This window comes from Carassius auratus, chromosome 9 (genome assembly GCF_003368295.1).
Source record: "Carassius auratus strain Wakin chromosome 9, ASM336829v1, whole genome shotgun sequence".
In the NCBI taxonomy this organism is placed as follows: Eukaryota; Metazoa; Chordata; class Actinopteri; order Cypriniformes; family Cyprinidae; genus Carassius; species Carassius auratus.
The window spans coordinates 29,590,509-29,662,597 of NC_039251.1; the positions used below are offsets into that span (position 1 = coordinate 29,590,509).

Below are 72,089 nucleotides of genomic sequence, written 5' to 3' on the forward strand. Positions count from 1 at the left end.
TACCTTTTTTAAAAGTGTAGGCTAGGTAAGTTAATTGCTGATTATTTGTCTGTTTAAAATAAATGCAGACTGAAGAAGCACAGGGTACACTAACCGCCAAAGTAGACATTCAGTCTTTGAATTATGTTTTAACATAGGCTAAGTCATTTTCAATCATTAAGATGTGCATTAAACTGAGAACAATCCTGTACTTAAAGGGGGGGTGAAATGCTCGTTTTCACTCAATATCCTGTTAATCTTGAGTACCTATAGAGTAGCACTGCATCCTTCATAACTCCAAAAAATCTTTCGTTTTATTATATTTATAAGAGAAAGATAGTCTGTACTGATTTTTCCCGGAAAAACATGAGCGCCTGGAGGCGTGACGTGTGGGCAGAGCTAAAGAATCACGAGCGCAAGTAGGCTTTTGCGCTGAGAGAGTTTGGAAGCTGTGACATTACCAGTGTTTGGAATAATGGCGTTTAAAAGAACGGCGTTAGGTAACGACGTTATTTTTTCAGTAACGGGTTAATCTAACTAATACTTTTCCCGTCGTTACAACGCCGTTACAATTACTGAAAGTTAAATGCGGTGCGTTACTATGCATTGATTTAATAAACTATGCAATCCAAACACACCCCCGGCTCACACAGCGAGTGAGGAGGTGGGTTAAAAACAAGATAAGCGATTATGATTAGCTAAGGCAGAGTTATATGTTTCATTAGGGCTGCACGATATTGGGAAAAAATGACATTGCGATATTTTATTTTTCTGTGATATATATTGCAATATTTTTTCTTACAAACAAAAATGGGGTGAGCACACTTACATTCTCATTTTAAATGATTTAAACATCGACACCATCGTGTCAATTGATTAATATGCGCGAGGGAGAGAGAGCAAGACAGCGCTCGTGTTGTTTGAAGACGACTCGCTCTCTCTCTGCCTCTCTCGCGCGCGCGCTCTCTCTGTCTCTCTCGCGCTCCCTCTCTCTGCCCTGTTAAACTTGCATGTGTTTTTCAGTCCTGTCAATGATAAACTTTCACTCTATGATGGTTAAGCTGTGCAATTAATCCGCGAATCACATTCGTCAGGGCCGGGCAGCAGCTGGCCCATACAGTTAATAAATAACAGATCAACTACGACAGCCTACATCGCACATCCTGTGATGTGACTATCGTGGATTCGTATACCGCGATATCGATGCTTTAACGACACTTCGTGCAACCCTATGTTTCATGGTAGCCAATCAGAGCCAGTGTTTTCAGAGCCAGTGCCAGCGCCAGCTGTACATGTGGAAAGTGCAGTTTGATGCCAACATCGCATGTTGTTTACTTGATGTGCTTACGCGCCGATAGCTAAGTTAACAACACAGAGATATTTGAAGCAGTTTTACTCACCGCCTGCGGTTCCAACACACGATCGTGACCCTTTTTCGTTGGGAGTGCATTATCCTTAAGAAAAAACAATGTGCAAATCCGGCGTCAAACTGGGCCTTGTTTGTAAAACAAGCATCTTCGAAATGCAGGGAACAAACACAAACACTTGCACAACTCCGTTGATGCTCTGTAAAAATAAACTCCATCCACTGGTCCCTTAATGCTGTTTTTTTTTTTTTTTTTTTTTGTGGTAATCTGTGCAGGGTTGTCTTGCCCTGGCATCCAAAAACACACTTCTTTTGTGACAATTCGGTCTCTCGCTCTGATCAGTGAATGTCTCTGCTGTGCTCTGCTATACGGGAGCGTGCGCTCTTCGGGGAGAAGTGCCCTTAGGACCCATATAAGGAAATTCCGCTCCATCTAACGTCAGACCCATACTCGGAAAAAACACTTTCCGAAACTTGTGACAAACCGGAAGAGGTATTTTTGGAACAAAAAAATCCTTCAAACGTACAACTTAATTTTTGAAACTTTGTCCATGTTTTTCATGGGAATCCAACTCTTTAACAGTGTAAAAAACTCAGTATGCATGAAATAGCATTTCACTTAATAGCATTTCATTAAACTTCTGACTCTGGTGAGAACCCCTAACGTAGATATTTATGTTAAAACAATGTCAATTCTTGATGATGCATTTGGAGCTCACCTTTCTTTTCAAAAACTGAGTGGGCAACTGCTTGCCCTCATTTGCCTTTCTCTCTTTAATCTTCTTTTCTTTTTGTTTTTTGACCCCCTGATTTTCCTTTGTTAAGGAAAGACATGACTCTTCCCCTGTCTTCCTAGCTCATATCACAGCTAACTCTAGTCTCCTGTCTCATTATCTGATTCAAGGAAGGTTCGCAGCAGAAGCACCTGAACTGTGGGTCATACCATTTACATTGATTCGAGAGGGGTGCTGGGGCCCTGCACAGCATGAAAATTATTATGTTTTTATACCAAACCAGTGTCTAACTACAAGTTTAGTTTTGCACAGGAACTTTTTTTATTTGTACATAAATGCTATACAAATGTTAGTGCATGTATATGTATGTATATAAAACTGACTTGTAAGACACTAGTTACTGTTTACCTTATCATTTGCTTTAGTTACTTTTCTTTGCACTCCTGCACCGTTTCTGTTCAATACAACTTGCTTGCGATTCATCTGTCTTCTTGTGTGAGTATATATCCTGACATACATACTGTGCAATAGTACTAAATAAGTAACCCTGCTTTGCTGTTTTACTCCTCTGTGGAGTCAGCAACCTATCGTTTCAGTCCAGTTTTATCCAGCTCTCTGAATTACTCAACTGTGATTTGTCAGTCATGGCAGTCTGAGATCAAATACTGTTGTGTTATGATTGTCAAACTATAATTGACCGAATTCCTACATAGTTGTGCTTGTTCATGTTTTTTACACTCGACAAATATACATACAGTATAAATGCATTTCCTTTACAGAAACAAGAAGCAAAGCGAGTTGTGAACAAGAAGAGGAATAAATTGGCATTAATATAATTTTTTTTTTTCAAAATGTTATAAATCCATGATACTTTTTTTTCACAATATTTTTTTTTTCTTTTTAATCAATATGTTATTTTTCATATCAAAATGATGAAAATACACAACATAGTAAGTTGATCCATATATGACCGCCTCTTCTCTGAACTGTATCACCAAACTGTGTTTGTTTGTCTTCACTTATTCCTTTTTAAATGCACACTTAGGACTACCACCTTAAATTGAAAATGCATTTGTTGCATATGCACAACAGTGTAGTCGTGAATATAATTTCGGATGGACTCTGATTGTCTTAACCAAATGGAAATAAGTAACCTACCTACCTGCCTTGGTTACTGGTCTGAAACCAGCCATGTGGTAACCATTGCAAAAACATTTATTAGATGCCTGGGAGTGTTACTTAATTTACAATTTATGAGTGACATCCTTCACTGCCCTCAAGTGTCGCTGTATATATTTTATTTCTATTAACCTTTATTAAAAAAACTTATGTTATGCTAACAATCTTCAATCTAGAAACACAATAATAGGAATACATAAAATTGAATATCTATTTTCAAGAACCCCCCCCCCCCACAATAAAAAAAACAATTAAGAAAACAATATTTACCCAGATCATCTACATCAGATAGTTAGCTTTTTTCTTTTGTCATTTATTTCTTGGAAGAAAAACTCCATGTCATCAATTCTCTCAAAGGTGAAAAGGAAGGGAGCACAGATTTTGTCCCCATCCATTTCACCTTCATGGAAGATATTGTCAACAAATATGTCTCACATTGTTATGGCCAACAAGGCATCATTCTTGGTCATTCTTAAGATCTGGTAAGTGAACTTTCCCAGCAAATTGGGGTCTGTTTTCCTCCACCCAGTCACAGGCCAGCAGAATCGGTTTCATCACTGCCAAGTCCTTTGTGCAAAAAGATAAGACATTTCTATAATGATGTAATTAGTCAAGTGCTGCTCAAGCACTTTTATGAAACAGGAAAGGTAATTACAAACTATACAGTACGTGCATATGCAAGTATTATATTCCTATTCATATTTTACTTTTAAGCACATTTTACCAAATCCAAACAACATCAATTTTAAAAACCACCATTATTTTTTGTATTTAATTATATATAAATGAAATATAATTGTTAAAGGCTGTAAGTGAAAAATCCCTTATAAGGTGTGAATAAGATTTTCTTTTACAGGTAAAATGCACCAGAAAAGAGATAAAAAAGTCAACAATTATTAAATGCCCATGAGAAATATTCAAAAGTAATGCAATGCAGAAATTCCTAAATGAAATCATGACGACTGGGCAGCGAAAGTGTAACAAAAAAGGGACTTAGAAAAAACTCTTAAAATATGACACCCCACTTAAGAACAAATTGGAGTATATTGAAATAGATGAAGACTGATTTTTATAGGCTTTATAGACATAGGTTGAGAATGACTCTTGAAGGACCAGCACCACATCAACGTGTACCACTCTTTAAAGTATTTTTAATCAAGAATCTGGGAGTAGCTTTTGGGATCTCTAACCCTGGAAGGTCCATCTTGCTAATCGTTGTAGCAGCTCACATCATGACCCCTTCACCACCGCCGCTGCTGACTTGAACTGGTACCGATACCTCAGGAATCACTCTCAACCGGTTCATAAAATCTCTAAAACAATCAGTCTTTGTGTATTTAACAATCACAATCACACACCATGTTTTTCTTATTAAGTGGGGATCTTGTTTCAGGATTGTTTATCTTAGAAAAGTCCCTGAGAACCTAATACTTTGTTTTCTGGAGAATTAGGTTCATATTTTTGAAAAGGGTAGCACTGAAGCCTAAAATGTTCCTGGTGGTTTCAGACCTAAATCTTCACCTTAATACTTAATTTGTTTACAGGTGATGTGTCTTTTCTTTTTTTCTGACCATATTGACCCAATGAGCATTTCACTGGCCAGTAGGCATGATTTAGTTTTGAATATTTCTCATGGGCATTGGATTGTTGACTTTTCAGTCTGAGTTAAATCTCTTTTCTGGCGCATTTTTTTCTGTAAAAGAAAACCTGTTTAATAATTCTGCACTCCTGAGTGTAAGGCATTTTTCACTTCCTTTGATAACAATTATATATCACTTATACATTATTAGTAGTTAAGATTGCATAATAATTATGCACACACTGTAGTCAAACAATATAATAGTGCTCATAGGTTTACATAGCCTTTGCAGAGTTTCATTTCCTGGATGATCCACAAGGGGTTTTTTTTGTTTTTTTTTTTTTTGTGATGATTGTTCACAAGTCCCTTGTTTGTGCTAAACAGTTCAACTGCATTCTGTTCTTCTGAAAAATCATCCAGCTTCTGCACAAAATTATGTTTTTGCAGCATCTTGTGCATATTTGAAGCCTTTCCAACAATGACTGCATGATATTGTAATTTATATTGACATCTTTTACACACTGAGGACAATTGAGAGACTCATACAACTATTACAAAAGGTGAAAACATTTACTGATACTCAAGAAGGCAACATGATTTTTTTTTTTTTTTTTTTTAAGGTCATATTTTTCATTTAGTACTGCACTTCAGATGCTAGGTAGATACATTTTCTCTTAGTCGGGGTGAAGTCCACGTCGGGCACAGTCGGATGTTTAAATCCGGATGGATTATTTATCGGTTGACTGACTATTGGCTTTGACGAAAAAGTAACAGATCAGTGTATTTATTTTTTCAGGGTGCATTATTATTTATTACAAAAGACCTGAATACAGGGAATGCAAATAATGGATATCTTCATCCATATTATAGTTAAAAGTATCATACCTTGCCAGAGGAAATGCCTGTAGTAAATTATGGCAACACCACCACCTCCTGATTGCAGGCATGTCAGACTGATAAAAGATGGCAATTGAAAGTATTAATCATAAAAATTGCATTGTTTTCTGTCCTTTTTGTTGAACAAAAAAAATGAAATTGATAAAAACCTTACCATTTTTTTAAACATGATGATACTCACAACGTTCGCATACTGTACAGGGTATACTGAAATGCTAAATCAAAACTCTGATGTAAAAAGGGTCATAGTATGCCCATTTTCCACAAGTTGATATGATTCTTTAGGGTCTTAATGAAAGACTGTGACATTGTTTGGTTAAAATTTCTCAATGGTAGTGTAAAAAACACCTTTTTTTCTTACCCGGTCAAAAACAGCTCTTTTCAGAGCACGCAGTTTTGCAGCATTTTAATTTAAATGTTAATGAGCTCTGCTGACCCCGCCCTTCTCTTCCAGCTGCTCTCTTGAGAGAGTGTTTACTTTAGCCGCATTCATTGTTAAACTTGCTAATTAGCACATTTTTAGTAAAAGCAATCTGCTAAATTCATTAAAAAAATCTACATTCACTTCTTTTGTAAATGAAGCTGGATTACAAATGATTGACATGAACTTAGGCGCATTTATGTAAAATGTTTAATTTATGTTAAAAAAAAAAAAAAAAAAAACTGGGTGCATTTTTATATTTTTAGGGTGGTTGTGTAAACACGCTGCCACAACACAAATCAGTTCAAACAACTTGTAAAAGTGCATGTAGCATCATATGACCCCTTTAAATTAACGAATGCAGTGTTTAGCACACAAAGAGATAATGGTATAGCAATTAAATTACCACTTACCATCAACATGAATATCCCACAGTCAGTCCCTCCAAGCTGAAGTGGTGCACCATGTTAATTAAAGAGTGGAATAACTACCTAAACTGCAAGGCTAAATGGCAAAACAAATGTAGTGCATAGTTGATATAAAGTTAATAAAAAAATAAAATCCTGATGATATCCTTACAATGACATAATCTAAAACGCAGAAATAATAACTTTGATCAACTTGTCTTGCTTACCATATTTTTCAGTTTTGTTTTGTCAGTCAGTTTTGGGGTAAAGCGCCTTCTCACGAACATAAAAAGATTAATCTTGGAATTACCAGATGCCCACTGTCAATAAGACTAGTGTGGGTGAAGGTCTTGGTCTGTCCGAACAGTTATGCTAAATTCACACCACAGGATTTAATTAAATGGCTTATGGGAATCTTTTTTTTTTTTTTTTGTATATTTAAGACATTCTATTGTCTTCATCTATGCTACACTTTCTGATCAAATATGATGTGATTAACAGAAGGCATATTTGTCTGGTTTGACAGACAAGGCTTAAGCTTAATGCAAGACTAAAATGCTATACACCAGTTTGCAGTAGGCAAAGTGATATTTTCAGTTTTAACAAACACACACGATTAACGTCTATCAGCAAAAATAAATAATATATTTATATTACAAGCACAAATAAAATTACAAATTACAAGCACAAATAAAAACAACAGAACAAAGATAAAAATAAAATAAGTTCAGTAGTGTACAGAAATGGACTGGCTTTTGTCATGGTTTGGGAAAAAAAAGAGAGAAAACATGACAATACTGATTCTGTCAAAAAAAAAAAAAGGCATTTCTCGTGTTTTGGAACCAATCTCTTCATATGTAGCTAATGTAGCACAGTTGTGGGTGGCCAATCATCTACACAGTCAGTTCTCTTGTGGATAACCTTTGACTACACAGTCACTTTTTTCGAGTGCTAAATAACTGCTGCTCTGTGTTACTACAGGTCTGGATGGGGATTTATTTAACACTACACTAAACGACTTTGCCCATGGTTAAGTCAGGGTGCAGCCTCTCTGCTGTTTAAATCAGGTTAGTGTTACACACTGCTATATCTACAATGACACCATTCAGAAAGGGTCTTCTGAGATATGAAGCTCTTTGAACAGCCTTGCCTTGGGCATTTCAGCAGTACATTCATGGAAGATATGGGGCCCAATTTTGTGAAAATATAACATACATTGTTTTGATAGTCCTTCAGACATCACTTATTACTAAAATTATATGTCCACAATCCTGTGACTTTTGGCTATTTATCTAAAGCTTTATTTGAGTTAGGCCTTGCAGTATACTGTATGTTCTATTGGCCTGCAAAAACACTACATGACCTGTAAACGCTATATACCAGAACATCATTGTGTTGCATATCATTGTGAGCTCTAAACATTACTAGTATAACTTGGTAAAAAATATTAAACCACTTTTACAAAAAAATACTCAGTGCCACTGCTAAAGCACTTAAAATTTTAGGGGGATACACACAGACTTTGTATATAACATGGTACATCTCAAAGTAACATGGTTTAACCATATGTAGCAACACTGCTTTCATGTATACTGTTACATTGCTCTTTGCAAGCAACAGCACCGCTTGAAACTTGTGTGTGGTTTGGCGAAGTAGTGTTAAATTGTTTACATTTTTTACATAATCAATTAGTAATCACTTTGTATTACACAGTTCTTCTGCAGAATGTAGTGTATCTGACAGTCTTATTCATACTTCCACAGGGTCCCAGAAAGTATTTGATACCTCAAATAAAAATTATATTAAATCAATTAAAGTGCAGTTTATTGTAAAGGATAATCAGTCAATCACCTTTATTTATATAGCGCTTTAAAACAAAATACATTGCGTCAAAGCACTGAACAACATTCATTTGGAAAACAGTGTCTCAATAATGCAAAATGATAGTTAAAGGCAGTTCATCATTGAATTCAGTTATGTCATCTCTGTTCAGTTTAAATAGTGTCTGTGCATTTATTTGCAATCAAGTCAATGATATCGCTGTAGATGAAGTGACCCCAACTAAGCAAGCCAGAGGCGATGGCGGCAAGGTACCGAAACTCCATCGGTGACAGAATGGAGAAAAAAACCTTGGGAGAAACGAGGCTCGGTTGGGGGGCCAGTTCTCCTCTGACCAGACGAAACCAGTAGTTCAATTCCAGGCTGCAGCAAAGTCAGATTGTGCAGAAGAATCATCTGTTTCCTGTGGTCTTGTCCTGGTGGTCCTCTGAGACAAGGTCTTTACAGGGGATCTGTATCTGGGGCTCTAGTTGTCCTGGTCTCCGCTGTCTTTCAGGGCAGTAGAGGTCCTTTCTAGGTGCTGATCCACCATCAGGTCTGGATACGTACTGGATCCGGGTGACTGCAGTGACCCTCTGATCTGGATACAGACTGGATCTGGTGGCCACGGTGACCTCGGAATAAGAGAGAAACAGACTAATATTAGCATAGATGCCATTCTTCTAATGATGTAGAAGGTACATAGGGTGTTATGTGAAGTGTTTCCGGTTCCGGTTTACCTAATTAATGCAGCCTAAAAATCCTTTAACGGATTTGGATATTAAAAGCATATTAGTATGTTATGTGTATGCCAGGTTTAAGAGATGGGTCTTTAATCTAGATTTAAACTGCAGGAGTGTGTCTGCCTCCCGAACAATGTTAGGTAGGTTATTCCAGAGTTTAGGCGCCAAATAGGAAAAGGACCTGCCGCCCGCAGTAGATTTTGGTATTCTAGGTATTATCAAATTGCCTGAGTTTTGAGCACGTAGCGGACGTAGAGGAGTATAATGTAAAAGGAGCTCATTCCAATATTGAGGTGCTAAACCATTCAGGGCTTTATAAGTAATAAGCAATACTTTAAAATCTATACGATATTTGATAGGGAGCCAGTGCAGCGATGACAGGACCGGGCTAATATGGTCATACTTCCTGGTTCTAGTAAGAACTCTTGCTGCTGCATTTTGGACTAGCTGTAGATTGTTTACTAAGCGTGCAAAACAACCACCCAATAAAGCATTACAATAGTCTAACCTTGAATTCATAAATGCATTGATTAACATTTCTGCATTTGACATTGAGAGCATAGGCCGTAATTCAGATAAATTTTTGAAATGGAAAAATGCAGTTTTACAAATGCTAGAAACGTGGCTTTCTAAGGAAAGATTGGGATGAAATAGCACACCTAGGTTCCTAACTGATGACGAAGAATTGACAGAGCAACCATCAAGTCTTAGACAGTGTTCTAGGTTATTACAAGCAGAGCTTTTAGGTCCTATAATTAACAGCTCTGTTTTTTCAGAATTTAGCAGTAAGAAAATTACTTGTCATCCAATTTTTATATTGACTATGCATTCCATTAGTTTTTCAAATTGGTGTGTTTCACCGGGCCGCGAAGAAATATAGAGCTGAGTATCATCAGCATAACAGTGAAAGCTAACACCATGTTTCCTGATGATATCTCCCAAGGGTAACATATAAAGCGTGAAGAGTAGCAGCCCTAGTACTGAGCCTTGAGGTACTCCATACTGCACTTGTGATCAATATGATACATCTTCATTCACTGCTACGAACTGATGGCGGTCATATAAGTACGATTTAAACCATGCTAATGCATTTCCACTGATGCCAACAAAGTGTTCAAGTCTATGCAAAAGAATACTGTGGTCAATTGTGTCAAACGCAGCCAGTGTTAATTTCGTTGACGAAGACTATGACGAAAAATATTCGTCAACTAACCTTTTTCACGGACGAAAACTAAATAAAAACTAAATAAAAAGTCAGATATGATGACGAAAAACGTGACGAAATATAACTGACACTTTAGTCAACGAATAAAAATGAGACGAAAATATATGGGCGGGACGAATGGAGAAGAGATCCAATCAGAGCGAATCTTTGAGGGTAGGTTGATCTATGCAGAAGCAGCCGAGCCATTATAAAAAGCCGCGGCAAATGCAAGCGCCACAGCTAAACAAACGCAGCAGCAGTTACACAGAAAAGAGAACAAAGATGAGTTTGCAGAAATTCGCACAGTTTCGAGGACGTTTTCATAACAGTTAAGTTGTTTACACAGGGAACTACACTGCGACCTTTTGAAATGCCATTGCGACCCAAATTTTTATGGGGTCGTAAATGTATCACTGATTATTTTTGTACCTACTTATGTGTAATGCTATGTTTTAATATGAGCATTTATTAAAACAGAAATGTGTAAGAATACGTTTTATAACGTGCTCCGAGCATTCAACACATCAAGTTGGCTTCAGCCCCGCGCTGCGGGAAAGTTTAACTGAGCAGCTGGTTACTCGCGCAACACTGAACCGAGTTCTCCTTCAGGACGTTTGCGTCCTCCTGCACCTGAACGAACAAATACAAATCGCATTTTAAATAAACATAAGAAAAAGAGCGAAAAGTGAAAGAGCTCAATTCAGCAGCGCGGTGTTCAGGGAGCAAGCAGAGACGCGTCTCAAAGTCTTCTTGCTTTTGTACCGACAACAAATACATACTAAATATGTCGAAATGCCCGTCTTGGAAAGTGTGTTCGAAAAGGTCTGTAGTTGTGTCTTCAGTGAAAGTAAAGAGTTGGAAAGAAATCGGATGTGTATCTTTATAACGGATGCATTTGTCTCTTAAAGTGACCGCGCCTAATTTACTAGCTCTGCTGTCAGTGTCTTTAATGTATGAAAATGAAAGTAAATCACTCACTGCTCTTGATTAAATTACTTTGTAGTTTTAACAAGAATTTATCCAAAGTCAATCCAAAAATCAGATAGAATAGATTATATTGTTTTACTAGTGACTAAAAAATACAAAAAAAAAAAAAAAAAAGGATTAGGGACCTGAGCATGTTTTGCTTAAGTGTTTCTTTCTTTAATTGCTAATGCAACCTTTTCACACCACAGACATTATCAAGATGAATTTGTTGTTCTGACACAGTTTAACCCTGAGTTATTGTCATATTTTATTACCAATTTCTAAACTACAGCAGATAAACTGTGATATTGTAAGAAACGTTGAAGGTGTCTGAATACATTTTGGTTTGATTGTGTATTTTATTTTACAGTGAAGACTATGCAGTGCTATTTTAAATGAACAAAAACAAACTTAAAAAATGTAAACTTTGTGTAAATATCACAAATAAAGAAATAGAATGAACATACAATACAAATATAATATAGGTGGTTGTCTATTTCAATAATACTGTACTTCATCTTGAAAGAATGTCATATGCATTGCATATCATTCAGGACGAATGCATATCTTTTTCAAAGAGCATGTATATTTTTCATTGAGAGCAGGCCTTATGTTTATTTTATAAATACCATTCCATAACAGACTGATGGAAACATTTAGTCAAGTCAACTAAGTTGACTTTGTTCTACTAAAAAAAAAAAACTAGACTAAGACTAAAAGACTTAAGACTAGACTAAGACTAAAACTCTTATGATATTTAGTCGACTAAAACTAGACTAAGACTAAAACATTTCAGATGACTAAAATGTGACTAAAACTAAATGGTGTGTTATTCAAAAGACTAAGACTAAGACTAAATCCGAATTTGCTGTCAAAATTAACACTGAACGCAGCACTAAGATCCAATAGAACTAATAGAGAGATACACCCATGATCAGATGATAAGAGCAGATCATTTGTAACTCTAAGGAGAGCAGTCTCAGTACTATGATACGGTCTAAATCCTGACTGGAAATCCTCACATATACCATTTTTCTCTAAGAAGGAATATAATTGTGAGGATACCACCTTTTCTAGTATCTTGGACAGAAAAGGGAGATTTGAGATTGGTCTATAATTAACTAGCACTTCTGAAGCAGGGCTTTTCACAAATAAGGTTTTACGTGTTAAAACAGTACATATACTAAAATGAAGATCGAACATAGTGTGACAGAAGACTTTGTGATTCTTAAATGTTAGAGGAAGAGTTCATCAGATTGGGGGATCTGAGGAGTCTTGTCAAAATTAAAGTGTTTGATTTTGGCTATCTATTTAATTCATTTTAAAACACCTTTTTACATTTAAATTTAGTCATTTTGCAGACGCTTTTATCCAAAGCGACTTACAGTTGGCAATTTTTAGGTATTTTGTCTCAGTCATCTGTTGTGATTTTGCTGTCAGATGTTGTGCACCCTAAGTAAAATGAATTGCTACAGTCCATACTGTCTGCTTCATTAAAGACACATGAAGGAACTGTCTATATTCACATTTATCATCTTTCCCGCATGAACAGGTGTTGGCCACAGACGGCCTTGAGTGTGGCTGACCATGTCTCCTCCTTGGCTCACTGAAGCCCTGCACTCCTTTTCTATCATCAGCAAACATGATGATTTAACACAAGACATTTATGACCTCAAGGTAAGACAAAATGAATCCAACCGGAGCTTTGTTTAATGACAGTTATTTTAACATATTTTAGTTTTATGAGCTCATTTTGACATTTTATCTTTATGGTTTGTTAGAAAAGGAGTAGAAATCAAATGATGTGATCATGTGTGTGAACAGACTGTTTTTACAACAGCTTTGATTGTGGCTCATTCAATTAAAAATGAGTGCAAACTATGTTCTTGAATGTGAGTCAGTCCCTCCAGAAAAATGCGATTATGCGATCGCCTGATTTAATGCATAATCAGCCAAAGGCTGCATATTTATGCGGGGTCGCATTTTTTCACATACGCCGCTCTTTTGCCGCATAAATTGCCGATTTCAGAAAGCAAAATATGCTGGGCTAGCATGATTTCATAATCCCTGTATTTTCGTTGGAAAAAAACTCACATATATATATATATATATATATATATATATATATATATATATATATATATATATATTAGCAAAAAGTTGAAAAATGTTGCGTTTACTTCACACAAGTAAAGCGCCATTTTCCCCCTATTGCCATGGGAACCTTATGAAGTGACGTAATTACATGACGTGAACATCATCTACAAACCCCGTGGTGAAACCAGGGTGAAACTTGAAGCACACAAATCATTCTTATTTGCCAACAAAAATAAGCGCAAAAGAATGCGCGAAGCAGTTTCCCGATTTGTTACATGACAGTGGAGCCAAATTATATTGCGAGAACTTGCGAAAACTGCGGTTTGATGAAATAGAGAAAAAAAGGTGATCCCCCAACACCCCCTTGTCACTAGGCTACTAACAATGTTGTAGTTTCTTTCAGAAGTTGATGCAACTTTACAGTTGTAAGATTGCACTTTTTTGTTACAGAACAGTACCAAAAACTTCTAATTATATTAGTAGTATGTAAAATAATTTACGTTGCAGTAAGAGACTGCAACTTAAATATTATGTGATTTAAAAGTTGTACTTATATTAGTAGTATGTAAAATAATTTACGTTGCTTTAAGAGATTGCAACTTAAATATTCTGTGATTTAGTATGCTCGCTTATCATAGGAAGTAATAAGAAATTACTTTTTACATTAAGGTAGTAGCCTAGTGAGAAAAAGGTGTAAGGGGAATCACCTTTTTTTCTCTTTTTCATCAAACCGCAGTTTTTGCAAGTTCATTTTGCAATTTTTGCATAAAATTGCAAAAATATCCTGCATATTCCATCGCATTTTTTAAGAAAACATGGCGCAAAATCAAGGATTTTTTTGCCCGCAACAATCACAAAAAAAATCCACGTTTTTCTGGAGGGACTGGTGAGTAAATTATTAAAATACACACACATACACACACACTCACACACACATACATAAATGTATGTATAATTTATAAATTAGTGTGAATAATACTTTTCTGTTATTTTTTTTTTTTTTATGGATACCCATAGAATATATGTATAGAATATATGCATTCTTTTTTTAAATCTAGTGCAAATCAGTGCTAAATATTAATGTTGTGTTTTTAATGTTGTAAAATATATATGAGAGTCAGTTGCTACAACATTACTATAATATTGAAGGCTAAAATTAATGAAGTTGTAACAATAATAGTTAGTTACATATTAATATTTATACTTCAACTAGCTTTTATTTTATTTTATAAATATAAACATTTAAATGGCAACTGTCATAAAACTTGATGGATTTATTAAAACATAAATTAAACATTGAAGAACTGTACAAATTCTAATGGTGCATTTATTAAGCAAAATTCCCCTCTCTACAGTTTATTTTTCTTGCTGGCTAATGAGTTTATGGCACCTGCATTTGTTTTTGGCTAATTGAGTGATTACATGAGACAGGATACAGATTGTAAAGTTGTACTCTTTCTTTTAACTTACCTTTGAATGTTTATCCATGTTGATGATTAGTTCACATACGGCTGGCACTGCAACTTTTACTGAACTGAGGTGCTACAGTGATCTGTTACTCCAGGTTAAACAGTGCCAAGACGGCATTTATTGTTTGACTACTGCAATACAATGGACATAATTTAAAACCTGAGACTTTGCTTAATATTAAAAGTACTAAAGCACAATGCTTATTGTGATATATATCTGCACTGGCAAGACTCAAAAAATTTAATAAATGTAGCTTTTTAGGTGTTATTTGCACAAGCAATGTCTGAAGGGATTATAATTATTTTTATTTTTTTTAATGACCTGTAGTCATGTCCAATTATTCACACATAGTCGGCAAAAGTTAGGAAGTTTAACCAATGGATTAGCTGTGATATATGGATTAAAGTGGACTTAAGGCCACAGATATATCTGCAAAGTGCTGTTTTATACTGATAATATCAGTTTACAGATTTATATCACTCTAATGAATAGCCAAAACATCTTTTGTCTCCTTGTAATCTGATGTCCTCTGTCTATACTTCATTTAATCGACCTTGAGAGTCTGATTCATAGTGTATTAAATAAAGCTTTGACCGCTCTGTTTCTCTTTAATCTCTCTCTCTCTCTTGACTTTGCTTTTATTGGGATTTTGTGGAAGCAGAAGGCCATTCCTCCGTTAGGTGTAAATTCTTCTCCTCATCTCTAAATTCAGATTTCTTTATCGCCACTGCTGCTGCTTTTGAACAGAGAGAATATGGTCCAGGATTTTCCAAGCGCTCACTCATAATGCTGAGTTTGAGAGGGCACTGAAGTGCTGATACAATGGCATGGTGTTAATTTACTTACTGACCCGGTGACATGACCTACTGAACAGATATTACAAACCGAGGCACTTATTCAAATAACCCTTTACTGTATCCTTCAGCTGTGTGCTGTGGAACTTATTTCATTAATGTTTTACTGCATTTTGAACCCCAAAATAACATGATTTCAGATTTTCTAGTCTCTCAGGGATGGGGGATTATGGTAATTATGCCACAATGATGTGTATCTTGATATTTATATTGAAACTATTTCAGATGTTATAAACATATTACCCATTTATGTGTAAAGCACAGAATAAAAAAATAATAATAATCGCAAATTTTAATTATTATTTTTTTTCTTGCAAATCTGAGTTTATATTAAAAAAATGAAATTTTTCTTAAAATTGTGAGAGGAAAATTCAGATTATATCTTGAAAAATATATCTGGCCATCAGTCAGATGGAAAGATAAATCATGGATTTAATGGAGGTAAAGTTTTATAAATATTGTGTTTCATGTTATAGTTTTCAAACGCGAGTTCAACGATTTGCACGAGTAGATTACATACAAAGTCAATGCAAAGACGCGATGAGAGTATGGATCAGAATAGTCCTCGTACGGGTCTAGAGATGCGATGCCCCGCCTTTGGCGTGTATGCCCCATAATACTAATCTTGTTGATCGTTATAATAGCATACATTTTCTGTAGAGATACAAATCAAAACAACTCCCCTGTCGAGTAAAACACAAGCGAGATCGGTATCTCTTTCTAATTGAAGTTTGTCGCGAAGCTCTCTCCATCTAGAAAATGCAACACTGATATTGATCCTCGCTCTTTCTCTCCTCTTGTCCCAAACTCTTCTTGGGTCTTTTGGTTGGCCCACACACTTACGTTTACGGGAGCTGTCCTTGTCGACAGAACCAGCGGCAGACGGTAAACAGTAATTATGTTCCATAAATAAGTAAAATAATCCACCATAAAACATGCAAGAAGAAGTAAATAAGGAGCTGCTTGAAGCAAGCTAGTGGTTTGCTGGACGCTAGACACTACTTCTGCATTTGTCCACGGCAATATTGTCATGTGGTTTCTACGTCAGTAAAGGTAGTAACAAAGGGTAAGTAACGTCATTGACAGGCGACTGCACTGCCCCGTGTCACTGTTTAGAATGGGATTTTTCTCATGATTTACAAGTAGTTGAAAACATTAGAGATATTGTTAGTAATCAGCTGGACAAAATATATAACACTAGCCTAGTGGTTTTTGGATTTTTTACTGGAAATATCTTACAAATTGTACCTTTAAGAAGCACATGCACTTTTTATTTAATTGCATTATCTTTTTGTAATATTAAAATGTGTTTAATAATCTGAATCTTTTATGTGACAAATATGCAAAAAAATAAACAACAACAAACAAAAAAACAGAAAGGGGCAAAAAAAAAGTCACAGCACTGTACAATATACATCACCCAAAAGGGTTCATTACATGAAAAAAGCCATATGGACATGTCACACCCAGGGGTGGCTATGCTTTGACTAAGCCACACCCCTTCTCAACTTCCACCTCGAGGAGGTCCCCAAAGCCAACCCAATGGCCAAACAACACGAGAACAAGTAAGTGATAAAACAATCTTTATTTAAATTTTTAAAAATAGCTTGGGGAATAGGGAAAGGGCAATTAAAACTAAACTCTGACTCGGCCCTCCAGATGGGCTATGGCCAGGAAGAGGTCAGGGAGCAAGGGGGCCACGGGGATCCGGGGCGTGGGACTCGGGGCCCGGCCAGAGTCTTAGGTATCCGTAGCGCCCTCCTTCTTCCTCCTCTTCGCTGAATACAACTCACGGTAAGTACTGGTTCACACAGTTCGTTCTCGGGGTGCTCACTCTCTTTCTCTTCCTCCACAGGCAACGGCTGGGACGCAAAGGCACAGTTAATTCGGCTTGGTTTTGCTCTCACCTCTTCGCTGATTGCAGCTCACAGTAAGTACTGGTTCACACAGTTCGTTCCTTGGGTGCTCACTCGCTTTCTCTTTCTCCACAGGCAGCGGCATAAGTACAGGTTTCCTCGGTCTCTCCTCGTGTTACCCACTCTCTCTCCTTTTCTCTCCACAGGTATCAACTTGGGCACAATAGCACAGTTAGTTTGCTTTGAATGGCTCTCACCTCTGGGCTGGACACAGCGTACTGTAAGTACAGGTTTCGCTCTATTTCTCCTCGCGTTATCCACTCTCTCTCCTCCTCTCTACAGGTATCAACTTGGACACAAAACACAGTTACTCTGCTTTAGATGGCTTTCACCTCTGGGCTGGACACAACGTACTGTAAGTACAGGGTTCGCTCTATTCCTCTTCGTGTTATTCACTCTCTCTCCTTTTCTCTCCACAGGTATCAACTTGGGCACAATAGCACAGTTAGTTTGCTTTAAATGACTCTCACCTCTGGGCTGAACACAGCGTACTGTAAGTACAGGTTTCCTCTGTTTCTCCTTGTGTTACTCACTCTCTCTTTCCTTTTCTCTCCACAGGTATCAGATTGGACACAAAGCACAGTTAGTTTGCTTTGAATAGCTCCCACCTCTGGGCTGAACACAGCGTACTGTAAGTACAGGTTTCCTCTGTTTCTCCTCGTGTTATTCACTCTCTCTCCTTTTCTCTCCACAGGTATCAACTTGGGCACAATAGCACAGTTAGTTTGCTTTGAATGACTCTCACCTCTGGGCTGAACACAGCGTACCGTGCTATCTCCGGAGATCTGAAGCACGCTCACAACATATACTGTACTGAACTAGGCTAGAACCAGCAGTCTCCTTGTCCTCCCGCGACGGAGTGCGTGAAGGCGGGGGTTTATCTTACAGGACACACGGCAATACACAGCAACCCACAGCAATATACAGCACCACGTCAAAATTATAGGTTTTCACAGCACGAAGACTCACCCACCACACTCAGTGTACGAAAAGGACACCCGTCTTCCTTCACTTCGCTTGGTTCGGATCTGGCGATGGAATATGCGGCCTAGCTAGTGATGTCGTCGTTGTGGCTACTTCAATAAGTATTCCTTCGGCTCTCCCACCACGCTATATTAGGGATAGGGCCGCCCTCCTCCTCCTGGGGAGATCTACACAACGCCAGGTCAATATACAGGGCACTTTCGGCTTGCTCTTAGTACTCACATCAATGCCGCTTCCAATCCCCTTTTTCACGTCGTCTCAATTCGCCGTATAATCCGTTCACTTCTCAACCTTTAAGGTTCGCGATGTCTTCACAATCATACAATTCCAGCCTGAGGGAGAGAGAGAGTTAGACAGCCACCAGCAGCGCGCCAAGACGGGCACGACACAGTGCTTCACACACACCAGAAAGAGCTCTCAGACTGTGAAATAACTTGGCCTTAAGTACTGCCTTGTCCAGCGTATCCTCCAATCACCAACCGCTGTCCCTAACTAGGCACAGGTGCATCGAATTCCCTGATTTTCCCTCTTACGGCGCTACCGGACGTTCCGGTGTTCTGTTTTTCCGGTCCGGGCGAATTTTGGTTCCGCCCCTAAAGATCGTCACCTTGTGACAGACACTTCTGTGTATACTGTGCACATGCATCAAATGCATTATTTATTATTAGATCAGTCTTGCATACTTCCAAGTTTGAAAGGATTGTGAAAGTAACCAATTGTCTTTCTGTTTAAACTTAAGTTTAGATTTATGAGTGGTCGTTCAACTCTTGGAGTAATTTTGGTAGACCGGCCACTTCTTGGAAGGTTCACCACTGTTCCAAGTTTTCTCCATTTGTGGATAATGGCACAGACCGTGGTTCGCAGGAGTCCCAAAGCATTATAAATGGCTTTATAACCCTTTCCAGACTGATACCTGTCAACTGTTTTGTTTCTAATCTGTTCTTGAATTTTTGAGATTGAGGCATGATGTGTTGCTCATGCTTCACTTTGTCAGACAGGTTCTATTTAAGTGATTTCTTGATTCAACAGGTCTGGGTGTGGCTAGTGAAATTTAACTCATCTCTCTAAAATAACGTGGTTATTCACAGTTCTTTCATGTTTTAAGAGGGATCAATTCATTTTTCCCATAGGGCCAAGTAGGTTTGGACAGCTTTTTTACTTTAATAAATGAAATCATTATTTGTTACATGCATCAAAATCATTATTTGTTACATGCATCTTTTTGCAGAGCAAATGCATGAAACAACGGTCTGACATGTCTGAAGATAGATCAGTTCTTCACCCAACATCTGGAGAAGAAAAATAACCCAGCAGCCACTCTTGAGTTGAAGAATATCCTTCAAGCAGTCAAACAGATTGGTAGGTAATTCTTTGTTGTGATTCAAAAACAATCCAATCAGGAATTTTCAGTATAGTGTTCTTAACAAACGAATGGGTAAATGGGCACTTCCAGTATAGAAGCCTTCACTGATTCTAGTAGTTACTTAGTTTTGAAGTAACAAACCAAATGCTTCTGGTTTAGAAATAGTGTAGGACTGGGCAATATGGCAAACAAAAATGTATATGGCATAAAAATTATAACATATATATATAAGTCACCCATTCCAGATTATATTTATTTGGCCTATTTTTGTTCATTCAACTATATTTATAATGTAAAGCTGTTGTGTTTTACTGTTGCCAGACTAATCAATAAATCCTCATTAATTTATGAACATAAGGATGCATATATTTTTATTTTGTTGCGCTACTTGCAGTTATATTAGAATAATAATTTCCAAAATAAGAACGTTTTTAGAATAATTCAATTTATTTCTGCTTTAAAATGTATCCTAAGCATCAGACAGACAGATAAAGAAGATCTAATGAAGTAACACTTAAAATGTCACATGATATTGAACACTTCGATCCAGCAATCACAGGTTTTGTGGGTTGTCAGCTTCTCTTTTGGCAGCAGTTGACTTGAAGGCATTTTGATCCATTTCCCCTTATAAAAAGCCTCATTTCATTGACTTTTTTATAGCTTGAATAAACCCCTTGCTTCAGGTCAGATAATAATATCCAGAATCTTCTAAAACACATTTTATTGAAAGTCATTGTGTTCACAGGCTGAACATTGATTTATGCATGCTGAAGACTTTATCAAAGGTTTTGTTACCCTTTCTGGGCCTATGGGCATCCACATTTCTTTGTTCATACTCTTGTGCTGTGAAAAACAAACCGAGAGATTAAATTGGTTTTGTTTTACAGGGGAGTTAATTTTATGAAATAATGTAGTATTGATTAGTAATAACACAAAAAAAGATAGATAGATAGATATATCATTTATAAATAGAAATTAAAGAGTCTTTAGATAATTATCTCTCTGTATAAAGCTCCCATGCAGCTTTTTTTTTTTTTTCTTCTTCTTCTTTTTTTTTTTTTCTTTTTTTTGCAGCAACTTTGCTGCGGTTCATTTTCTGCCTAATACCATGAAGAACTAATCAAATCCAGCACTGGAAGTAGAGTTACTGAACCACCTTAAGGTCAGGATCATTTTCCCAATGTCATCAGTTCACTTAGTATCTAATGATTCATGATTATATAGCCACCCTTTACCTTAGTGGCATTCAGTTGTCCTGATGAATCTAATTCAATTTAATGCAAGTCCCTTATAGCTCTGCTGTGGTTAAATAACCATGAATGAATATTGAGTCTTTCTCTGTCACTGGGTTTAATCTTGCTGATCTGCCATGAATATCTGGGATGCAGAAGGAACTCTGGGCTGGAACTGGAGACTTAGCCTTTTCTGAACAACATCAATGCGTTCCCTGTCTTGTTCACTCTTGAGTGATGCGAACTTCGAGGGACTTGTAGGAACATTCCACATTCATGTTCTCCTTCTTTTTGATCTCTCTGCTTCGTGAAGGTGACAGCGGACACGATGGCATTCTAAATCCCCTTCCCACGTCACTATGGAAAAGGTTCACTTCAGTGTGATTGCATTTCTGTAGGAACAAATGTCTTTTGTCATCAGATAAGACAACAACAGGCACTGTGGAGAGGAGGGCTTCTTATTGGCCACATGTTCCCTCTAATCAGTGGAAACTTGGTTTTCTTCCAGAATCTCACTCTCAAGAGTTTGACTTGCCATAGAAATTCTTGAAAAAACTACAGAAAATTGGTCTTACCTTCTGTAGTTGAAAATTAAATTGTATGTTACTTGCGGAATAGTTCTGTTACATCAGTTTATCCTTTACTATTTCTATTCTGGTGGTCATCATATAAGTGTCATGCTTCACCAAGTCTTACTGGCAATGTTAAGAATTTCCAACAAATCATAAATCAGGGGGAACATTTTTTTCATATAACGATGTGGTTCATATTTTATTTTGATGCAGGTTCTGACATTTTAACTTTCTCAATTGCAGACTATATGCAGTTCAAAATAATTTTTTGACAAATAGTGATTTCAGTGGGATGTGCGATGGTTGTAATTAGATGCTAGCTAGCCTACCTAGTTCAAATTATACACAACAAGACTATTGTATCAGTAACTACAGTCAGAAGTTCACAACACAATCTAGTAGGGGAAACACAGGGATCTCATGTATAAAAAAATCTGTCGATTTCATCCTGAAGGTGTGCTTACGCCGAAAAGCTAAATTTTGCATATGCACAAATGTTTTCACATTTTTAAAACCATGCATACACCAGAATCTATGCCAATGGAAGATGTCTCCTCTCTAAAATACTGTATATGTGTATGGATCTTACAATGCCTAGTTTACTATGCATAACATTATTGGCATATAATTTCCATGAATATTCCCATCCACGTGACTTCAGTTCCCTTTCAGTCAGTCACTCTCGATGTCACGTCGATGACTCACACAAAATGGGATATCGCTTCAATAGACCTTCAGAACCAGAGCTTCAGAACCTCAGACCAGCTCTTTGTCTGTTACGGAGGCCGGCAGAAGGGGATTGCCATCTCAAAGCAAATGATGGCTCATTGGATTGTGCATGCCATAACCCTGGTTTATCAGGCACAGGGTGTGCCCTGCCTATTCAGGTTGCGAGCTCACTCAACTAGAAGTGTCGCATCCTCATGGGCGCTGGCTCGTGGGGCCTCGCTGACAGATATTTGTAGAGCTGCGGCTGGGTGACACCTAACACGTTCGCTAGGTTCTATAGCCTTTGTGCAGAGCCAATATCCTCCTGTGTTCTCACCTCAAACGGGTAGTGGCACTGAGAGGCCCTGGTTAGATCCTCTGTCACCCTAGGCAGCTGGACGTGGCGGAATGTCCGGCGCCAGGCCTTCATGATGAATCCGTGAGACCCGTGGAAGGCTGGGTTCCATATTGAGACCTAAGCAGTACTCGTATGTTTATAGTCTACGGTATAGCCTTAGTATAGCCTCCAGTGAGAAAGTGCTTTGACAATGGTGAGTGGAACGACTTGTTCCGAGCCCTGGCCTACACCTAATAGGGGCAAAGGCAGCTCACACAGGCCACTGGAAGGGGCAGCACCCATAGCACTTTGGTAGGGATCCCATTTTGCGTCGAGAGTGATCGACTGAAAGGGAACGTCTCGGTTATGTATGGTAACCCTCGTTCCCTAAAGGAGGGAATGGAGACACCACGTCCCATCGCCATGTTTGCTGTACCGCCGCTGAGCTGCCGGGTCACCGGCTCGGCTCCTCAGCGAAAAACTGGTATGCATTGCACCTGCTGCCTTCTTATACTCACGCTGCTGTGATCAGCGGCAGCTGGATGCAATAATTGCATGCCAATGTGCATTGGCCCGTTTAGTTTACACTCAAAGTAGATTGGTCTATCGAAGTGATATCCCATTTTGCGTCAGTGACCGACCTGACGTCTCCATCCCCTCCTTCAGGGAACTAGGGTGACCTTTCGTAACCGAGATGTTTTAATGCTATTAAAGGTACAAGACATTGGAAAAATAAGATAAAGAATATAAATGCAATTTGTGCCATAAATTACATTGCTAAAAATAATTCCTTTTCGTTGCCTTTTTTAATGCAGCAGTGTTTCCGCAGTATTGTAATTGGATCAATTCAGATCAGCCAATGGACCATTCAACCACTGAATCCGAATCACTGAATCCACTGAATTATTAATCATTGTTCTCACTAAAAAAAGAATTTCTCAGAACACGAGTTCTGCAGTTTATTTTAAAGAGGAATAATTGGGGACTTAATTTGCTGTCAACAGCCCCATTCACACTATTAATAGTAATACCAGTAAATTGCCTTAAAATTACCAGAACGACTGTACCAGTAAATAAAAAAATGCACTTCATACAGTCAATGACATTTCCTCTTTTTTTCCGGAAAAGCACTATTCACAAATCCATTCCAAAATACCGGTAAATTTTGTGACGTCATTAACCTCTAAACAGCTACACTTGTATCTGTAAACATAAAGGGGTATATGTGGTCATTGTTTTTGTTGATGTTACATTTTTGTTTCAAACTTTAAGAGAGACATCGCAATAGACGACTACAAACCAAAATACTGAACTATAGGGGAAAAAATGTTGTCTGTTGTCGCTAGCATCCAAAGGCAGCTACCTGCAGCTAAAAAAAGTTGGTGCCTCAGTCAGTGTCGGCAGACTGACTCGACGTCCTCCATCACAGTCGTCCTCGGCGACGCTAGTTTGGGATTCCTCTAAATTCCTTTTTTTCCCCATGGGCCGCATTATGGTCCAAGTGCAAGACTCGTGGACTGCACGCATATAATTTCATTTTATGCCACCGATACAAACCAATCAGCTTTATAATAGACCATTATAGCCTAAATATTATGGTATCTAATCGATTACATTAATTGAAATAAATATATAAATAATTAGACTCCCCATTAATAAAACACCTGATGCTGTCGGGAGCTGACCAATTTAGTGAAATTCTTGAAGTTGAACTATGTAGTTGCGATTGTAAATTGCAGTCTGTAAGACGCGCGACATCGCAGAAAAGGTAGGTTCACAAATATAGCCTTTGCTGATCCAAATTAATATCAAATAGTCTATGTGCCGTCAGCGCAGCTGAACCTTTCTGCGTTCAAAAGATGGCTATAGATATTTGAATTATTTACTAAAAAACTACTGTTTTCTGAGTCTGTGTACCAAGGATGAAGTTGCCTGACTCGTCATCTCCTCATTAGACGCACCTTCTATACGGATTATGATTCTAATGAAATCGTTTTTTTTTTTTCATTAAGTAGTAATTTATAGCTTTATATAGATATATTTATCATGTCTGTGAGGCATGTATTCAGTTCATTTTTGTAAGCGTGCTAACTGTATTTCATTTTTATAATGAACTGGCTGTTATATGTCAAGTAGCAAAAATATGTTGTGTGTGTGTGCGATCACTGCAACTGTTAGGCTACACTTATTTGGTTGTTCATACAGATAAAAGAAAACATCATTCAAGTCTGTAAAGATTTTTCTAAATAAAGAAAACGGTTTTCTGATGTCTCGGTTTCCTTTCCGTGTACTTTAGAGTGCATTGCAACGACACATATATATTTTTTTCTCATTTTTGCTGGCTTCAAACACACAAAAAGCTGAATATTATCTGCCATTCATTTTCACTTAAATGTAGGCCAAATGCTTGGTGGTTCGTGACATCCTCGGATAAACTACCACCAGGGAATTGCAACTCTGACTTACCTATGATGAATTTACTGCTGAGAGCTGGCAATTTACTTGTTGGATGCATCAGCGTTACATTTGCATAGGATGTACTATTGTCTGTACTATTACTGTCTGACAAATTATATTTTGTACAGATTTATTTTGTTTTGGCAAGTACTTAATTATTTTACCCAGAGAAAACCGTTGGATTATACAACTTACATGCAACTCATTGTCTCCATGCAAATGCTAATGGCTTTAAAATAATCAAAAATCAGCCGATACATCGGTGCATGCCTAATAATTTTGTTTAACTTCTGGATAATTACTTTATGTAATTTGAGTGCTTAACTTCACTAATGAGGGTGCCATATTTAATCAAAAAAATTTACATCAAATGTAAAACAGACATTCTGTTTACTTCATTATTTAGCTCACTCAAGTAAACGATTGCATATGCAGGGTCCACAGCATTCGAACAATGTGCTCAAATTTATGCACATGAAATACTTGGACATGATTATCAGGTTACCTGACTCATAATGTGTGGAAGGATACACAGCTTTTCTTGGGTCTAAACTCTCGCAATGTACACCCACCTCATGCAGTTGAGCAGTTAATTTAGAATGAAGTGTGGGTCATAACGTGTGTTTGCTTTTGACAGTAACAGGAGTGCAGTTCCTCAAGTCGACAAACCTCTTCTGGGCTGTGTTTAAAATGAGACTCCAGATATAACAATGTTCTCAGTCTCCATCTTATGAGGTAGAAGACTGTAATAGATATGTGAAGTTCTCAGTCTACTTCCTGGATGACAATTTACAGAAACACATCCAATGAGGTTATGCTTCTGCAAGGAAACCTTCATCTCAAGGTACTCTCAGCGAATGTTCAGGACCTTTTGTACTGTCCCTTAGCCTGATCTTCAAGTTACCTTCATCTTGTCATCTACACTATCAGATCATTTAGTCTTCTCCAAATAATTAATCTTAAAGGCAGAGATGTATAGTAACGAAGTAGAACTACTTCACTACTGTACTTAAGTACTAAAAGGCGGTATCTGTACTTTACTGGAGTATTATTTTTTTTCTCCTACTTCCACTTTTACTTCGGTACATATTTTCGCTGAGTTTAATACTTTTACTCCGATATTTTTTTTTATGTGCTGCATCGTTACTCGTTATAATTATAATAATGTTACGAATCATTCCATTACAAACCACTGCCAGAACTGTAGATGGCAGATTTGATGAAGCTGGCACATCATTGAGCGAAACAAGCGCTTGAAGAAGACTGCCCGTGCTGACTGAACTGCTGTGAAGAGAGAGATGAACACCGAGCTGAGCCAGATAATGACTCGTTCACGAGTCAAGAACCGGTTGCATCGGTTCTCGGTTCTTGACCAGTAATGTTAGTTCTTTCTGACAGTTCGATTCAATAAACCAGTTGAAGAAAACAGTTCACCGATTCTTTTGCACTCGATGCAATGGCGTCATTGGCGTTGACTGCACATGGGCTCATAACATTAACACAGAATCAGTTCAGAATCAATCACCAAAAGAATCAGTTCAGTTCAGACGCTCTGTGTGTTGGTTTGCTTCACGCTAAATCACACATGCGCAGTATCATCAGCTCATCAGTTCACGAATCAGACGCGTCTGACAGAAACGGTTCTTGACTCGTGAACGAGTCATTATCTGGCTCGGCTCGGTGTTCATCTTCAGTTCTCTCTTCACAGCAGTTCAGTCAGTGTACTGTTTGAGTCAATGAATTACTCCGGGATATTGGTTTGTTTTAACTCAGAGGGAGTGTCAGACACATTAAACAAGTTAACAGCTTAATTCAACTGTGGATCAATGCGTATTGGAGACGCGAACTGTCTAAAACGATTCAATCCGATTTGGTGGACTGTTTCAAAAAGATCCGGTTACATCGAATGATTCGTTCGCGAACCAGATATCACAAACTGCTTTGTTTTTAACTGTCTTACAACAGACACGTACGGAAGAGAAGACAATGCTGAATAAAGTCGTAGTTTTTGCTATTTTTGGACCAAAATGTATTTTCGATGCTTCAAAAAATTCTAAATGACCCTCTGATGTCTTACGGGTTTGAAACAACATGAGGGTAAGTTATTAATGACATCATTTTGCAAATTGGGCTAACTAACCCTAGTAACCGTTTTTTGTTTACAAGAAGTTACAGTCAAAGGAATTGTGATTGTGCTTTAGGTTAATCATTTTAAATAGTAAAAACAATATGTTCAAACTTTTGACTACTTTCTTTAATAGCTACATAACACAATACTTCTACTTTTACTTTCAGTACTTGAGTAGTAAATTTTAAAATAGACTACTTGCAATACTTAAGTACAAAAATTTTTGAATACTTTAGTACTTCTACTTAAGTGTGGTGCTTAAAGAGCACTTCAACTTCTACTCAAGTCACTTTTTTGATAGAGCACTTGTACTTTTACTCAAGTATGGGTCTCTAGTACTTTATACATCTCTGCTTAAAGGCCATCGAATCGGACTTACTTCTTTCCTCAATGCATGACCATTGGAAAATATTCTTGTAGATTAACTGGCAGACCAAATTTACCCAGATGCGACTCATGCCTTCTGGCTTGATCTTCTTGCTGTGAGTTTTCATGTTCACTTCCAAACTTTTCTTTATCCGCAGGTCCTTCAAGTTCTTTGTAATATGCTTCTTGTTACATAAAGAGCACACTGTAGAGTTTTTGGAGACTGAAATATCCACACAAAAACTGTCCAGCACTGAGTCCCCTAATGTTCTCATATGCCATGACTCAGATACGGTACCATGTCTCTGACTCATACAAAGTCTCCTTCAAGCCATTTTGCACAACCTCTTCTTGTCTCTTTTCTACACTTCTTCACACTCCAGATAGTAACAAGTAAGTGATAGCTTTAAATAATGGGCATAACATGCATTAAAGGAGAGTTCACTCAGAATTGAAAAATGTTCATCCTCTTGACATTACAAAACAGCATGACTTACTTTCTTTTGTTGAATTTAAATGGTGATTTTTAAATATTCTTATATTTTGGCTTGAATATAGTCTGTTCCACTCAAAGTACCGTGTAGTTTCAGAAGACGTATTAGCGGTACTTATTAAAGCAAGTGTAATAATCCATATCACAGAAGCAGGTGCCATTTAACAGATACTTGCTATCTTTGCTCCTAAATGAGATTCTAGAAGAAATTAGCATAGTTATTATAAAGATACTGTCAAAGTTTAACACTAAGATGTATTTGTAAAATGGCTGTAATGAACAACCCACCTAGCAATACCACAGGAAACACCCCCCAAAAGAACCTTAGTACCTGCATAGCAATATGCCAGAAATTATCCAATGTTTTTTTTTTTTTTTTTCGCTCTTAATAAACTGTTTTGTTTAGTACTATAGTCTGTATTTACCCCAGGTTAATTTTGAACATCTACATTTGTGTTTTTGTGCATGCAAACTAAATATTGTATGTTTCTTTACAAAGTGCCGGAGTCTTCTCATTTAAAAAATTTCACAACAAACACTAGATTAAAACCAGGGCACATAAAACAGATGTTCGGACCCTTTCCGGCCACTGCAGCCGAGTTGTCTTGTGCAGCTGTGGGTCGTTTAGTGGCCCAGATTAGAGAATCTCAGGTGGATGCTTTCATCTAAACACGAGCTCTCTCAAGACGATGAACCTTTTTTCTATCTTTATACGGAACATTGCTTTCTCATTTGAGACATACTGTATGTGCTGGGTGCTCAGGATCCTCTGCCCTGGTCAGATGGGACTGATATGAAGCAGTACATGGACAGCTTCCTCAAAAATTTTGTTAGTCAGCGGAGGGCTGGGGGTGACAGTGATAATGCTTACTCAGTGAAAGAACTGGAACGGAGAAACCCAGACTGCTCTATCCTGACACGAGAGGTGGAGAAATACCTGAACGAGGGAAATATGGTATCGTCCAGTGCCCAAGAGCTCATCACCTCTCTACCTGAGATGCTTGCTTTCACAAAGAGTGATGACCAACTACAAAATGAGGCGAGAAATGATTCTAAATAAGTCTATAAATTAATTATATGTGAAGTATAATGTTTTCTTCTACAACCAGTTTTATCTAGGGGACTTTTTTTAAAAAAAATTTCATTTGAGGGATGGATGAAATATCTAGCTGGTTCAGTTGGTCACATATATAATGGATAGTTTGAAGCTTGGCTTACCTTGTCTTGGTCTGGATCAGTACAGCAGCATAAATTATAAATTCTGTCAAAGATCAGAGAACTGATAAAAACCTGTTCACAAAGGAAATTAGATCACATTACGTTGTAACCTTGTGCCTCAGCATTACAGTTCATATTTGTAAGTCTGCCGACACATTAATTAATTATAACATGAACTGCTTATTTGTGACCCTAGAGTGCAGTCCACTGTGAATAAAGCTCACTTTCACAGTAGATCTGTGTAGGAAACAGAAGATCACACAGTCATAACACATCCATTGAGTGCACCAGGATTCTAAAGGACTTTCAGATAAACGGTGTTCTGGTATGATATGCATGCACGAATCCTCAGACACACACACACACACACACAAATTATTTTATTATGTTTTTATTTATTTATTTTCATTATTATTATTTTAATTGGATGTAATATTAACTTTTCCATCTTGTTTGAATATAAACGTGTCTTAGCATTGTACAATGATAAAAATCCATTCACTAAGTTGCCTATGACTGATGACAGACTATCCCGTATTATCATTTCATATTTGAATTATTCCAAACTTTTGACCACCTGTGTATATTATCATAAACATAAGATGGTGAGCGTAAGAGTGTTAAAAAATGATTAAACAATAAATAAAAATAATGACTTGTCTTTGTTTTTGGTCTTTGTGGTTGTGTGAACACGAATGCTGGCTCTGACTCCAATTAGTTCCATTCTGCACCAAATATTTTGATACATTGTTAGAAATCACACAGAAAAGAATGAACTAGTTATAATGTCAAACTGAAAATATTTCTCTCAGTATTCCACCATAAAAAAAAGTGTGGTTACATTTTTTGCAGCTCTAAACAGAAAAATAGTGAAATTGTATTCATTAAAACTGACCAAACTAAGCCAATATGGAAATGTTGTGTGACATTGTTCCATATAAACCCATCTAGGGTAAAACAATAAAACACGAAGACCCAACTGTGGACCTGATGTGTTGGTCTGTGTCCACCACACTGTGTTTAGTGGCATGAAAAAAAAAAAAAAGAAAGAAAAAAACACAGAGGGAGAGAAAGAAAAAAGACACTTATAAACATTGTTTTGGGTGGATTATGTGAATGTTATGACTAATTTATGGTAGAAAGTGTGACATTGTATTTAAAGTATATGGTCATGATAAAACATCAAAAAGACATGAAAAAGTGGTACTACTACTAATATTACAAAACGGTAGGCTCAGAATGCGGGCAGTATGTAGTGTTTTTGATGAGTAATCGTCAATGATAGGGGTGGTCCCCTGTGCCAACATTGAGCACTGTAGTACCTGACTTACATCCTGTTCTAATGTTCCTCACGTAGTTGACATTTCGACGGCAGCTATCCCACTGACACCTTTAGATGTGGGATGGCCTTTGTGTGCCCGTCTCTCCACTATTCTCTGCACGTGTCACTCCAAAGTCAACAACAGTAAAGTTCAAAGGCTGCCCATTCACTACCATTAAACCTGACAGTGACAGTGTGAAGAGCAGCGATTAATATTTCACATTTGTACTTTATAAATCAGGACATTTGCTGCTGATTCAAATTATTTAGCGCGATGAACTGTATGGGGGATTAGATGATACAGCTAATTTAAAGACTATTGCTTTTACAGGAAATAATTGCAGATTGACGGAATGCTTAAAAAAAATATAACATCTGAAATTGAATTGAATACCTTTTTATTTAACAGGCTGATTTTAGGATGGTTTGTGGTGCTAACGTTCATATTTTAAATGTATAAATCTGTATTATTCTAATTACGTAAGAGAATTTAAAGGGACTGATGTTTGCTTGACAGCATTATGCAAAGCAGTATCCAGATGCTTGTATTTAATCTGACAGATTGAGAGTGTGGCTGGATTTATGAGTTTCTCTGAGGCTCTCCAGTGTCAGACCAACTGAACCAGCTAGATATTTCAAAAGAATAGAGAAATAATCCATCAAACAGGCTGTAAATACAATGGCACATTGTCCAAGATAAAATAATCATAGTAAGCGATCACATAATACTCCATATAAATTATACATTAAATAATAATTATAAATATATAACTATTTTAATGGCACGGTCATTACAATAATCTGACTTTCCTGTCTAGACTCAGTGATATATGTACGTTTTTACATAAAAATGTAAATTATGATTTAAAAAACTATCATGATGTACAGTCCTGCTTGACAAATACACTTTACCGTATTTTTCGGACTATAAGTCACACCTGAGTATAAGTCGCATCAGTCCAAAAATACGTCATGATGAGGAAAAAAACATATATAAGTCGCACTGGATTGTAAATTGCATTTATTTAGAACCAAGAGAAGACATTACCGTCTACAGCCGCGAGAGGGCGCTCTAAGTCTTCAGTGTAGACTACAGGAGCACTGAGCAGCCCTCTCGCGGCTGTAGACGGTAATGTTTTCTATTGGTTAATTTCAGTTGGTTCATGTCAAATTAATTTTGATAAATAAGTCGCACCTGACTATAAGTCGCAGGACCAGCCAAACTATTAAAAAAAGTGCAACTTATAGTCTGGAAAATACGGTATATAATCAAATTACAGTAATATAAATGAGATTTGTTCACTTGACAGTTAGGGGATAAACACTAACAATTGTCACTATAGTAAACCCTAATGAGTGCAAAAATAGGCTTTATTTTCTTTAAGCAAAACACATTTAGTGTGAAGTATAACCTTGACATTTCTTGAGTTTTTCTGAAGTCATCCATTCGTGAACAAACAACACTTTCTGTGATGGTAGAAATAAATACAATGAGAAAAAATAACGATATAACTACATTTAAAGGAAAAGACTCTGCTGGGGCATTTAAAACAATAAATGCATCACACAAGGACAAAAAGACAAACAAACTTGGAAAGATTTTGTAATAGTCTCTGGAGAGTACAGGAAATGTGCATCTATCTTCTGGAATGAAATCACTTTGTACTTTCAGCATAGAAGTGTGCATTTGTTGCCTGCTTGTTTTTTTTAAGTATATTTTCTGCCTTTGTTTAGCATCCCTGCAGGAGTGCTATCTGTACAAAAGATCTGCTGAGCAGATCATGTCAGTGAAACTGCCACATCCATTCCGTTTTATTGTTATTTGGCTGTTAAAATCATTTAGGGAACAGAGTGATTTTAGATAGCACAGGATGTGGAGTACAGTGATTTTTACATAAAGTCAGTTGAACGAGGGATGCAGCAATATTAAGGTTCACTTACACCAGGCACAGATTTTTCACCATGACATTTAAAAATGGAACAATGCTTCTTTATGAGCCACCTTCATATTTTGCATTGTTGCTAAACTGCTTTTTTTACTTTCAAGGTGTTCTGTAGGTACTTCTTTAAAAAAAATCAATAATTATAATAAGTTTAAAGGAATAGTTAGAAATGTGAATGTACTCGTCCTCATGCCCTCCAAGTTGTAGATGAGTTTGCTTCCTCATGGGAACAGATTTGGAGAAATTTAGCATTACATGACTCCCCACTGGATCCACTCCAGTGAATGGGTGCCGTTAGAATGAAAGTCCAGACAGCTGATAAAAAAACATCCTAGTAATCCATTAGCAATCAGTAGTATGAATACGGGACTTGATTTTAGCCTGGAAGCATTTTAAAGACAAAAATATCTTATTGATGGATTCATTTCTTACAAACAAGCAGCTTTTCACTTTACAAGATGTTAATTTATGGACTGCAGAAGATCCACTGGTGAGCAAGTGATGTAATATTAGGTGTCTCCTTTCATTTGAAGAAACAAACTCATCTAGATCTTGAGTACATTTAAAAAAAAAATGCATTGAACTATTAATAATAATAATAATAATAATAATAATAAACTGTGTGATCTTTTAGCCTCTTTTGGGTCCCATTGCTGCTATGACATTTAAACGTACAGTATTCATATATGCTTAGGATGTACTCTACATTATGGTACATGAAGGATCAAAATTCAGCTTTGTGAATGAGATGATTAAAAAGTTTCATCACAATAGGGGTGGTGCAAAAATAAATTCTTCTTTGATTTATTTTACTTAGGTTATTTGCTTAATTTAGTCATGTATGGAAAGTAAAAGCTGCACTAGTAAAAAAAATAATAATTATATATATATTTATTTATATATATTTAATAACTGCTCTTAGAGCGGTAATGGCTCTCATCATTGAATAAGTATAGCATGATAATTCGATTGGACCACATTTCTCCAGTACTGTTCTCATTAATTTAATGAACATGGTCAATGTCATTGTTTCATAATAAAGAATACAACTGTAGCTTGTCATTTCAATATCTTCCATACTGCAGTTCCCCTGAGAGATGAGTGCTCAACACCATATGTATGATTCTTTATGTAAAACTGATTTATGCATGAGTCCTAGACTGTGGCTTCTGTGGTGATTTATCAACTGATAAAGTCTTGAGCATCTCTTGTCTGCTATCTTTAAAAGCTTCGGCTCTAGTTGTGTGTAGCTTAGCTTTAGGTGGATTAAGATAATTAGCAGGACTTTACAGTATTTTTACAGTACTAAAGGAGATATTTAATTATTATTTGAATTACTTGATTGCATTTTTTAAGTTTTAATGAAAGTATTGGGATTCTTTACAAATGGCCAAATTGAAGAGTGCAGTTTGCATCAGCAAGACTTATAATTGTGTTCTCATTTAATTATTTTGCAAAGATGACAACTGTGAATCATAATTATTTTTTTGTCTTTTTTTTTTTTTTTTCAATACTATATATGTTCCGGTTGCTGTTTTATGTAAATTTCTTGCAAATCGACACATGTCCTTTGTCTCTAATCTCATATTTTTCTCATCTCTCTCTCTCTCTCTCTCTCTATCTCTATCTCTCTCTCTCTCTCTCTCTCTATCTCACTCTTAGCTGTTTCTAGGTCCTCAGGGATTTGAGATGATCTCCAAGCTCCTCCAGAGAAGGTCAGACAATATGGATTCCCTGGTGTCTGTCCCATTGGATAGCAGACCTCACTTCATGTTAGGGGAGCTCGACTACCAACTTCTTAGGGTTTCACAGCATAAACAAATTTCTCATCATGTTTTATTAAACAATATTAGTCATATAATTACTATTTTTCTATGATTTAGAAGAAAATAAACGTCTTCAAATAACACATATGGAAATGTAGGAACACAACACATCAGTGAGGATCTTGAAAGTAAAACACTGACATTTACATCATAGATTTTTTTTTTTTTTAAGGTAGACCTAAAATGTTGAAATTGTGCTTTTTGTGTGTAATTGTCAAGTTCTATCTGAAAAAATTGAATTACCAGTAATCTTGAAGAGACTTAAATCCACTAATCTGAAAAGTCATTTTTACATGCTTTTGCCCAACCAGAAATGCTTTAGGAAATCTGTAGTGCTTTTTCTACAGTATCTACCTTGATGTGTAGGTTTTTCTCAATTAAGTTTGTATTGTGAATATGTTTGTTGGAATTCTTTCTGAAGGTTTTTATTTATTTATTTATTTTTATGATAAATTCTTGTTTTGAGGATTCTTAAATTCATGTAGCAAATCCAGTGGTTTGCTATTATGGATCTTTAGCAGAAAGTAAAAATGGTTACAGTGTATGCAGAAAATATTTTGGTAGATGGTCAAATGTTCCATTCATAATGCAATGCAAATAGTGGGCAGTCTGATCCATATTTTGTAGTCATGCTCTTCTAGCTAATGGTAATCTGTATGATCTATGACTTTTTAATGGAAAACAAGTTCCAAATTTAAAAACAAAGAAAGTCAAAGAGTGAAAGGAAGGCGGATAGAGAAGTGGGGCCACTGACCCTTTAACCTCCATAAAGCTTTACAACTGCCACCTCTCAAAACACTGTAAGTGCGTTAGTCTTTAAACATTCTCTATTAACCTTCACTTCATGATGATCGGCTGTTGACTGAACTCTGGATGATGAGTATCAGGATTTAAAGTGCCCGCGTGTTGCTCACATCAGAGATGGAAATGCAACTTAGTACTCACAAATCAAGACACGCATGACCATTTTTCCCATCCACTTCTATTATAAGACTGACAGACTGCAATGGTTTATGTTAAAAATCTTTGTTTGTGTTTTACTGTAGAAAACAAAATCACCTACATCTTGGATGCCCTGGGGGTAAGCAGATTGTAACGCATTAAAACTTCAAAATCCCCGGGAAGAAGGAGGCGGGAACCGGCGGACAATCAAACCAAACTTTAATAATCAAATAAACACAAAACAGCACGTCAGCCCCTCACAGCCGACTGCCACGCACAGACAAAACCAAAAGACAAACTAAAATCCAGGCCTGGTCCTCTCTTGTCCATCACTGTCATCGCTCCTGTTTTATATCCTTCCATTTCCTCTGTGGGACTCGAGAACGATGGGTCGAACAGGTGTCGCTCATTTCCAATCACTCCACAGGCCTCGCGCCATTCCCACGGCCCCACCCCACTCGTCACACAGATAAACTTACATTTTTTTCTTTTTTGGTGAACTATCCCTTTAAGGGGTGGATCCTTTAGGACTTCAGTCAGTAATCAGTCACTGTTATGATTGGCTAACATCACTGCACAGGAAACAGTATCAAAACCTCCTTGCTATTGCATGTTTTGAGTGTTTTGACAACAAAATAAAAATAAGATGGTTATTTCCAGACAAAGCAATCTGAAATAATTTACTTACAGTGTGATGCAGCTGCAGTCAGATCTAATACTGCTTTATCTCTCAACATTAACTCTTTGTGAACTCTCCATGACACTGAGCCCAGTTTACAGAATAAATCATGATCCAAAACCAAACGGATGTTATTAAAAATAAATTATCCACTAGTTCCTGTCTCAGGGATCTTTCTGATATCTGTACAAAGATGTGAAGGGGCTGTTTAAACCAAACGCATCAAAGCAAGTATTCTTTCACTCCTTTTGTCCAACTGACGGCAGACTTAAGTGACTATGTCATCCAGTGTAGAAAAAAATGGTGGCAGTGATTTGTAATTTCGATTTGTTTTTGCGCAACGCTTGCATTCAGAGTAATCAAGAGGCAGTGGTAAGTGGGACCTATGTTGATGTGATGCTCAGGAGTTTATGCAAACGACTAGTGCTAAGTGAAGGACCTTGTCCCATAGGATCCAAGTCGTTTTTTGAGATTGATTAAATAAATGCTTAGTTTATAATGAAGAGGATGTCTTAAGCTATGAAACCTCCATGATGTTTAAATGGTACACAGACCTCTTATATGCCAAAAGATCCAGGCCAATTTGATTTCTCATGTCATCACCCTTTAACTTGTTTATTGAGCTGTTGCATATATGTTTTAGAGACCTGCTTTCTAATCGGCTGCATCATGGAGTCAGTCATCGTCCTGCTTCATATTTAGCATCTATCAGTTCAGTTATCAGATTAAACTTTAAAAATATTTTTTTCCCATGGATGGTTGATCCTCTCCTGGGGGTAATTCTGGATATTTGATTGTCTGATTGTGTAAACCATTAGCTTTAAAGGTCCCACTATGTGGATTATTTTCTTTTTTTGTAATGTTTTTTTTTTTTTTTATGTTTGCTGAGGTGTACTCATATTGTTAGTATTTTGACATTTAAAATGTAGAAATAAAAGGCATTTTTGTATCCTGATTTTATCCCTCTGGCTTGAATGCTCTGTTTGAAGGGGCGTGTCTGCTGTGAGACTCTGAGTAAACGTCAGCTGTTGTGATTGGCTGACATCTTTGCATACAAAATCAGTATTACATGTGGAACCCCTCTCAAATAATTTTACTACATTTAATTTACTATTACAACTGTCTAGATTAACAAATCGTGGAAGTGTTGATTATAGCAATATTTATTTTATTTTTTTCCCACCACATGAAACGCTGCAGTGATGAGCATCGAGTTGACAGAGTCTGTTTATCGCTGTATTCACAATATCGACATGAATACAGTAAGAGCTTCGTTGTGCAGCATAACAACGTCATTCATTATATGGGCAGTTTGGGCAAGTGTACAGATATACCTCGCAATGTGTGATTGACAGCTTCGAACAATATAATGGGAACATTCTTTGATCGCTCTCTGTAGTTAAATCAGAGTTTAAATAACAGATTTGTTTTATGGTATGCTACTAAGAGAAACAATGTGAAGTTGATCGATTAGTCACTGGCTTATTCCCTGATGCATAAACAGTATTAAATGATTTAGAAAGAAAGTCTGTGTGAACTTGAATAATTAGCTAGGCTACACATCAGAAATCACTGATCACAGATCAGGCATTAATGAACACTGTTACTCACTGGCGGTGCTGTCTAATCCATATCGTAAAAGTTTGTTTGTAACACCTGTGCTGACATTGCGAAAACAATAAGCTGAATCAATTTTCTCAAAATTCTCGGGGCGGGCAAAGCAAAGAAAGTGGAGGTAACCTTTCCCCATATGACGACATAAGGGGAAGATTCCAGATTGGCCCGTCTGAGCTCTCGTTTTCTCAAAGGCAGAGCAGGACACCCAGGGCTTGGTTTACACCTATAGAAATCTCTAGCCACTGAGGTACCATATACAGGCTAGGGGAACTCATATTAATGTTAAAAAAAACTCATAAAGTGACATTTTCATGCCATGGGTGTAACGGCGCTAATGGAGGACAGGAGACAAATGCAAGTACGAGTAAGTTTATTAGAAGTATGATGATGATGAAAGGTCGGAGAGTAACGCAGGAACCACGGTGGCAGCACAGACTGGTGAGTTGAGACGTGGGGTGCGTTGAACGACGATGACAGCTGTGATAATCCAATAGTGGTGAGTGTATTCCAAGTGTGATGACAGGATCCGAACAGAACGGCGACAAGGCAAGGCAGGAACAACACGAACACGACATCAAACACCAGGATCTACAAACAACGATCAGACAAACAGGAAACGAAAAACAGGGTGTTAAATAGTCTGTGGGAACTAGCCGCACCTGCCGCTGATCAGTGATCAGCGACCACACACACATGAAACAATCAACATGACGTAACCTGACTACAGCTGGAGACGGTGCATTCACGAACCGTGACAGTACCCCTCCTCCTAAGAACGCCTCCTGGCGTCCCCAGAATCTCTTACCTGTCGATTGTAATCATCGATAAGGGAATGATCCAGGATGTCCCTAGCAGGTACCCAACTTCTCTCCTCCGGACCGTAACCCTCCCAGTCCACCAAGTACTGAAATCCGCGTCCCCTCCTTCTAGAGTCTAGAATACGATTAACCAAATAAGTGGTCTCCCCATCTACGAGACGCGGCGGGGGAGGGACCGGGGTAGGCGGATTAATGGGAGAATAAAATACAGGCTTTATTTTGGATACATGAAAGGCGGGGTGAATTCTCCTGTACGTCGGAGGGAGTTTGAGGTGGACTGTCACCGGACTAATGATCTTGGTGACAGTAAACGGGCCGATAAATTTGGGAGCCAGTTTATTAGAAACGGAACGGAGAGGAATGTTCTTAGTAGAAAGCCACACCTTTTGACCCACGACGTATACGGGAGGCCTAGACCGGTGGCGATCGGCTTTGGCCTTGGTGCGCGCCCCCACTTGGAGTAGAGTCTCGCGGGCTCTGGTCCAAGTGCGGTGGCACCTCTGGACGAAGGCGTGAACGGAGGGGACCACAACCTCGGATTCCATACTGGGAAAAATTGGTGGCTGGTACCCTACACTACACTCAAAAGGAGATAAGCCCGTAGCCGATACTGGTAAGGTATTGTGGGCGTACTCCACCATAGACAATTGTTGGCTCCAGGAGGAAGGATTCTTGGAGACCAAACATCGCAACACCCTTTCCAAATCTTGGTTGGCTCTCTCGGTCTGGCCATTGCTCTGGGGGTGAAACCCTGAGGACAGACTTACAGTCGCTCCTAGTAATTTACAGAATTCTCGCCAAAATTTAGACACAAATTGGGGTCCTCTGTCAGAAACCACGTCTATCGGGAGGCCATGTAAACGAAAGACGTGGTCTATGACGGTCAACGCTGTCTCCTTGGCTGAGGGCAACTTGGCCAAAGGAATAAAATGGGCGGCCTTCGAGAACCGGTCCACCACGGTTAAAACAACCGTGTTGCCCTGGGAGGGCGGGAGGGCGGTAATAAAATCTAGTGCGATATGGGACCAGGGTCTCGAAGGTACCGGCAGCAGTTGGAGTAACCCATCCGGGGACCGATTGGAAGCCTTACCAGTGGCACATACCGAGCAAGCCAAAACAAAATTGTGAATGTCGCGAGCCATAAGTGGCCACCAGAATCGTTGCTTGACTAAAAATCTAGTACGGTTAACCCCTGGATGGCAAGCCACATTAGAGCAATGTCCCCACTGGATAACGTTGGACCTTAATCCCTCCGGCACAAATAAGCGGTTCGGTGGGCACCCGGGCGGAGGCGTTACCCCTTCTAAGGCCGTTCTGACCTTCGATTCGATCTCCCATGTGAGAGTGGAGACCACTAATGTCTCAGGAAAAATACACTCGGGAGTGGACGGGCGTTCGGAATGGTCAAAAATACGAGACAAGGAATCGGGTTTAATATTTTTGGAGCCCGGGCGGTACGAAATAGTAAAATCAAAACGTCCGAAAAAAAGTGTCCATCGAGCCTGCCTGGAGTTCAACCTTTTGGCGGTGCTAATGTACTCTAAGTTCTTGTGGTCAGTCCATACTATAAAAGGAACCCCCGATCCTTCTAACCAGTGTCGCCATTCCTCCAATGCCATCTTGACTGCCAACAATTCTCTGTTACCAATATCGTAATTACTCTCTGCAGGAGATAAACGATAAGAAAAATACGCGCAAGGGTGGACCTTGTCGTCTAAGGGAGAACGTTGGGATAACACCGCTCCTACCCCCACCTCTGACGCATCGACCTCCACCACGAACTGCCGTGTGGCGTCAGGGGTAATGAGAATTGGAGCTGAAATGAAACGGCTCTTCAGTTTTGCAAACGCAGCTTCCGCTGTGTTTGACCACCTGAAAGCAGTCCTGGCGGAGGTCAAGGCGGTCAGAGGCGCGGCTAGTTGGCTGAAATTGCGAATGAAACGCCGGTAGAAGTTAGCGAACCCCAGAAACCTTGGCCATTCTACCACAGCCCTAACCTTCTCGGGATCCATGCGTATTCCCTCAGTCGACACGATAAACCCCAAAAATGGAATAGACTGTGCATGAAACTCGCATTTCTCCGCCTTGACAAAAAGCCCATTCTCTAGCAACCTCTGAAGCACTCGTCGGACGTGCTGCACATGTTCCTGGAGAGAAGAAGAAAAAATCAATATGTCGTCCAGGTAGACATAAATGAACTGATCAATCATATCTCGCAGCACGTCGTTGACGAGTGCCTGGAAGACCCCTGGGGAGTTGGAGAGCCCGAAGGGCATGACCAAATATTCAAAGTGCCCTCTGGGGGTGTTAAACGCGGTCTTCCATTCATCCCCCTCCCTGATCCGAACCAAATGATACGCATTGCGTAAGTCCAGTTTTGTGAAAATAGACGCTCCCTGCAACCTCTCGAAGGCTGAAGACATCAGCGGTAAAGGATAAGTATTCTTTACCGTGATGTTGTTCAGCTCTCGGTAATCAATACAAGGTCGCAGTGATCCATCCTTCTTTCCCACAAAAAAGAACCCCGCCCCCGCAGGAGAAGAGGAAGGGCGGATGAATTTGGAAGCTAGAGAATCAGAAATATATTTCTCCATAGCCTCCCTCTCTGGCACAGAAAGTGAATAAAGTTTGCCTTTAGGCGGAGACTTACCTGACAATAACTCTATGGCACAGTCGTAAGGACGATGCGGAGGAAGAGAAGCAGCTTGAGACTTACTGAACACTTCCTTCAGGTGGAGGTACTCAGCGGGCACGTTAGATAAATCCACCGCCTCCTCCTGTAACACAGACACAGACACAGACGGACAAGCAGACACTAAACAAGCCTCATGACACCTTCGAGACCAAGAAAAGATGGAATCAGAGGACCAGTCTACTTTGGGGTTATGGAGAAGGAGCCAAGGGTGCCCGAGGACAATGGGTGCCAGGGGAGTGTCAAGGATGTGAAATGAGATAGTTTCGGAGTGGTTGCCAGAGGTGATGAGTGTGATCTCCTCAGTGCTGTGAGAGATGGTGGGGAGTTGCTGTCCAGTGAGGGCATGGACCGTGATGTGGTGCGGCAGGGCTTTGAGGGGAATGTGGAGCTTGTGTGCAAGGTGACGATCCATAAAGTTACCTTCTGCCCCAGAGTCCAGTAGTGCCTGACAGTGGTGTGTCTGTGCTGACCACCGCAGTCTTACCGGAAGGAGCGTAGATGATGGCGGTGATGAGGTCTTCTCGGCAGAGATCCCACCCGATAGTAGCCTCATGCGTACTACCGGGCTTGGCCTTTTACTGGACAGGTATAGGCTTGATGTCCGGCTCCCCCGCAGTACATGCAAAGACCCAGGGATCTCCGCCTCTCCTTCTCCTCCCGGGAAAGCCGAGCTCGCCCTACCTGCATGGGCTCGTGATCGTAGGTGGGGCTGACCACGTCTCCGCCACTGAATCGCCCGTCCGCCGGGCCCCTGGATGGGGTGTTGAACAGCCCCCTCCTCTCCATCCGAGTGAGGCGGGCATCCACCCGTAACGCTAGATCAATGAGTCCATTAAGAGAGGGGGGCAGATCCAGGGCGTAGATCTCCCTCTGGACGCAGTCAGCCAGCCCATGCAGGAACATGTCCCACTGCGCCTCCTCGTTCCAATGGCACTCCGCCGCCAGGGTTCTGAATTCGATAGAGAAGTCTGAGACGGACCTCTCCCTTTGGCGTAACTCCGCCAGCCTCCTGGCCGCCTCCCGTCCTGCGACGGCCCGATCGAAGACCTGCCTCATCTCCTCGGAGAGCGCCAGGAACGAGTCGCAGCATGGGTCCTGGTTCTCCCACACCGCCGTCCCCCATAGTGCCGCCCTCCCAGAGAGTAAGGTGAGCACAAAGGCCACTTTCGCCCTCTCGTTGGCGAATGTCCTGGGTTGCAGGGCAAAATGCATATCACAGCGGGTTAGGAATGCTCTACAAAAGCTGGGCTCACCCGAGTATGCTTCCGGGATAGGAAGACGCGGTTCCGGCTGGGAGGTGGTCACTGGTGGTACCGGGAGAGCGGGCGGTGTGGGTGGCGCAGTGGGCGCTCGAAGAAGATGGAACTGCTGGGTGAGCTCGGACACCTGTGTTACCAAGGCTTGGACCGCGCGACCAGTGTCGTTAAGAGTCCTCTCCTGGGAGTCCATCCTCCGAACACTGGCGCTGAGAAATTCCTCCAGAGATGAAGCTTGAGTACTCGCTGCCTCCATGATGGTCTGATCGTTCTGTAACGGCGCTAATGGAGGACAGGAGACAAATGCAAGTACGAGTAAGTTTATTAGAAGTATGATGATGATGAAAGGTCGGAGAGTAACGCAGGAACCACGGTGGCAGCACAGACTGGTGAGTTGAGACGTGGGGTGCGTTGAACGACGATGACAGCTGTGATAATCGAATAGTGGTGAGTGTATTCCAAGCGTGACGACAGGATCCGAACAGAACGGCGACAAGGCAAGGCAGGAACAACACGAACACGACATCAAACACCAGGATCTACAAACAACGATCAGACAAACAGGAAACGAAAGACAGGGTGTTAAATAGTCTGTGGGAACTAGCCGCACCTGCCGCTGATCAGTGATCAGCGACCACACCCACATGAAACAATCAACATGACGTAACCTGACTACAGCTGGAGACGGTGCATTCACGAACCGTGACAATGGGACCTTTAAGAAACAATATCAAGATGTGAGCATATTGTCATAAAAAAAGCTTTTTTAACTAGTCTGTTTCATCTGCTTTTAATAAATGACTCAAAATGGCATTTTTACGCACTGTGAGAATATGAGCTTATGAAATATGTAAGCATTCTAGTTACCAGGTTAATTTTATGTCCTCACAAATCTAAAACCGAGAGAACGATCATTGGAGCTTTGTTTTAAAAGTGTGAACAGGGGGCTTTAAAGCACAGCACGAGGTCTTTCGCAACAAATATAACATAATCCCATCTACAGCCAGCTACAATAATAAACTATTGCTTTCATAAGCACTGTGAAGTGTGACAAGCCCATGGACAATAAAATGTGCAGCAATAAAAAAATCAAAGCTTCAATGTAAAGTGTCTTTAAGAGGGTTTGTTCTGTCTTTCTACACTCACCGTGAGAATAAGTGATTATGAATATATGTGCAGCTCAATTGCAGGACTGTAATTTCTAAGCTATATGTCATTTCAGTTAGCACTCTCTTCCTGCGAGCACTTGGCCATTAATGAGGAACTGAGCTGCTCTTGAAAGACTTAATCCATTAAACTTCCACTTTTTAGTGAAATGGCCCTTTTCTGTAAGTGTTCATAAAATTAGTGTGCGGCACTGCAAAAGGCTATGGAAGTGAGTGAAATATTCACAGTGCTGTATAGTCAAACTCTTTTTTTTATAATTAAAACTTTATCATATATACAATGTTACTAGATTTAGATATTTGAGGTTTATTTTGCATACTGCTTTCTTACTGTTACCACCTAAAATATGTACAACAACTTGTAGCATGTGTTGCATGCATGGAAAAGATATCCCATGATACACCGGAAATGGTGATGTGTAGCTTCAGCAGAACAACAGTGAACTGTGGTCAGATGAGATGTTCTCAGGCCAAATATCAGTAAAAACTAATGTTTCTGTACTGTCAGCTGTTATACTGTGCTTGTAGAGCATAATTTTCAATTCCATGCAAAAATGTGCCGGCTCATGCTGTATTATATTAATGTTCTCAGCACTGTATCATAACCCAAATGAAACTACGAGTATGTAAAGTCATAGTTATGTAGTCAGTTAAGTAATGAAGTTACAAAAAGGCGATTAAAGCTGTGCATGTAAGTATTTATTATTATGAGTCAAATTTCAGGCCGGGTCAGATCTGTGTCATGTTCAGCAGCGGCAGCGCTTAGGGTAGCAGCCAAAATATACTAATAACCAGCTGCTGTGAAGTCTGTTACTCGAAGAACAAAATAATAATAATAAAAAAAAGATTATCTATTATCTATATTTAAGTAAGAATTTAGTGTTTCTTAATTTATAATTTCTGCTTGCTACAGGGCACAGGTAGCTATATGACATTTATTATAATGGGTTTAAGTTCGCTTAAATTAGAAGTTATTTTTTTGAAGTCTAATAAATGTTAAATTGATAGCTGTTAATTATACTGTAAAGTTGAAATGCAGACTAAATTTTAGGAAAAAACTAAGAGACGTAGGTTGATATCATTGATACTGGCCTTCAGTCATAAAAAAGTTGGCATTAAACAACAACAACAAAAAAATGTTGAAAAAATTTAATTAAAATTAAAAACTTTTATTTTAGGTGGGATTAATTGCAGTTAATTTAAAAAATATATATAATCAATTAACAGCGCTAATATACAGTGGGGAAAATATTTATATGATTCCCTGCTGATTTTTCAAGTTTGCCCACTGTTTTTTATTTCTTACATTTCCAAATAATCGTACCAACAGTTGGCTTCTTCTCACCAAGCTTTCACTCAATTGACTGGGAAAATTATTCAGTTCATATTTGTGTTTGAACTCTGGACAGCATCAAAAGTTAATTTATTTAATGAAAGTGTTTTTGCAGTATTCAGAAATGTAGCCAATCACAGTCAATGGGTCTCATTCATGAAACATTCGTAAATATACGAGTAAATATCTGAGTGATTTGCGCGTAAAGAGATCTTCCCGAAAACTCTTCTCCTGATTCATAAAAACTTCGTAAACGTCAGATGTGATAGTGAAATGTGTGTGTGTGTTAATGAATTCCAATCAGTCGTAAATGGGACGCGCGTGCACGCTCACTCTCAATTACCATAAATCCTTCCCATTAAATCCGACTGACAACTATATATGAGCATCATATTATAACACCAAACGAAGGATTTCAACATGTCTTCTCAAAAGCGACTGAAAAACAAGCATTTCTCAGCTGCAGAAATTTAAGTTTTATTATCAGAAGTTCATTCAAAACGCCATTTAATTTTCAAGCGTACATAGTGGCGTATCAGGTCCTAAAAAAGGAAGTTTGGCAGCATATTACAGATCCTATTACTGGCTCTCATAATAAAAGTTAAAAGAAAAACCGTTTGTAATTAATATATATATATATATAATATTTTTTCAAAATGCTGTGTAAATATGTACCCGATTAAGGTGAATTAAAATGCAGCCGTATTAATGAGCAAAATGTTCAGACGTTAAACGCACTATTTACGCGTGGCTGGGAGCAGGTGTAGATTTCTTTCGTACCAACTAACATTTGGAAAATACGAACGTTTTAATGAATCCGAAAATTTACGCCAAAACCACTTTACACGCGATTTACACAAAAATTCGCTCTGCTCGTGTTTCATGAATGAGACCCAATCTGTTGATTTTTTTTAATGCAGTGGCTAAAACATTTTAGTTTCAGAAAACTTGTGAATCATCTCAACAAACATAGTGCAGACATGAGGTACAGTAAATTAGAGATACATTATGCAGTTTAGAGACCATACATTGATTATAAATGGAACTAAGATGAGAGATCATGATAAACTAAGATGACTGATGGCTTTTTAGTGACAAATAAAGGAGTGCACTTTGTGTACTTTATAGGTTATAATCCATTTTACAATTTGTATGAAACGTTTGTTTTTTTGGACACATACACATAACATCCACATATTTATACTGGATTCACTCTCAAAATGGCAGTGACTGACACAGTGATAACCATAGTAATGGAGGGGACAACATATATGAGAGCACCCGATTTAAATCTGGAATGGGAAATGGCCAATAACTTTGAGATCTGGCCATATCCACAAGTAATATAATATTTCCAGCAATTTATGACTGCCTTGAATATAGTCCCACAACTGATAGTTATATATTTTTATATATATATATTTTTTTTTTTGTCTTGCACTTGGTGTTAACAAATCCAATACATTTCATTTCAAGACATTTTTGTGCAAATATATAAATTTTTTTTGCAATTTTTTTCTTGACCCCCTGATTCAAAATGTTGCACGTGTGTGTTTATTTTAAACTGGGATGCACACTATTTTTTTTTTAATTTTCAGTCTGGTTCTCATGAGAGCACCTGGAGATTTGGTTTTGTGCTCAGACTGTACATAGTGTGACCGATTAGATATATCTATAAAAATATTTTTAATGAGTTAATAAATAAAGTGTGCTAAAATACAATAAAATACAGTGCTAATATTTTCATTTTATTTTATTTCATTTTAAATTTTTTAATTATAAATTGTATTATTTTCAAACCTAAAATTTAGCAAGATTTTATTTTTAGGCAGGTTGCCATCTAGTACAAGCACTGCCACATAAAGCGTGTCAGAGAATGAGAGAGTAAGCGTGTCACAGTTTTGCTAACTTTATACTGTCAGTTCATATGGAAATCTTATACAGTATTACAGTTAATTAATCAAATATTTTGATTGTGCATTAACAGCAGTCAACAATGTTGGTATGCAAATGTGTGATCTGAACTTATTTACTTATTTAGTAAAATAAATTAATAAATAAATGAGTACATTCTTATAAGATATAATAATGTTTATCATCTTTTGATGGGTACTGTATCAGTGTTCAGTATTTCTACAAGCATTATAAATATGATACTGAAAAGTCATCGACAACTGTGTACCTGTATTAGCTCACCATAACTTCAGCTAGTGAGTCACATGAAAGGACGAGAGGAGGAGATATTCAGCGGCCGTGTCTGTAGGGGCTCAGGGTGAAGACGTGACTGTGTCCCCAATACAGCAGTGAAGAAAAGCCCACAGCCGCCTTTGAGATGGAAATGTTAAGGAGGTAGTGAGGGTGTCCAAGGCAATATGAATTATTCAAAAGAACCTTTTGAGTCTTGACGGTCAATATCTGTGACTGAAAGGAGAGACAAGCCCAGAACCGTGGTTCTCAGAATAGGATTCTTAGATCTGAAAGTATGAGCCGGTTTGTCCATAATAGGCATTTCTGTTAGAGCCGTGAGATGTGAACTAGGTTACAACCAGTTTGGCATAAGAATGTGTGCGAGTATCATTCTTTGTATTACACTGATAGCACAGCCGAGTTCACACACAATTCAAGTTCAAGTTCAAGTTCAGTTTATTTGTATAGCGCATTTACAACAGCCTCCTGGCTGACCAAAGTGCTTTACATAAGAGCAAGAATATTACATATACATAAAGAAAAATAATAAAAAAATAAAATAAATAAAAAATAAAATAGACCATACAAAAATTTAAAACCACCCATTTCAAAATGTAGCATAACACATTAGTCAGTACACTAAGGAAAATAAAAAAGTTTTTAGCAAGGATTTAAAAATAGACAAGGAATGCCAATAATGCATGTTTCATGTCTCCTTGTATCTATAAAAATGTAAATGGCATAAATTGTTTATGAAGAAAAGCAGAAAAAGAACTTTTGAGGATCTCTTTCTTGGTGTCTCATGTTCTATTTCATAGCTTTTTTTTATTTATTTATTTTTGATTAAACATGCTACAAATTGTTGCACTTTTTTATTTCAAGGGTTAGTACACCCAGAAATTAAAGTTCTATAATTTATTAACCCTCATATTATTCCCCATGGTACATTTCAAACGTAATCGAAGAACAAACTAATGACTTCATTTTGAACAAAATCAGAATGAACAAAGTTCATTTTAAGTTCGGTTAAGCAGCTCGAAACAGCTGATGGGGGATTTCGTTTTGGGTCCTAAAAACCTTTGAGCTTTCACTGGTCCGTGGCGATTATGCAATGGGTGAGTGTGTTCTGATACTACACCTTCTTTGACGTGTAATTTATTTTTATTTTTTTCCCTGGTTCGCATTCTGCAGAAGTCCCACAGGAGAGCAATGTCTCCTGAATACATTGGAGTGTCGAATAGCTGAGCTGCACAAATATATGCGCACCTGTACTATTGCTCGCGGAGAGACTTTCATTTTTCAAGATTCAGAGTATTTAATTCCTAGAAATAAACTGCAACAAAGCTTTGTGTCGATGACCTGGAGTCATGCAAAAAGTGACGCATCCAAGACAAGTTTTCCAAATCCATGAAAAAAATGAAAGGAAAGAGTAAAGATATGAGGTAGCAAGTACCAAATACAATGTTACACCATACTGCTGCTGCTGCTGCTGTTCTTTCAATAAGTATTTCACTAGTTCACGCTTACATATAATTAGCTGAGGTATGGTATGCATATTTGGCGTGCTGTCCGGGGAAGGGCTCCGAGCCTGGGTATGGCCCGAACCTAGAGTACCCCCCCTTTCCCGTCTATTTCTAAAGTGAACTCGAAGTGAGGAGATGGGGTGGAGGAGGGATGCTGATAAACCGTCAATGGATAGAAGGTAAGTCAGCGATATTTATACTATGGGATTGATTACTTGATTATGGTCCACCTTTGTTGGTTAGGCTAAGTATCTGACGCGCTCCTCCCGAATCTTATTAATAAAATTACATTTCACTAGTTCACGCTTACATATAATTAGCTGAGGTATGTTATGCGTATTTGGTGTGCTGTTCAGGGAAGGGCTCCAAGCTTGGGAATGGCCCGAACCTAGAGTACCCCCCAAAAAGGCAAATATACAAGAGGACAACCGCCAGTGTAAAGAATGTCCCCCCAAAAAAGTACTGGAGGGGGCTGATTTGGTTTCTGAGAAGTCGTCTCGTTGGTGGGCTGGAAGGGCCTACGTACTCCGGAGGGAGCGACTTGGGCATTGGGAGAGTAGGACCTACCGGCTGCAGCTAGTGAACTACGTGGTTGTTGGCGCCCGGTCGGTAAGGCTCGAGCCGATGCTCAGACATCTGGGTCCTCTCAGTTTGGCAGATAAAAAGCTTTGGGCTGGCCGACAAGGAGGACTCTGGCGACATCCGAAGGGAGATCACGACTCACGGCATTGGATGGATGAGACTCACTTGCGGCCAGTAAGCATAGTCCCGACCGGGAGAACTCTCGCCAGACGTCTGAAGGGAGCACACGCATCAGACGAGTAAGTGGAGAGTGGACAGGGAGAGTGGAAAGGAAAACCCGACTGGGAGGACTCTCGCGGCATCCGATGGGGCATTAAACTCAGAACATCGAACGGGTAAGCCTCGCCAGGCGGGGTTAAAAGATGTGAGGGTAGCTGAGAGTTTTTTTTTTTTGTTTTTTTTGTAGGATTTGGCGAGAGGACGAGACTCGTAGCGTCAAATGGAAAGGTAAGTTGCGTGGCCGAGAGACTGTTACTGACGTCCGAAGGGAGCACGCGCATTGAACGGGTAAGCCTCTCCGGATGTGGGATGTCTGGCCAGCATCCAAACGGGGACTTCCTGTTCCCCAAAAACAACTGGGTGAGCCTTGCAGGCCGTAGGATGGAAAAGGTAGGTTTGTGTGGTCGTTAGGCTGTCGGACAGATGGCAAAAGGGCAACGAACAGGTAAGCCTTGCTGGCCGCAGAATGGAAAAGGTGAGCTTGTCTGGCCAGGAGGCTTTCGTCAGCATCCGATGGGAGCTCGAGCTCCTGGCATCGAAGAGAGAAGCCTTGCTGGCCATAGGATAGAAAAAGGAAAGTTTTTTTTCTTTTTTTTATATATATATTTTTATTTATTTATTTATTTATTGATTTTGCAACACCAGATGGGTAGTCTCTCCAGCCATCGGAGTGAAAATTGAGATTGTTTTTTTCTGCGAAGCACCCGTTGGTGTTCGGCAAAGGCGTAACTTGCTGTATTGGATGGGTACATCTTGCCATCGGAGGGAAAATTTGTTTTAGCTGCGATGTACTCATTGGTGTTCGATAGGTAAGTGTAGCTGACTGAAAATTATTATTTTTTTTTTTTTTTTTGGGGGGGGGGGTTAATCAGGCTTTTTCATCGGGTAAGCTTTGCTGGTGGTCGGATGGAAAGTCCAAGATTGCTTAATCGGGAAAGCATCTGACAGGAGTTTAATACTCGCGATGTCATACAAGTAAGCTTTGCTGATAGTTGAATGGAGAAGGCAAAGGTTGGCTCAACCGGGAGCACTCTTGTGTGGCGGAGTGACTGTGACGGGCGGAACCAAAAATGAGGAAGATTAGTTCCGCCCGGACCATATATCGCAAACACCGCCACTTCCGGGAACGCCGGCGAACCCAAATCGGCGTGTTATTGGGAACAGGTGTCTTGTTGAGCATAGCGATCACTGATAGGGCAATTCGGTGAAGAGGAGACACATAAATAGGGCATCAAAAACACAGGAAGTTGTTGGTGATTCCCAGTAGTTATTGTGGGTGCAACGGAGCAGAGGGGAGAGTTGAAGAGAGAGTGTATGGTGTACTGTGGAGCTTGGGCAAAGAGAGATACACACACAGGGCTGAGTATACGAATATCTTTATTGGAGCATTGTGTTCAGATGCATTGTGTGATGTGAAGTTAACACACATTGAAGATCTGCTAGGATTGCAGGAAGGAGATCGTGCTGCCAGTTGTGTCGGATGTCGGTTATCTGGAAGAGAAGTGGAAAGATCCAGTGTTAATGAAAGTTTGAGTACACTGAAATATTCATCGTGTCAACAGTTATTTTGCAAGTGTGGAATATCCATATACCTCTTGTGAGTTGTGACCAGTTTGAGCGGCCCCACCGTAATAGGATTGGTGGGTGAGCCGGAACCAGCGAAAAAGGAGTCTGGTGCCTTGTTGTGGATGTGACGTTTCCTCTGGCCGTCTGCTGCATCGGTGCCCCCAACGTCCTGGAACTAATCCCCGGTCCTATGTGGTTTTGACCCTAATTCACTGTGAGTGTGTTGTCGTGCTGTGTCATGTTGTCAGTAATCACCCTCTAGGCTGGGAGAGAAAACCCTGTGGAGAAGAACGTGCACCGGTGTTGTGAGACGACCGTCTTTTATATACATGCCCGCTCGTGGCTTTGGACCCCTACTCCGCCGAGTGGTGACGTGTCAACAATAGCAAGTAAGGAACAGTGTTTATATTGTGGGGTACGACGACTGAGAGAAGTGTTGGCTGCTATATGAACATCCAGCTGTGTAGCCCTTGTGTATGAAAACCTGTTTGTGGAGTGCTTTCAGAGGTTCGCCCCTGTCTAGATCTCTGGTCCGTTGTCTGGAAGAGAGGACAGGGAAGCGTTCGAGTCATACCTGAGGTACATACCCGGTGGCACAAACCTACCTGAAGTCACCCAGCGTGGTGGCACCAGCTGAGGCCGTGGAAGGCCCAACGTGCAGCAACTTCAATCTGTACTTCTATCTACTCTTGGTCAAATTCGAGAGGTGGTGTGTCTTTATCCATATATTCACTGAAGCTAAGTAAATTTGTGAAGGAACTCTGTCTGTCTGTTACCAGTCCTACAGGTCTGAGCTTGAGGCTCTGAGTCGTCGTGGGAGTGTTTCCACGGTTAGAGGTGACCGTGTTGAGTGTTGGTCTGGGAAGTCTGCCCCAGTGAAGAAGACCACAGTTGTCGTGACATATACACCTTCTCTAGACTCCCGAGCTGAAAAGGGCTAAAGCCTGATGTCCACCTCTTCGAGACACTCACCTCTGTGAGTTTTATCCATTCAGTATTGTCATTGTATACCCACCTGCATGCCCAGAGCAAAGCTCCAGTTGACCCTGTATGCCCATCTGTACGCCTCAAGCTAAGAGCCAGCGTATTGCCCTTGTATACTTACCTGTATGCCCAAAGTCAAGCTCCAGTTGCCCCTGTATACCCCTCTGTACGCCTAAAGCTAAGAGCAAGCATATTGCCCTTGTATACTTACCTGTATGCCCAAAGTCCAACTCCAGTTGCTCTTTGTATGCCCTTCTGTATGCCCACAGCTAAGAGCCAGCATATTGCCCTTGTATACTCATCTGTACGCCCAAAGCTAAGAGCCAGCGAATTGTCCTTGTATACTTACTTGTATGCCCAGAGTCAAGCTCTAGTTGCCCTTGTCTACTCACCTGTACGTCCAAAGTGAAGACCCAGTTGTCCTTCTGCATACTTACCTGTACGCCCCGAGTGAAATACCAGTGCATCGCCCTTGCATACTCACCTGCAAACTCCATCCGTAGGGTTTACCTGGACGAAAATCGAAATTAAGGATTGTGTATCTTTCTTGCATACTTACCTATACACCGAAGGCCAAGACCCCAATATATTCACCTGCATAGTTACCTGTGGACCTTTTAGGCGTTTCCAACCGCGGACCCAGAATCTCGTGGCGAACGGCATCAGGTACGCACCCCACCCAATTCATCAGAATTACTTACCTTCTTTACTCTGCGTGCAGGGACTGGAAGGGCCCCACCGACGGTTCTCCTGCAGGAGAAACACAAAGGCACTACTGAGAAAAACCCTGTTGAGTCACGTGAAGGAAAGGACACAAATTACCTACAGGCTTACCTGAGAGTCCCCGTGACAGAGTCAGAAGCGACTCGGACCTATACTCTCTGGCCCTGAGAGTGGATTTTAGATTCCATTTTCCCTTCCCTTCACACCTTTTAAATAATTAAAATAAAGTTTGTTTTAATTATACTCACTCTCTCTCGTGTGTCTGGTTATTGGGGTGTTCTTGGGACCTCCTTGAGGTGGAAACTAGGGAGGGGCGAGACTCACGACATCTGTGGTCCGCTCCGACCTGTGACACTTGCAGCGCCTGACAGGGAGTTTGATATTAAGGATGATTTGGTTGTCTACGAGGGTAGACGCTGTGAAGCTTACTTGAATAATTGTTTAGCAAATCCAATGAGCTTCTTCTGATAATGAGTCCGAAAAATCTTGGTGCAGTCATTGTATGCGAAATTAAGCGTGCAAAAATAAATTGGATTTCCTGTGCCAGTGTACCCCAAATAGGTGCCATGTATCAGCGATGTGGTCATTGTCAGCACGTGAGATCAATGGTACATATCGACGATGTAATCATGCATGGGTGGAGTAAGAGAAAGATTCTTTATGCTTGTCTGAGCTTACTATTTGCCATTTTAACCATGCAGGTGCACGAAAAGAGCCTATGGAATCACCAATAATCGAAAAATATACTTTCGGACATACTGATAAACTGGCATTAAATATAAAATACTATATTTAAAATTGCTAGTTCATGTAGTCGGCACTACTGTCATCTCGCTTGTCCTATGAATTTTTTTTTATTTATTTTTTTAACGATAGTAGATTCCATTTAAAGTTCAATGATTTAACCCTAATATGGACGTACATGAATGCCTTAAATATAAGGTATTCAAAAACCGGTAAGTTCATATATTTGGAGTGAGTTTGGTTGAAATAATGCCTTGGTCGTACGCGCTCCAGACCACATGCCTCATGATGGGCCTGATTTGACAATTCCTCAAGCCTTGTCCACATTATTATGTTCCTGTTGGAAAAGCATATTTCCTCTCATTTGGCCTCCGGGTCTTTAGACGGTCTCCCGAGCGGATTACTTCTGGAACGCTGTTTTCACGTTGTCGTATGAACTGTGGAAACAGAGGCTTTTGGAAACGATGAAGCATGATTCGTCTTGTAAGACGTTGTACCGAAAGACATGATTATAGCAGTAACGTTAACCCCTTACCAGTCATCCCCCATTTTTGGCATGGAGACAGAAATTACATACCCAAAATAAAGATGTTTCTGCTCATGATTCATTCTGACTATACCCATGATCAACATTTTTCCATGAACTAACACTTCAACGTTTACCGTTCAGGAATAGGAATCGTTTTCCTGACATAATTACTAAATAACTGTCGCTGAAATTATGTTTTATCGAAATATTGGTCAAATATCAAAGCCAAAGTCTTTAGACTTTCAATTGATGCACGGTTTATCCAGATCAAGTAAGAGAGTGATGTTTAACATGCTGTGAAAGTGAAACGATCATAAACTGGGGCCGTTGGCGATGCTTGCAAGCAAATGGGTTAATAGCAGTTATGTGCTATTCGCTTCCAAGTGGTTTCTAAAGATATTTACTTGCCAGTTTTTTCGTATTACGGTCCTTAAAAGGCGACAGTAATTTTACTCACACTTGCTATCCTGCGTCAAAACACGAGGGCAGATGCGTTTTAAATGAATTTTGAGTGATCACGCCGGTGAATAGTGAAATAGGTCCCTAAATGATTTGGTCCTACCAGAAAATTTTCATGGAAATTAAAATTTTAAATTAAATTAAGCATTTAACAGACGCTTTTATCCAGAGATTTACAAGCATTTTTATTTTAATCATGGAACTTATGTCTGTATCATTTCAGTGAGGTTTAAACATGCGCGGTAAGGTGAATGTAATGCCTTGGCTTCGTGGTTAAAAGTGGCATCATCATCCGAAGGAACGTTTGTATCTGTAGTCCAAATCTATGCGCAATCCACACTCCAGATCAGCAGGTGGCGGTAATGCACCTTTTTGCTGGTTTGCCAAAACCGCCATAAAACACTAGTAGAAGAAGACGGAACTGCGTCATGACATTGTTTAACAAACTTTAGCCGCGAATCTGCTTTTAGATGCAACACTTTGGATGCCAACTGCCGTAAAAATCCAATAAAGAAAAAGAAGAACCTGTTTTTTAGCATCTTCACCTGAAAATGTATTGGTTAATGTTGCACGGTCTGCACCACTAGAGGAAGCAGCCTCAAACTGCCACTCAGCTGGAACGCCGGGGTGAAAGGCTGAGCCGTGGTGAGAACTGGGGTTCGGCCCGGGCTGGTTGGATTCTTTCTGCTGCAATCCAGTGCTCGAGGAGAGCTCGGTTTTGGGTGGCAAGATCGTTGTGTCGAGCGAGGCGAGCTCGGAGCTTGCACGGTCTATTGGCCACGAAGTTTGGCTTGGCGAGGAGAGCAGCTGTCGCGATGACGCTTAATGCTGCTCAACAACAGTGTTTGGCTGGGTAGGAATGATCGCGGGTCCGGCAAAAGCAGCAGGTCTTATAAATCCCCTGTGTAGCTCTCTTTGTTGTTACGAAAATTGGGTCTGTGATAAGGTGACAGACGAAGCGAACCAGCATGCTGATAAACCGTCAATGGATAGAGGTAAGTCAGCGATATTTATACTATGGGATTTATTACTTGATTATGGTCCACCTATGTTGGTTAGGTTAAATATCTGACGCGCTCCTCCCAAATCTTATTAATAAAATTACATTTAAAGGGTATACAGTAAAGAAATGCCAAACTCATTTTATAAAGTAAAAATTAGACACCACATAAAGTAAATCATGACACCACATAAAATATAAAAGGTGTAGCAATTTATCCAGTTTAATAAAATAAATGAACAATAATAACATAACTGTAACAATAGTAACAAACTGAATGCAATATTTTTTTTCCACATCATGCTAAAGTTTTCAGACTATAAGACATTCACATTCACAAACGAAGGACAAAAACAAACTTCATTTGAAGTATATCGGGGCCTTAAGCCCATGAGAATTTTGTTCATCTTTAAAATTAAACCACTTTTTTCCTCATCTTTCTTCTATCATTTTTGTACATCAATGCAATGTCCATGACATTATAATTTTCAAGATTTATTTGTTAACATTGGTTTATTCCAAGTGTCCTGAGGAGGGCTTGATTGCTTTTCATAATTATTTAATTTAGGCTTTTATTCATATATAAACATTAGTCAACAGACTTCACATAAACCATGGTAAATTTAAAAGCTCTCGCTTGACAGTTTTGGTTACCAGCACATTTCACTTCCACTGTGTTTGTAACTTATACAGGACCACATATTTAGAGTTAAACTCTGTGCACATGGAAGAGCTGTGGGATCTCAGTCTGCTCTAGAGGCCTACACCATTACCAACCCGGGCGCCACAAACGGCGTGAGAGGAAGCAGAAGAGGCGTAAGCACGGAGGTATCTGTAGGATTGGCTATCAATTGGGTTTTTTATGATACCGATGCCATATCGATACTTTTTAAAATGGTACTGGTGCCTAAACAGTGCCTGAAACGATAAAAAAAGAAAGAAAAAAATAAAAACTATGGATAACATTAAAGAACATTACAATATTTAAAATAAATCAATAACATTCACACGCTCCTTGGATGCTCTCAATTACCAAGCTTCCCTTACTTCCCTTACTTTACATTCTTTATAATCTAGCAACAGTGTCATTGGTAAAGTACAGTAATGTGCAAAAGTCTTAGGCAAATTAGTATTTTCACCCCAAAGAAAGGGTTTTAAGCCAGTTATTTATATATTTTGCTGTAGTGTGTCAGTAGGAAATATCAGTTTGCATTTCCAATCATTCATTTTGCCATCAATTTTAATAATAGTCTAATGAGATTTCTGAATGCACAAGCAGTCTGACAACAGTCGGTGCTCCACATGGAGATCTGATCTCACCATCATCAAATCTGTCTGTGATAACATGAAGAAACAGATGAAACAGATGAAACTGAAACAAACTAAATCCAGAAGAACTGTAGCAACGGCTTCAAGATATTTTAAGAAACCTGCCTATGGAATTACATTTAGTTCAATAATAATGAATGTAACTTTATTAAACTGAATGTAACTTTTTCAGAAACTATCAAACATATGGGGCCCCCAAGGATGTGTGCTGAGCCCACTCCTCTTGACTCATCTGACACACGACTGTACACCATCACACAACTCCAACTTCGTCATTAGGTTTGCGGATGACACAACTGTAGTGGGTCTCATTAGCAACAGAGATGAGACAAACTACAGGAGTGAGGTGAGCAACCTAGGCAGGTGATGCAGTGACAACAATCTCTCTGAATATGGAGAAGATGAAAGAGATTGTTGTTGAGTTCAGGGGAGTACACACTCAACACTCCTCTGACCATCAACAGTGCAACTGTGGAGAGAGTTAACAGCACCAAGTTCCTGGGTGTGCACATCACAGAGGAACTCTCCTGGACTGACAACACTGCAGCACTGGCCAAGAAAGCACAGCAGCATCTCTACTTCCACCGCAAACTGGGAACAGCCAGAGCCACGGCCCCCATCATGTGCACCATCAAGAGCATCCTGACTAGCTGCATCACTGTGTGATATGTCGCATGCAACGCATCCTGCTGAAAGTCACTTCAATGCATAGTGAGAGCAGCTGAGAAGATCGTTGGTGTCTCTCTCCCTTCCCTCCAGGATATTTATGGAACCCATCTCACCCGTAAAGCCCTCTGCATCGTAACTGATCCCACTCACCCATCACACAGCTTCTTCAGTCTGCTGCCATCAGGGAGGAGACTGTGGCCAGACCAGGACTAGCAGACTGAAGGACAACTTCATTCATCAGGCTATCAGGAAGCTGAACTTCCTCCCGACCTTGCCTACCCTCCTCTCTTTTGCGCCAGTCACCACTGAACTCTGAATCCCCTTCCCTCCCAGATCCCCAGCTCCCACATCCCCAGCTCCTTCTATGCACGAACCCCCCCCCCCCCCCCCAATTAACAAACTCTGACCTGCACCAAACACTTTGTGCAGCATATGTCTTCTCACTACCTCATTCAACTACCTTTTCAGTCAGTTTAAATAAAGAACTGCTCTCTGAGCTTTTTGTCACTTTAAATCAGTCTAAATAAAATATTTTGCACTTCAATCATTTTATCTGCACTGTTTGTTTACTTCAGTTGTTTGCACTCTATCTGCCATGTGCCTTGTGCTGCTTTATTTAAATTTATTAGATTTTTATTTTTAATAAAAAAAAGTTTTAACTTGACCTTATTTGAATAGTTGTATCTATCTGTATTTTTAAGCTCTACTGTTAGTGTTATCTGTATGCACCAAGAGTCTGAGAGTAGCACAATTTAAATCATCTGTATGTATGTGCTGAACATGTAGAAGAATTGACAATAAAGCAGTCTTGACTTGACTTGAAACGTAAAAGGAGATCTGTGAATTAATTCACGTGTAATCAGTGGTTAATCTGCCATTATTCAAAACTACGAGAATACTTTTTGTGTGCAAAAAAAAAAAAAAAAAAACTTCTGCTGGATGTATGCTATAATTGCAGATGAACCACTGATGACACATTGAATAATTTACAGATCTCATTACTACGTTTCTGGACTTGGGAACCAGAAGTTACTTAGAGGGTAAATAATTTATGACAGAATTTTCATATTTGGGTGAACTAACCCTTTAACAGAGATGCTAATACATGTGACTTCATCTGAACTTCATCAAGCCAGTGCTCCTTGTTAATGATCTATCTAATGCCTTTGAGGCTGGAAAGCTGGTAAACATTTTGTTAGGAGCACAGTAGAGTCCTGCTGTACATTCTGAGTATTTTTTTGTGCATCATTGTGAGCTGGTTTGAGGGCAACTTTAAGTCTGAGTTTACCTCAGTGAAGAACATGGTTGTTTGGGCAGCCACAGGCTTTGAGAAGTTGAATTTTCTGGGTTTGAAGCAGTTCAGCCCAGCAGCAGCAGCATATTAAGAAGATGAAAGCCAAATGCAGTAGTTTAATGTTATTACTGATGTGAGTGAGAGAAGATCACAGCTCAAGACAGTCTGCCTCTTGGTGATAATTTCTCATTCTTTCATTCTTTTTATTTAATGGAAGACCAAGATAGAATTACTTAGTAAATTAAGGTCTTTTATTTTTTATATCTATCTGACACAGTTTTAAAGACTAAAAAGAACACACAAACAATATGGAGTTTGAACGAGTACTTTCTTTCTCAGCTACGGATTAGAGTGTTTCATGTTTAGAGTAGCATACTAACATATAAATAGTTTTATTTTATATTTTGTACAATTGGATAGAATGTAAATAGCCTGTAGGAAAGGTTTGATGACCTATATTGTTGATGATGTGAGCAGCATATAACAGTTACGAAACAAGCTTGTTTTCCCACAATAAAATACTGTATGCTTGACTAGACTGCATTTCCAGTGTTTGCCAAACCAGGTTTATGGAACATCTTATATTTTAAACTAAAAATTAGAAACAAGTATTAGAATTAAATACTATTTATTAAAATAAAAACACTTATGTATGTGTTTAAATGTATTTAAAGTGTCTGCTAAATGCATACATTTAATTTAATTTTAATTTTACATTTTCACATTTTTAAATTTTAATTTAAAATTTAATAATCATTTTAGATGAACAGAATTAAATATTTTTAAGTATTTATTGTTACTTGTTAAACACAATCATGAAGATTTGGTGCCTACCTTGAGAGCTTAGTAAAAGTAATAAATAATAATTGCACTATTTAAATGTAACTGAATAGTGCATAATATACAAATTGGTATGCACCTATCACACACAACTTATAATACTTTTTGAAATATGGCTGCAGCAGATATTGAAATTAAATTAAAAAAAATTGCAATATGGCTTTGTGATTATCTGTGATACACTGAAAAACAAATACTGAATCATGAGCTGCATGCATGTAAATGAACGCTAAATAGGCCTATATTTATTTGCCAGAAAAATTTTAAACCAAAAGCTTGATGGTCTAATGTTTAACAATTGAGAAAATAAGATGTAAATAATAGTATTATAATTTTAGTTGTGCTATACAATTATTTTATTAAATGCTGTATATTTTATTTTACATTAGAATTATTGTTACAAAATATTTAATATTATGTTTAGGGTTAGGGTTAATAATAACCATAATAAAAATAACATTGAATGGGTCAAAAACAGTAGGCTTTGGCATCCAAACTTTAATTGGAGTTGATGTAAACCCACGTGTGAACAGCCAATTTTCAATTATTATTATTATTATTTATTTATTTAGCTGTTTTTTTTTTTTTTTTATTGTGCAGCCCTAATTTGAAATGTTAATTATGGAATGAAGTCTACTGTATCACATATTATTTTATGTTGTAAATAGCCAGAATTCAGTGCACACTGCGTATTGCTCAGTTATAGGCTGCTATTTCATTGTGAACTTAATGTTCCCTTTAAGTTGGTCACTCTCGACGTCCGACTGATGACTGATGAATTGGGAACTCGCTTAGAGAGACCAATCTACTTCAAGTTTAAACTAAATGAGACATTAGTAAAAATGTCTATGTAAATATAAATATGTAAAATGTGTATGTAAATATGTAAAAACTAAATGAGTTGCATCCAGCTGCCACTGAAAACACAGCATGAGTATTAGTAGGCAGCAGGTTCAGCGCATATTCAGCTTTTCACTTCGGTGCTGGGCAGTTTTATCATTTTGCTCCTGACCTATCCTCTTTGGTGTTAACAGCACATACTGCAGAAGCTCTCATGCTGGTGGTACAGCGCTTCAGCAGTGGTGGCTCTTCCCGTGTCAAGTGTGTTGCACAAATCAGGCTGCACTACCCCTGTTCATGTTGCAGGTGGCCATCTCCCCTGTGTGCTTCAGCACATTAAAAGAATATGCGCTGCACCTGCTGCCTACTTATACTCACACTGTGATCAGTGGTATTTGGATGGAATAATCACACGTGATGTGCATTGGCTCATTTAGTTTACACTCGAAGTAGAATGGTTTCTCTTAATGACATCCCAATTCGTCGGTAACCGCCGTGACATCTCCGTTCCCTCCTTCAGGGAACGAGGGTTATCATATGTAAATTTTTCAATCCAGTGTCTGAGTGAGACTGCAAAAAATATTTAAAACAATTGTTTAATTTAAAAGGTACATAACACACACTTTTTCCGGTCTCATGTTAATCTTTAGTACCTATATAGTAGCATTTCAGCTTTCATATCTCCAAAGACTCGTTTGTGTTATCATATTTATAAAAGAAAGATACAGCTTTACAATTCCTTTACAGCTCCTGGAGGCATGCCGTGGGCAGAGCTAAAGATTCATGAGCACTTACGCACCAAAACTCTGTTTCTGTCCAGGAAAAATAAACTGCATCCACTGTTCACTTAATGCTGGGTTCTTTGGGAAGCTGAACAAGGTTATCTTTCTCTTACAACCAAAAACACACTTCTTTGAGACATTCTTCTCAATGCTGACAGGTGTGCTCTTACTCTTGCTCTTGATGTCGTGTCTACATGCTGTTCCAGGAGAAGTGCCCATACAAGGAATTCTGCGCTCCATGATGTTGTGAAGGTTCATGCTTGTAAAAACCTGGAAAGAGTGCACAGAAATACTCTGTCATACGACGGAATTTATTTTTTATTTTTTCACTTTGACCATGTTTAGCATGAGAGTCCAACTATTTAACAGTGCAAATAACTCATGGAAATACCATTAGACCCCATCCCCTCCCTTTAAATTTTTTATGTCCACCAGTATATAACTATATTGTGAAGCTAGCAGCTTGTGGTTTGCGGTTAGTGCTATGCAAATTCGTTAATTATTTGTTGGATACCATGGATAAATTAACCAAATTGGTTGTGTAAATGTGATACAGGTGTTTTCACTTAAGCTTCCTCTCTGCTAACAGAAGAACCAAGAGCTTGTGTCAGGTCTGTTTTTTTTTTTTTTTCACTGTGTGTGTTTTTCATGCATGTGGCTGCCTGTGTGTGTGTGTGTTATTTCATAAAAACATAAAAATAGCAGCTTATCAGATGTGCTTGAATATCTGCTTTAAACTAATTTTGTTTAATTTAAACTGTTCACAGCTCTCCTGGCAGTTTTGCTACTGGGGTTTAAATCAGACAACTTATTAAAATATATTTTATTTCAACATTGTGATGTTGCTATAATTTTCATCAGTAAGGCCACGGTATAATCAGTGGTTTTTCACAAGGTCTGAACAAGTCTGCACATGAAATGCTTTGGAAGTGCACACTTTGCAGAAAATTTTAGATGTTTCTGGTCTTTTGCCTACTAGTTGAAATAATCTTTTGTTTTTATTCATATAAATTTGTGGTTCAAACTGTTCAAAAATGTTTAAAATAAAGTAGCTACCAATATTTTTTTTTCATTTGAGAATTAAGAGAGTTTTTTATTTAATGAATGGATTTTATAAAAAATTTATTGTATAGCTGATGTCCATTTTAGAGCACAACCGATATATCGTTTGGCCGATTTTATCGGCTGATATGAGTCCGTTGCAGTTAGATCTGTAGCGTGAATAAGCCACGATATGATTTTTACAGAACATAAAATGCCAATAAGATGCTTGTAAATTGTGTAATTACAGAATTTGTCTAACAGAGCTCCATTGTTTGCTACTGGCGACCTGGATGAAACGCTTTAAAGCTTTAAGTGTATTTAATACCATTGAAACATTGAATGGCCATATCTCTGTAAAGGTGTGGAGGATCTGCACAAAATTAAGGGAATCCCTTCAGCTAGAGCAATGCTCTCGAAAACCGAATGGAGTGTAAATGGAATTGAATTGAAAGAAATCTGAATAAACTTCAACTTTGCTTTCCAGTGCACAGATGTGAGACTCATTTTGTATAATAAAGTTTATTGTTAAATTGCTAAATGCCCTGCGTCCATTACATTTCTTTGTCACGTCATTATAAGAGTTTGATCACCATATTTGAATGATCACTACAAAAAAAAATGTGTTTATGTATATATTCTCTTTATGTATATACTGTATTATATATATACATGTATAGCACAAGTCAAAAGTTTGGACGCACTAATGGAAAAAAAGTGTCCAAACTTTTAACTGGTACTGTACTATAATGTACAAAAAGAATAACAGCCCTATTATCAATTTCTTCTTTTTTTATACTCCACAAAATCGATCAGTCCCCAAAAACCCATATTAGTCATGCTCTAGTCCAGGGCCGGCCTGTGGCACAGGCGACATATGCAGTTGCCTAGGGTGCAAAATGACTGGGGTCACTGCAGGAAAGTGTTTTTTTTTTTTTTTTTTTCTCTCGGAAGTGCAGCCTCGTGTGACCATAGTGTGCTCCCACCACCATATATTAAGCAAAATCATTTCTGACAAGTAACATAATTTTAGTACTGATCGAACATCAAACTGATTAAAAAAATGTTAGAATAAAACAAAATTGACATCAATGAAAAATCATAAAGTTTGACAGCATGTCATGTTGGACTAATTTAAACACTTTCTGCTGTCATGATGTAACTATAATACATTATCATAATACATTAATTATGCATGGTGCACGCAGTTAAAATAGTTTGCCATTTATGTGCTCTTAGAATATAATTTTAAAAAAATTAGTGAAAAAAAAATTATCAGGGTATAATCAGGAAGTGAGGCAAAGACGACGACCAAAACAAACAAAAAAAATCAATTCTTCAGACTTATGTGCCCTCTAGAAGCTTGCGTTCTGCAAATGAACATCGCTTGATTGTGCCATCCCAAAGAAGCACAAAGTCACTTTTACGGATTTTTAAATTGAATATTTCCTTCTGGTGGAATGACCTCCCCAACTCAATCCGAGCAGCTGATTCCTTAGCCATCTTCAAGAATCGGCTTAAAACACATCTCTTCCATCTTTATTTGACCCTCTAACTTTAACACTCACTATTCTAATTCTATTCTTTAAAAAATCTAACTACCTTTCTAATCTTTTTGTATTCTAATTTCTTTTAATTTATTATGCAATTGTATATGTATGTGTGTGTGTGTGTGTGTGTAAAGACCTCTAACTAGCTTGCTCTATTCTTTTATTTTTTTTATTCTGTTTTCTTTTTATTTATTATATTAGTTAAAATCCCATGCTACGTGTACTGTGTTAACCTAACTGAGACTTGTTATAGCACTTATATATCATTGCTCTTTTTGTTGTTTTTGATTGCTACCACTGTCTTCATCTGTAAGTCGCTTTGGATAAAAGCGTCTGCTAAATGAATAAATGTAAAGTGTAAATGTAAATTAACGGCCATGTATTAGCCTGTGATGCTTATGTGTTTTTTTTTTTTTTAAATAGACTTTTATGGAATGTTTTTGCTTGAGTTATATTTTGTGTTTGTTTTCTGTTAGAATATTTTAAGCATTTCATATTGCTCATATTTCTCTTTGTTGTAATAAGTACTTGTCACTGTAGGCATAGTTGTGGGAGTAGCTCATGTCTGGTCTCTTCAGTAGGCTATTTTAACAGATTTACTAATAAAATACCTAAAAGGCGCTTCAACATCTACATTTATTTATCACAATTATTGACTATTTATTTATGTTAATACTTATTAGTATTATTTAATGGAATCTAAACTCTTGCCTAGAGCACCAACAAAGCATGGGCCGGCCTTGCTCTGGTCCATTTTAGTGATCATCTAATATAGACAGGCACAGCACTGGTTAGACATCAACTGCACTTCTGACTTCCGCATATGAAAAATAATTTTTTGCCTTTAAGTGTGCTTAGTACCTACTAGCCTGGATACTCTCAAACCTAAATCAATCAATGATGTTTGTAGTTAAATTCTCTCCTGGAACTCCTGGAAAACTCTTTAACAAGTAGTAAACTTACCATGAATTCAACTGGTCACATTTTTTGGAACAGTGTGAAGGCCATTGAACACAAACCTATCCAGCAGTGAGCTTTAGATGGCAATTAAAACAGACGTGATGCATAATTAACATTTTCATTAAAGGGGACATATCTGATTAGATCAGGCTGGTTGGTAATGACCTGTCTGAAAACCGAGCTCTGTCACTTCTTAGAACTTGCATTCAGACAGCTCCATCTCCAGCACACAAAGGTGTCACGTTGGCAGGGCTTGCCTTTCACAGACTGTCTAGCATCAAGTTCAAGAGGCAGGAAGATTGAATCTTTGCATCATGTCTGTGTCTTTCATTTATGGCTCCTGTTGGACTGCTTTGGTCAATCTTTAGCTAAAAACAGATGTAATATACTGAAGCATATTGTAGAGTGCATCTGCAGTTTCTGAAAGGGATCAGAAAAAAATCATTTTAAAATTAATTGAAATGAGATTGAAATACTGTGTCTTTCAAAATTTCCTTCAGAGTCCAAAAAGGCTAAAGTGAAAAAAGGGTTGTTTTGCACCTTACTGACATCAGAGAGCTGAATATGAGCACATGACATGTTCACGTCAAAAACACCTGTTGGGTGTATAGAAACTTGGCTCAGTCAGTCATTGATGTAATGAAGCAGGATAGATGCTTTTATAAATTTAAGTCTTGTTCTTGACTGCGTGTAGCACTTATTGCAACAAAACAAGTCTTAGTGTCTACACACATTAGACACTATGGATGTGCATCTCATAACTGAGGCTGATCTGATATGCAACCTGATGAATAGCCAACATTGCGATTCATTAAGCCTCTGGAGTCTAAGGGTATTTTGGGGGCATGGAGAAGTTTTGTCATGCCCTTACATTTGTGCTTTTTTCAGTTTCTTATAAATATCTAAATTGGTAAAGTCTAATCTCACTGTAATCAGCACAAACTGGGCTATAATAATATGTGAAAAGCATGTATGTACATGATTACAATTTTTGCACTAACTAGAAATTTCTGAGAAAAGTGTCTGCTAAATTAATAATTGAAAATGCAACTAAAAGTTGGATCTTATCTATTTCTTTTTTTTTAGTTGGACATTTCAGGTTAGACTTCTTTATGAATCTGTCACAATATACAACAAAGCTGCTAACGAAAGATGGGGCAAAAAAGAAAATTTATCTACTGTATCTACATCTGTGTGTGTGTGTGTGTGTGTGTGTGTGTGTGTGTGTGTGTGTGTATATATCGCAATAGTTATTTTTGCTTTTAATAAGAATTTTATTATATTTTTAATATTACATTTTTGATACCATATAATTTTCACAATTCTTTTCATCACTGCCAACATCACAGAAAAAGAAAAAGAAATAACATAAAATAAATAATACAAGCCTAAAAAAATAAATAAAAAAGCTCAAGCTTATTGAAGATAAAAAATAAAGAAAAATACCTGTAATAAATAAGACAAATATCATATTTAAGATCAATAAGAAATGCTACATAAATTGTCTAAATTAATGAAAAACACTAATTCAAATCATTTTCACTGTGTAAATTAAATTTCTTAATAACTTCAATAACTCGCACACATTCCAACCAGCTGTCACCTGTTAATGCGGAGCGTTTTTTTTAAATTTTTTATTAAACTCATTTCATGTGAAAGATTAGAGGTTTTACGTTAATTTAATTATGATGCAGGAGATGTGTGTGATCTTCCGTAATATTTTTCGGAATATTTGGCTACTGTTCTAATCGTAGCCTATCCTACTGTTATAAACGAAAACTAAACAGCCTACTATCCATGTTTATTGAGTTAATGTTCAATTACATTAATTTCAATTAAGTCACCAAACATATTCAAATTTTTAAAAAGAAAAGAAAAACACTTTTCTTTGCGTTGCTGCACTTTTATTGAAAGATTTTGGTTGTTTAGTTGGGTAAGCATAAGCTTGGTAATTGTCAAAAAAGTTTTTCTCACTTGTCATCCTGACATAACTTTGCCTATTCTTTTTTCTTCTTTTTTTACAGTTAAAATAAAATAAAATGAAAAATACATTGCTGTGGACGTTGTTTACATCATTAATGTGTTTTACTGTGTTAATGGAATAAGGATGCAAGTAGGATTCGGTATTCGGTTTCGGATTCGGCCGAATCTTAAACAGTGGATTCAGTATTCGGCCAAACCCCAAAAATCTGGATTTGGTGCATCCCTAATTATTATATTGATTAGTAATAGGAAAGGTTGTAATGAACAATACTTCTACAGCTTTCATTACAGATGGACTTTTACTGTTAAGTATTATCATTTAATTTCAACAGTCATGCTTAAAGATGGCCATCTTTAAATATCTACACAATGCCACAGCATTAAAATTACATAGGATATTGATATTGTATGTGTACTCTCATGTAAAAAAAAAAAAATGTAAGTCACACTCTGGGCAAAAGTGCAGCACTACATCTAGGAGAAGTCACACATCAGATGCGTCACGTTCAATTCAAGCAGCAGTCTAAAACTGTTTATTCACAGTATATTATATCACCAAAAAGACATAAGTTTGCTTCAGGATTGAACAGTGTGGCATAAATGAGTTTGAAGTTCAGTGCTTAAAAAAAGAACAAAGGGAAAGGGAAAGTGTGATCTGTATTACAGCCCTCCATATGAAGCATACAGACTGTATTATGCTATATCCTCACCAAACTCGAATAGAGCGTCAAATTCGCGTCTACCGCGTCTAGTTTGCCGCCTGGACATATTGAATTAATTCGCTTACTTACGCAAATTTGCTTCATCGTTCACGCAGCATTTTCAACTGCCATTTTTATTCTGATAATTTTCAAAATATTACTGTTATCTTGTCATGAAATGTAGTTTTAAAAGTATTTCAGGCAAGAATATTGTTGTTTTAAACTCAAACATGTGGTTTATTTATAAAGACAGTGTCTATTTAAAAAATGTGTTTTGCCGATTTTGGAGATGAGTGCCATGCGATTAGCGGGAGCTCAGTGATCATGTATCCATCGAGAGCAGCCTCACCTCGACTTGATCTTCTGACATTTGCCACTGGCTCAGATGTCTCTTTAGTGGTTCAAGATAAAATATAATTTGTTTAGGGTAAAATAAAATGTTTCTTATCTTTGGCCTTTATTCAATTAATCTATTAATATGTTTTATATATATATATATAGGTCCTTTTTATTTCTGTCTCTATAGAAATATGAACTTTTGTCATATAGCTCCGGTTGACTGCTCAATGACAACATCAGTCGTTCCTCCATGTTGAATGAGTGACTCCCAGCAGGCTCCTGATTGGTTAACGCAGCGCGAATTGATGCCAAAGTTCAAATTCTTCAACTCGGGCGGCAGACGTGAATTCGCGTCAAACGCTTAAATGCACAAAAGACACCATTCGCGCGAAACGCTCAATTCGCGTAATTCTCATTAAATGCCTCATTCGCACCTCGAGACCTCCAACGCGCGTAAATGCGCCTTTGCATTGACTTAATATTGATATAATTCGTGCCAGACACTCTATTCGCATTTGGTGTGAACACAGCATTAGAGCCACATGAAGAGCACAGTACATAGCCTAGGATGAAGGGATTATGTACATTAACAATTATTTGGGACAAATAGAATGGAATAGAATGGAAAACTATATGAATGGCGCTTTTTTTGCCGATAACCGATAGTTCTGGCAATCAACTATCCATGCTGATTAATCAGAAAAACCAAATAATTGGTCGACCTATAGTATTTAACCATTCATGGCTAATAAAGCAAATACTCACAAAAATACTTAATGCGCTCTATGAGCAAGAGATTCATGTGCATTTCTGTGTGTATTTAAATGGCTTAAAATCACTAGTTTTATAACCGCAATGCTTTAAACTGTGCAACCGATAAATATTCATGACCATAGTGCATAACTGTGATAAATATGTATAAATATAATTGTATGAGACATGCTTAAAACTGTTGTGAAATAGATGCCCTGTGAGCACTGTGCATCAGTTAAATTGCAGTTTAATAACAGTTATGCCAGATACATACAGTTCTGCATCATGGGTCGAAAAAAACAAGGCAAGGCAATCTGTGGTATATCGTATAATATACTGTATAATATATTATCAGCTTGCAAACATAGACTTTTAAAGGCTCCTACATATGCCATCATGCCACCTGTAGCCAACACTCTAAAAACGGCTGGGTTATTTTTTAACCCAAAATGCTGGGTTGAGTCTGTTGGGTCATTTTGTTGGGTTATTTTATTTCTTTTTAAACACTTTTGGGTAGTTTCAATTTACCAGGAGTTGGGTTAAACATGCTGGGTTGCGTCGCTGGGTTGTTTCAGGTAAGCGCTGGGTTATTTATCATGCCTTGAAGATGTTCAAATCGCTCCCCAACTGTCATTTTGGAAGAACAATGGGGCAAAGACACGGCTTTCAACTGTTTTAAGGTTATTTAAATTTTTCATTAATAATTATTTTCAATTGGCAGAATTATAACTTTTTTTGCGGCGACAATACTGTTAAACGTACACAGGCCAACATTATTTGGGTTAAATGATGAACAGTTTACCTCAAACGGCCAACCTGCGTTACGTGACTCGCATAATCGTGTTAAGGTATTTGAGACAACAGATGACGGATGGCTGAAATATGCGAATACCTGTGAAAATAGAGGAAAAAGTCGTTTCTGACACTGAAAAGCGAATTTAACATTTAAGTGAGTCAAATGAGTTCAAAAAGTGAATACGACTTTCTGCTCTAATGTAAACGCCTGCAGTTGTCCATATCGACATGTAAATCATAGAAATTACGTACAATATAGTCGGACTGCAGGTCTAAAAGAACCAACGATCCAGTTCAAATAAACCGGTTGAGTAATTCTCGAACAAAGTGTTTCCCGGAAAAGAATCGACGGCATTTCAAAGTGCGCGCACACACAGCGATTGACTTAGGCCGCGTTAGTGAGGTGATTTGATGCTTCTGTGGTTTATAAAGTCTTTTTACATACAAATTATAATTCAAAATGTGTTTTTTACTGACAGAAAAGCACATGGATACATTTGTGAGAGAAAAACTCGTCGAGTGCAGTCTTATTGAGGCGTATAACGGTAAGTTCGTGTTTATTATACATTTAACATAAATTGCTTGTCTGTTATAATCTACTAACGTTAACCCTCACGTAACTTAAACGCACATATATTTGTATTTCGTGCTATAGTTAAAGCTAACTTTGTGTTCAGAATGTACCCAATTTAGCAGCGTAAACTTCATATAGCAATTTTCCAGCTCATGTTTTTGACTTGTCCTTATCACTTTGGTAAAGTTACACCTATAAGTGTTTATATATGGACTGTTTTAAAGCTGCAGAGTAACCCAGTAACTTTCCTACGTGACTTGTCATAGAAATGTCTGTGTGCGCGCATGCAGTGTCATCGCCCTTATCTGTGCCAGTGACTGTGTGTGTTTGATATAGCCAGCATATTAACATAAAACTGTGATTTATAATAACTGGAACATCCCATTGATTAGACAGTTTGAAAGCACGCCTTTCAGCCAATCACTATATAATATTCTTCTTAGATATAACAATATATATATATATATATATATATATATATATATATATATATATATATATATATATATATATATTTATTATTATTATTATTTTACTTTATTTTAAAGGTTGGAACAAACATGGAATTCCTTAACCGAGCAGAGTCCACAAAACCCCATCCAATTGTTGTGGCGATTTAAAAATGCCAGCAGATCTCTCAGGCATTGATCATAATCAATGGACAGGTAAGGATATTCTGGACTATTTTCAAAAGGAATTGCAAATTGTATATTTAATTCAATCTTTCCACATGTGGACGCATACATTGTGACATAGTCCAAATGGAATTGAAAAGCATTTGAATTTCAGATGCTTTACACAGAAAGCTGTCAATTTGTGTCAAGTGTGGGACTATACTATGAGGCGTGTGTTTTATTGGGATATATTCTGTAGTTTTTACCCCTAATCTCTCACTGTATGCACTCTGATGCCCGTCAGCATTTATCTTATTTACCTATTTGCATCTTATCCTATATTTTATTCCTCAGGTGAAAAGCATTTGGTTAATGGTGAATATTGACCAATAGTACCATGTGGTTCTAACTGTTAGCAGGGGATAGTAGTTGCATTTGGGGTAAAAATGACAGAATTATTTATTGTGTGAGGTGCCAAAATATGAGGAGATCCGGGTTGCACTGTCTGTTCTTTAGCACGCATCTCTCGGAGTGGCAGCTGCCTTTAGTGCCTTAACCTCCATTGTTCAAAGCATTTGGCACAATTGTCTTTAAGTGACATCACCTCCCAATACAAACACTCTCCATAGTATGGTCCCGCCTCTGGCAAAAATTGAGGCTAAAGTAAATTGATAAAGTAATTGCGATTCCCTTTGAGTTTTGGCAGGTAACGTGCAATACAGTGAAAAAACAGACATAGTAATTAGTAACACCTCATGTACTTGCTCTTATGTTGCATCTATGCTAACATTAGTCTGTTTCTCTCTTATTCTAAGGTCACCGTAGCCACCCGTATCCAGTACACATCCAGACCAGATGGTGGATCAGCACCTAGAAAGGACCTCTACATCCCTGAAAGACAGCGGAGACCAGGACAACTAGAGTCCCAGATACAGATCCCCTGTAAAGACCTTGTCTCAGAGGAGCACCAGGACAAGACCACAGGAAACAGATGATTCTTCTGCACAATCTGACTTTGCTGCAGCCTGGAATTGAACTACTGGTTTCGTCTGGTCAGAGGAGAACTGCCCCCCCCAACTAAGCCTGGTTTCTCCCAAGGTTTTTTTCTCCATTCTGCACAGATGGAGTTTTGATTCCTTGGTTTTCCTTAGTTGGGGACAATTAATATCAAGTGATATCATCGACTTGATTGAACAGAGGGACGATACATCACTGAATCAATGATGAACTGACTTTAACTGAAAACTGAGTGTTTACTGTTGTCCCTTTGCATTATTAAACACTATTTTCCTATTTAATACTGTAAAGCTGCTATGATGCAGTATTTGATCAATATGACAGGCTTATTACTCATAATAAATGGAAAATACAGCTGCAAACGGACTTTGCTTTTCCATTTGAAATTTGGCAGTCCCTGTGCATTCA

At 38.4% G+C, this 72,089-nt stretch overlaps 1 long non-coding RNA gene across 1 annotated transcript; it reads left to right on the plus strand.

Moving 5' to 3' along the window:
• Window positions 1-2,514: 2,514 nt before the first annotated feature.
• LOC113108989 (uncharacterized) lies at window positions 2,515-34,669 on the plus strand. The gene is made up of 5 exons (XR_003292833.1): window positions 2,515-2,574; window positions 7,544-7,629; window positions 12,846-12,970; window positions 19,843-19,973; window positions 34,415-34,669. It is a non-coding gene; the product is annotated as an uncharacterized LOC113108989 (long non-coding RNA).
• Window positions 34,670-72,089: the final 37,420 nt, after the last annotated feature.